Here is a 60,948-nt window from a genome sequence, read left to right as displayed (position 1 = left end):
GAAGTAGGTTGAGAAACTGTTTGCAACATTGTTCTGGGATAACTATGGAGTCGTACTCATAGACTACCTCCGCAACGGTCAGATATTTAATCCATTATCTCTACATACTCTACTTACAAACCTGAAAGAAAAAAATCAAAGTTCAACGCCGCGGAACATGAAAAGAAAGGAATTCTGTTCCTTCAGGAGAATACACCTGTCCATCAAGCCCCTGCGAACACAACTGACATTGCATAATCTAGGATTTCAATGTCTAGATAACCATTCTTATTCCGCAGATTTAGCTCCGTCTAACTATTACGTGTACTTATTTCCCAAACTTAAATAATACTTGAAAGGACGCCATTTTAGATCTGATAGGTGTAGTGCTACGAACAGTGGTGCGAGGAAATCTTCAGATTTTTTAACTTCTCTGCAAAACCTGGAGCAATGCACAGGGTATATATTGAATCTCGGGGGAAGTGTAGAAGAAGTAAAACTTCACAATTCCACGTGCACTCCTTCTGGGTTGGGCTACGAATTTTTCAGCAGTTCCTAGTCAATATGGTAGACGTCACGCCAGTACTTGGAAACAACATAAGTAAGGGAGCGCTAGTATAAACCAATTACTAACCAAAGATCAGCACTCTGACAATACGTTTTATTGGGAATCAATTTAATTCCATAAATTTATTATCATTTGCAGGAAGGGAAAACACAACTCTTTTTATCCCCTTCAAAAAATTAAGCCCTGGTAGTTGCAAACTAAGCTGTTATAAGCACATCCTCTGAATATTGAAAGCCGAGGATAATGTTTCAGAAAAAAGAAGTATAGAACCTTTAAATAAAACAAAATATGAAACTGAAAACTTCAAACCTGGATAAATACAAACAAATTACGTAACTGGTTTTACCTTTATTTTGTTTCTAATCGAAATTGATCCAATGAGAAGGAAACAAGTCGACCAAATTTGGTATTGTTCGCTAGGCACAATAATTAAAAATCATAAGAAAGAAGTATAACTAAAATTTACCTCAAAAGGCGCTAAATTAGAAAACAGAAATAAGAGTGCACACCCAGACGCTCAAAGAAGAAAGTTTGAGGACTAATCTGCTACGTAGTAAATGCATGGAAAGTAGACTACTATTTGACAATGAGATTGGTTATGATACTCATACAAAATACTATATGTATAATGTTTAAAGATTGTAGGAATCTGGGGGGGGGGCAGTCTAGGTGGCAGTCAGGGGGGCAGAAGTAGCTACTAGGGGGCACTCGCCCCCTTGCCCCCCTCTGGCGTCGTCGCTGCTTACCCACCCTATTCCCCTCTTATACACTGGAGTCTAGTTTAACCAAATTTGATGGACTGATAGTGCTTCGGTTGAACAAAAATTCAGTTAAACTTGAATAACGTTTAATATATTTTCAGCGTGGAAAGACATTGTTACATGATTGTTTCAAAAATGAACATGCCCAACTAAAACAATAAAGTTTAATTCAATTTGTGAAAAGAAATTGATATTTTCTTTTGTTTAAGATTAGATGAACGCTAATTTAGCGATTTGGTTAAACGGGACTAAAATGTATATATTCAAAGTTTTATTTCTGGCGGGACGTAACAATTTATAGCGTACCGGCACTTTATTAATGAGAACGAAATATTTCCTCTTCTGTCTTAAAAACGGGTTGACGAAACTTCTAAAATACCAAATAATAAATATATAGTTTTATTGAAAATCAGAGATCTTATTCTTTTCGTTTTCGTTTTCCTTTTTTTTTTTTCCTTTCTGGAGAGAGAGTTGCGAATCTTTGTCCTTGAAGTCAGTTAATTGTATTGAGGAATTAGAAATATTAGCGCCCTTCTGTCTCTCGCTCGCTGGCACGTCCTCGTGCCTCTTTTTTTTTTTTTTTTTTTTTTCATTCCTTTTTCGCATGGTAATATAAATCATAAAGGCTGTAAACCTACCAGATATTTTTTCTGAAAAGACTGACCTCCCACAACGAAATAATCACAACAAATTTGTTTGTCGCTGAAATTCGACTAAACGGAAAGCCAATACAAAAATTGCGTCAGGACTTCACCTCTGTACTTTCTCCGCAGAGGAGCATTCTCTCAGTTACTATTTTAATGCATCAAATTAATTGTTTTTATTCATTATTAGGAAGAGGATTAAGTGAAACAATCGCCTAGATTTTTTTCTCAAAGTTCATCTATTTAGTAGAGGTTTGTAGAACATTTTGGTAGCGTGATTAGTATTCTGAAGAAAATTATATAAACAATGTAGTGTATGTGCGTTGTTATTGAAATTCAGTATTTGTGGAACTCTTGATGCCTTTTGAAAACAAACGATAGCAGCTACCTTTCGCCAGTTTACAAGAAGAGTAGGGGGGGGGGGGGAAGACAAGAAACAAATCACTAAGAAATATTGATTATCATTACGTTTATTGTATTTTAAAATTAAGATGAAAGAATCAGACATTTTTAAAGCATATTTATATATATATATATATATGTACGGAAGAGTTTTTAGTTACAAGATTACAGTGATAGGCTACTGGACATATAATTATTATTGTGTACGCGCCTTTGGGGCGGGAGACCCGGGTTCGATTCCCGGCTGCAGCTCATGTAGTACGGATTCCACGTTAATCAGTAGGTCCACGTCTCATATCAGTGATTTATCCAGAATTTTGAACTTAGAGTGGTGTTCAAAAAATCTAGGGAGGTGCAATCTTGCATTAAGGTCTTATACTATTATCGTCGTTTTAATTAGCTTAAAATTTGTTGTTGCAACGAACGATTGCATTTCCTTCAAATCAGAGCCAATTAGCGTTGACTTTCTCATGCTTGGTGTGACGTGGAGATGAAATCGTTGGCAATCGATTGATCAATCGTTGTTGTCACGATCACACAAGTTGGCAGGGGTCAATGAAAACTTGACCCACGACCCACTGATCCACCACCCACCATGAACCACTCATATACACTGTGACCTACTCTGACCCATCAAAATACATCATCAACTCTGACACGTGATCCATGGCCTCTTCTCTACTGACTAAAGAGTTTACACTTGTAATAAAACAAGACTGAAATTGTCACTAATCGTAGTTTGAATTTCTACGGTCACTCTCTCAATAACCGCTCTGTTACAATAACGGTGGATCTGACCTTTACGATATAAAGTGGCAAAGCGTTTGTCAGTGTGGAAATTGAAGCACTTAGATGTGGGGAGGGGGGAATTAGTGTGTGCCTAAAATATACTTGTACTAGGAGAGTATTCTTGCAAGTGTTAATTTCTTCATGCATTCCAAAAGAAACTTCTATTCGCAGGAAAATACCCCTGTACAATATGGAAAAGGTTGTGATTTCTCAGTTCACAGTATTTTTCTCACAAAAGACTTGAAAAATCAGTTTTTCATAGCATATAAAGGTGCTCGGGTGCCCTCTGTGAGAGCATCTTATTAAAGTATGCTCATAATTGTAATTGTAATCGCTAAAACACCACGTTACATTTAAGTTACAAATATGCATAATTGCAATTATTATGAATATTTATTCAAAGTATTTTACCTTCTAGTTCATAAAAAAGCAAAGAAGAGACTTATTAAAAATTAGGTACAAAGTTGAATAACACAAATAAGCAATTAGTAACACAAGTAGAGGAACTGTACCAAACCCGGGCCCGGGTCCATAAAGCGGGCCCCCTAAATTGCTGCTCCGGGTATTGGCGTAGAATGCTAGAAATGAGCTGAATTTTAGTTTACCGTTACTGTTGCATGCTGCGCTAGTTCCTGTGTTGATCAGTTAATCCTTTGTTCTGCAATCAACATCTGACGAGTTTTCATGCAGTGGAAAGTTTTGAAGCTCCGACGAGCAAGCATTGTTTTCCATAGTTAGTAAAGAGGTAAGTGAGCCAACTATTTATTTATTTAATCTTAATGGTAAGAGGTATGTTCTATGTAATTAGCTAGTAATTTAGACGTAGGAGTGACAAATTATTTGCAGCGAAAGTAAAAACATGTATGGTCGTAAAGTGGGCCCCCTTGTCAATCCTAAAGCGAGCCCCTACTATGTTGTGCAAAAGTAAAAGATATGTTTCATACCAAATTCTCATAATTGGTGCAATTTATTTACAATTTTCAAGAGGACCAAAATGTCCAAAACAAAGCCGAAACTAATAACACAATATCGTGGTCGAGGGCATGGTAGTGTCAAGTCATTATCAAGATCCTATGATCCAGGAAAGTAAAAGACACAGCTGAAGGTGAGAGGAAGAGCCAAGGAAGACGATTCTGATTGTGGCTTAATCTCTGATAAAAGGAAACATCAACAATATTCTCAACTTTAAACGTTCCACCTGGGAAAACATCGTTCACGGATGACGATGCCACATGCATGTTCTGCACTGAAAATTTTTCGAGTGATACGAGAGTTGAACTCTGGGTCCATTGTGTCATGTGCTCTTAGTGGGCCCATGTAGATTGTGAGGAGACTGACAAAGTCAATTATATTTGTGACTTTTGCCAGTAGAAATCTTAACTTTATGAAACATTTCATTTATCACGTTTAATTTGGAAGTTTTGGTTCTGAAGTTTGAGGATTTTGTTTTTAAAATGCCAAATAAGTAGGTTGGAGAAAGAGAGATGTTTAGATTTATTATTTCTACCAGTAGAATATTGAATATTTCAGTTTTGAAACTTTCAGTCTTCAAGTTTAGTCTATATGAAAGATTGTTCTGGAGTTTAAAAAAGAAAAAAAAGACATTTTGATTTGCTATTTCCGCCAGTTAAATGTGGAATATTTAAGTTTAGACATTTTCAGTTTATAAGTTTAATCTATTTGAAAGGTTCTGCTGGAGTTAAGAAAAAGACTTTCAGATTGCATTCTGGCCACTAGAATGTGGAATATTTAAGTTTTAAGTTCAATTTTAATGTGTTCTTTACTTTTTGGAATTTGTTTCAATTTCTTCCAATAAAGTCTTTTAAACATTCAAATTTCATTTTATTTCAAGCCCCAGTGTTTAGGATGTTGTTTTAGCTTAAATACGTAACTCATTTAAAGTAATACAGGTTTTCGCTTTGGGTAATTTATCTAAATTTAAAGGGGCCCGGTTTTGGAACAGTTTTTTCGAATGCCGAAAATGCAGTCCATATGAAAATCCATTTTTTCTCAACCCATTTTTTCCTTGATTGTGATGGGAAGAAACAAGCAAAGCAATTACATATCATATTATTTTCATCCTGAATAGCATTTTTTTCTGATCCATATTTTCTGAGATATATGGAAAAAACAAAATGGGGGCCCACTTTTGGTACAGTTCCTCTATATATTTCCATAACTCGGAATTTGCCACCTTAAAACAAATCTGAAATCAGGGAAAAATTTCCTGTTGGCCTTCAGAACTTTTTCGTGGTAAATCATCCGCAGCGGAACACAGGCGTGCGCAACGTGGGTGCCTTGGGTGCCTTGGCACCCTCATTAGACAAACTTTTTTTTATATGTAGAATTATTACAAACTGAGAAGAGATTACGTGTCAATTATCTCCCGTCTGCATGTGTGCCGTGCGTCGCCAACGCAGCGTCGGGTGCAATGACGTTATCTTTTCTTAGGGAAAAGGGGGGAGGAGACATTCCATATGGTGGTACTTTAGATCTGGCACCCACATTCCCAATGTCCTGCGCACGCTAGTGCAGCGGAATGATGTCCATCCTTCAGCCAAGAAATAACTAGCTCGTCTACTTTGAGCTTGTCTAACGGTAGGCCCATTAATATTGATGAACAACAAGTAGACAATGTTTGAGCACTTAGTCTGTTTCTAATATCAGTCATCTGCAAATTCATAAGGGGAAATCCCCGTTCGCACTCTGTCGTGGAAATTGATAATACTGTACTTCTATTTCTTCAACTTCTCATCGACAATCTGCTTGTTAGACTTAAGACGGATAACGATTTTTCTCGTCAGTATTGAAATACTCAGCAAGAAGTAGTCTATCACCTCTCTATCACCATACAACATCTTTTCAATGTCCACCATGTCAGTTGGCAATGTCGACTCATGGAGAACAGAAACTTCATCTACCTCGATAGGGAATCTTGTGCATAAATTATCAATTAAAACCTGATAAACTGATGATATCTTATTTGTTTATAAATTTAGTTTTTGTAATTACACATGAAAGTTTGATGTCATTACCAAGTTCCCTACTCTCCTTAAAACGCAAAAGGGAACGAGGTTCCTGGGAGGTTTTCAGGGGTGCCTGGTAATTTTCCCCTTCAATTACCACATTGCTGTTTGTCATGGGCCAAATTACGATGAATTTCAATTAAATCATCATAGTATAATTGTTTCCTTGTTGAATTATCGATACTTTTCCGTGGAAAAAGTATGAAATTTGAAAGTCCCAAATAAAGGTAAGTAGGCCAACGTAAAGGGGGGGGGAAGTGTAAAATTTTCCATATAATTATGCGTACAATCCAAACTTAAGATGAAGCGAAGCACTGTATTTTTTGTTTCTGAATTTTTTCTCAACTAATATCGATCGTTTTGGATCATTTTTACAAACCAATTCTATCAATTTTCCATATATAGAAAGTCCCCCCCTCCATGGGCGGCGATTAGGGGGGGCAAAGGGGGGCAGTTGCCCCCACACTTTTTTTAAGTAACCAATTAATGTATATAGTTTAATTTGGAAATGTAACGATTTTGTATGTGTTACTGATTAATAGGAAAAAATGCTGCCATATAATATTTGCTGTTGCGTGAATACGTATTGGTTGTCTTCCCGTGGAGTAAAGAAAGCTACAGTAATTGCGTTTTAATCGCCACAGAAAATAACCCCAAAAAATAACCTATTGGAGCACAATTTCAGCATACTTTCATTTCTTCTTACAAGGGCTCGATATGTTAGTGAGCCGCTTTGAAGCTAATCGAAAGAACATTATGCAAAAAAGTAGGGCCTATTTCACAAGTTATTCTTTAATTGCACAAAAATTGACAGTTCCTAAAATGTCTTTTCTTCTTTCTAAAGTAAGGAATATCGATTAAGAAGAGCGTGATAAGAAACAACTTCTACCTTTTCCATTGTTTTGTAGTGTAATATACGAGTGAAGTATTGTGTTTAAGGATGTACGAGTGTATATACAATAAAATTTAGTAAATTGAACATAATTCTAGGTTTTAAGTTTATTTTGTATAACTGAAGTGTGGATTGTAAGTATTGTTGTGTTTTGATGTGTTCCAAGAAAGTGAAATCTGCACCTAATGGCAACGAACATATTTCAAGAAGTTGCAAAAGCAAATATTTCTTTAAATGTCGTAGCATATGCTTGTAGTATTTACTGTCTTTCATTTTCTAAGAGTAATAACATACATTTAATATCATGTGTGGAATTAAACATTAAGTTTTTCATTAATCCTCAGTTTCAATATAACTTTTGCAAAACAAGCATCATTATTCATTACTATGATTAATATTATCCTTTCTATTTATTTGTTTTGCAAATTTATTAAATAATCTGATCACACAATTTTCCAGACAGAATTTTAAGATGTTCATGAGCAAGGAATCAAATCTCTTCTTACACTTTCGTTGTTTAAAAGTACAAAGGGCTATTATCTACTTGCGTTGTTCTTCTCAATTTACTTAATAAACTATTATATACGATATACGGTATTTTAACTGAAAATATAGTATCCTATTAGTTATACAACCTTTCGTCAAACAAAATGTTAGAAACAACCAGGAAAACTAACATTTATATACAAATATTCAGATCATGTCTTGCCCCCTCACTTTTAACGTCCAACCGCCGCCACTGCCCCCCTCCATAAAGGAAAATTTAAAAAAATGCTAGGACACATTTTGTTTATTTTCAATGAAGAGTTAATACTCTGAATTTCAGCTCCGCAAGTTTAATGGCTTGCGAGATATTCAAATTTTTTAGCGAAAATTCGGATCCCCACTATCTCCTTAGGATATGTATTATAATGAAAGCGATATAACGTCCCAGTTTGAATGAAGGCCTAACTATATACCAAAAGTCATTTCATTTGACTTTGCAATTTGGCCGTGATGATCAGGCACACATAGTTACATTCAATTTTTTATATAATAATTTATATATTACAGTGATTAAAAAAAAATATATTTTTTACAGTAGTTAGCTCCTCTGAAAACTCTCAGGCATCGAAAGCCAAGTAGTAGTATAAATCTTATTGCTACTATTACAATTAGAAATAACAATATCCAAAAGTGCCTGAAGTTCTTTTTTCACTTAGATATACTCACCTCAGGTAATTAGACAGAAACAAATGGAAAAGGAAGGGAAATTAAGGTTTTGAAAGTAAAACGCAGACAAATTTACCACTCTTCAGAGAATGCAGTGAGCAGAGTGTGTCGGTAGATCAGACTGGGTCGGTGGGTCGCAGTGGGTCATGGTGGGTGGTGGGTCGCAATGGGTCACGGTGGATGGTGGGTCACATGCGGATGATTCACGACCCACTGACCCACTCAAAAAATTAACCCACCGACCCTCTCCATCGCAGTCGTGTAACAGTTGATTTCCATTCAATCTTGCGTTGCGTGCTTTGTTTGAAAATTTTATCTTGTCGAAAGTAAGTTGTTTAACTCTATTGATACTTAAAAACAAGAATTCAAACTCTTTTAAAAACCAAAATAGCAATATTTTTAATGGTGTCTTTCTGTTCTGCCTAAAGGCCCTCCATCATTTCGTAGAAAATATTTTAAATGATCTTATCTTTAGGCAGAACGAGAATTTCCGTTCTGCCCAATCTTTCGAGACGAGGAGTTCTGTCCAGGGAGGGATTTCTTCAAGAGATTTTTTCTTTAGTAATTGTAACAGACTCTGTAAGAAGAAGAATTATTTCTTTAAGTTTTATCATAAATTTTAGATGTTATTCTACTTGTTTTTCTCGGAAAAAATGACTAGATACAGTTCTGTTATGTTATTCACATCTATTTCAGTAAAAATAAATGATTAAAAAAAAAAAAAACTACCTGCAGAGAAATGGAAAATTGATTGACTCAGATGCAAGGAAACCGTTTGACATTGTAGCTGAAATAAAGATAAAACAAATTTACTTCGGTCTAGTATCACGTCATTTCACATCAAAATTTTATTTAGTTTTCCAGTAGTTGACTTCCAACATGCTAAGGCTAGCAGTCAGGGGCGGTTTTAGGATTTTAATTTTGGGTAGGTCTGCTCCCTCGCGTATGGATATATATGCACATTTGATTGATTAATGACAATAAGGAATTACTTTTACAGTAAGTGGTTGATGCTGTTTATTAAATATTTACTTATTTACCATTAATATTAAAAGTGGAAAATATATTTATTCTTTGTTGTATCTTTTAGTGTTTATATATTTTCAAAATTTTTGGATAGGCCCGTACCTACCAGGCCTATCCGCTGAAACCGCCACTGCTCACAGTATGTAAAAGGTACCATAGTTCACATCCTCAAGACATGTTTGGCCATATATTAAGCAAACAATGCAAAAGGATGCGTAAGACAGCCCTTATCCCTGATTATCTGACCTTTTGGTTTGATTGAAACTACAAAAAAACATACAAGTATTTCAATATTGATATTGATATTTTGTATTGTTGCTATTTACATTGACAACATAAATATGAAAATAGATGTATATGTGATACTATTTATTGCATATAGTATATAACTATGTATATAAGACAAATTAGCTGATAAGGTAATGCCCAAAAAGAAGTTGCGATGTAGAATGCCAACATTCTTTCTTAATAGTCGCCTTATGCATTCTTTTGCATTGTTTACTTAGCCAAACATGCCTTAAGGATGTGAACTGTGGCACCTTTTACGTACTGCGACTCTTAGCATGTTAGAGATGATCTACTGAAAAAGTAAATAAAATCTTGATGTGAAATAATTTGATATTATACCGAATTTATTTTATGTTCGATTCAGTTTCAATTCCATTTTCCCGCCGGTATTAAAAAAAAGTCACATTCATCTTTACCAAAGTAGATGTGAATAACACTGCTGATAAAGAGTTGTATCCTCGTCATTTTTCCGAGAAGAACAAGAAGAATAACATCTAAAATTTAAGATGAAACTTGAAGAAATAGTTATTCTTCTTACAGACTCTGTTAGAATTACCAAACATATTATTACGAATGCAAGGCAAAATTCATGAGGACAAACCCCAAGGAAAATTCAGACAAAACGGACTCAATTCAAGCAACAGAATCATAGGCGCAGATTAATAAAAGACTGTTTATTTTTTTCTTCAACTGTTATGCATCTAAAATGTTATCTGAAATTCTTCACTTTACGGAAATAACATTCTTTTTTAAATGCTGCAAACCCAATAAAAGACGTAAGACTGTTGTAGTAATCAAGGATGTTATAAATAGCGAATCTGCTCATATGTATCTTCATCCTATTAAATCGGTGAAGCCAAAAAGCAACCGAGAATCGGCACGTCTGATAGGCTACTCTCGTTTCTGCCATAGTCTGATTGGCTACTTTCGTTTCCACCATGATTGTTGGCTCAAAACATTGCGATCCTATTGGGCGGAGTGGGCAGAGTAGGGGTGGCGAAACTGTGACGTATGGCTTCAAGATTTTGTTGTAAGGGCAGATCCTCTATTTTATAAGATCCTTGGGAAGAACTTAGGAACCGTAGTGGGCGGAGATAACAAAAGACATTCAGGTGTTTCGAGTCGATTCTAGATTGAGGGAAATTGCCCGTGGTGTAGGGAGATTTAGCAAAGAATTTTCTAAGGTGGGGAAAGAGGGAGATTTCAATACATTTGTGTCAAGGCCTAACATTCAATTATCACAGCTTCTCCAACAGTTTAAAAACAAGGTTGATCCGGACAGAAGTTTTAAATGAATGGAATATTCTGCGTCATTATTTTACTCATGAAAAAAGGCAGAATATTTGAAACTCTCCATTGTTGAATTCTGGGAGAAAATTGGAGGATGTGAAAATTTTAATGGTGAACGTCCCTTTGAAAATCATGGAAAACTCGCCAGAATTTCTTTGACAGTACCTCATTCCAATGCTTTAGACGAGAGTATTTTTTCTATGGTTGCGGACATTAAGACCCAGAAGAGAAATAAGTGGAATGCGCGCACTGTGACTGCTCTTGTACGCATCAAATCAGACATGAGGAATATGTATAAATCTTGCTTTGGTTACCCTATTACAAAAGATGCTCTAATTTTTCAACGAAAACATGTATAAGAAGGACCCGGGAGATACACGGATTGAGAGTCTTCTAGCAATGGAAGAGGATGAGAACGATATGGAAGACATTCAACATCCCGATTTTTGATTAAATGTAAACCTGTTTGATCTCATATAATTTTTAACTAATATATTATATTATAAAAAGTTCCCTTTTTGTAATTATAGGCGTAATGAAGTTTCTGAACAAATAAAACCGAAAAAAGATTCTTGAAAGCAAAGGACAAGAAAGAGAAAAAATGATTTATAACAATTCTTAGGACGGTGTTGGCGGCCGCGATGGATCAGTGATAGAACATTCACCTCTGGTGCATGGGGTCCCTGGTTCGATCCCAGCTCCCATCAAGTGAACTTTGTGGTGGACAAACACCGGGGGCTTAGGTTTCTCTTACTATATTATAGCCATTAGACTGACGTTAAACAATTAAGCCGCTCATTTTTTTACTTTTCTGGTCAGATATTCAACTGCGTTTCTTATATTTCAAGTAAAAAACCAGAGGAAGATATAATCGTAAGTAATAATGTTTCTTGATATGTTTGTGGTGAATCTCAAATTAATAGTATTTTCTTCTGTACGAATAATTTTAAATGACGTCGTTTTCACCTCTATTTTAATACGTAGTACGTATGGGATTGAATTTATGCTTTATTTACAATAATTTGTAGCATAAACCACTTTCCCTTCTGTCAATCATTTGCCTATTTTTATTAGCGTGATAGACTCTGTACCCTAAATATAATTTCTCAAGTCTTGAGAGATTACATCCCTTATGCTTAACAAAATACAGGGAAGAAATTAGAAACAACCGTTTGGCCTGCTGTAAAGGTACCATCCCAACTACTTGCAACTGAGGAATAACAACTTGAGCAGAATTTTAGCGGCCAATCAACGTTCTCCAAATACTACTTCAGGGTCTAAGACTCCTAGACATGATGACATGACAAACGTAGAGTTACATGATGTAATAAGCTAATGATCAACAAGTACAGACTTTGGGAACCCCTTTCCCCGGCGGTCCGTAGGACGAATCCGCGCACTTCAAATAATATGCTTGCAGTCTTAACCAATATTTCTATTGTTTATTAGTTTAGTATAACTTCCAATCGTTTTACTTGCGGTGTTATCTTACGCTTAGGATTTGAGTAAGTAAGTAAGTAAGTAGTGGGGATTAATCAGGACGAAATCAACGAGGCAATATGTTCCCGTCACAAGCTTAGGATTTGAATCTTCAGGTGAACCGACAAATGACAAAACCGCATGGTGTATTATACGACATTTTTTATTTGTACTTAAAACAAAAAAGTCTATTATGGAATTGTTGGAAAATTTCACTATCAATATTATAATACACTGTATTTCGCCGTCAGAACTGATCGCAGAAGTCATGCCCTGTATTTTTCTTTTAAGTAAAGTTGAGAATTGTGAGAGAAAAGGCGGGCGAGTAAAATATGAGCTAGTTATGGGATCGAGTTATGTTCAAGCCTGTAGCCACCCCCAAAATTTACGGGGGGCCCGGCTCACCTAGACTCCCTGGATATGGGCCTGGTCCTGTTCAGAGCATGGTTTATGATTTTACTGTTTCATTGTTTGCATTAGGCCCTATATTTAGCTTACACGGCAGGGTTGTAGAGTATAATTAAAACAGATAACATTTAATCCTCCAGTTTTGCATACCAATATGTCGTTGCATATGGTAACATACAACCAGTTGCGAACCAAATTTTCTTGGATAGTCCCATGTCAAGGGACTATAGAGGGTCCAGACTCACTCGACTCCTATGAGTGCATCCCTGGTGTAGACAAAACACAAAATATCATTCAAGAAGCGTAATGAACTATTGGTGTGAAAGGTTCAGACACGGTGCTCCGCATCCCCCTTCCCGTGGATGTCTTGTATGTAATATACTGCCATTATTAAGTGGAGAGATATTTTCCAATATGAGGGATATTTGACACTAGTTATTATTATTATTATTATTATTATTATTATTATTATTATTATTATTATTATTATTATTATTATTATTTATTTATTTATTTATTTTATTTTATTTTATTTTTTTTTTACCAGCGAGAACCTGACAACACTGGCTGTCTGCACTCAGTATTGGTAGTAATTGGCTATAGTTATGCGTAATACACAAGGATTATAGCATTTAAAAACATTATTTACTGTAACTAGTGAAATAGACAGAAGCTCTGCAGCATTTCAGTTAAAATTTGTATCGAACTGGAGCTGTCTTCCTTAAAACAAAAGTTTCACTTCATTTGGCGCGAAGTTCAATATGTAAAGGAGAGGTAATTTTGACTTCTAGGTTGTCTATTTGTAACGAAATTATGTTGTAACAATAGCGTAGATAAAATTCAAGGGAACCACCAGAAGTAGTGCTGAAAATTCACAATTCTTTTACGATTTGCGCATAAATACATCTGGCATAAAGGGGTAATTTTGGAACTGGGTGTTCAACATCAGGTAAAAACCACTATATTTACAAGACGAATTAGTCGATGCTACAAGAGTAATTACTAAATATTAACCTAACCTAGTCTAAACCATGAAAAACAGAAAATATGAGAAGAAAGTACGCATTTTAAGCAAAGAATTCTGACCCCCCAAACCCAAAAATCCTAAACCAAACTAACCTAAACTCATATCAAAAATACAGAAAATATGTCAAGAAATTACGAATTTTAAACAAAAATTTCTGGCCCCCCAATTCCAATAATGTACCGGCATAAAAACTGCAGTGAAAACAAAGCAGCCTATGGTAGATGGCCGCTAAAAATATAAAACGGAGCGATACGGCAAGGTTCTAGATTACTGGTCCCTCTTCTCATTGAGCAGTAATAAAGACAGAAAACAACGTGTCCTGCGGGCTCTAACCCGCCTTCACTCGCTAACGCTCGCTCGGCAATACTGAGTAAATTAAATGTATAAACCTTGGTACAGAAAGAAACCCACCTAGCTACTAACCTACATGGGGGACCAGTATTCTAGAACCTTCCCGAGCGATACTAGTGGGCTCACGGGATAGCGAGGGAAGGGGTGCGTCCGAAGGGAACAGGCGCGTTAGGGATGGTGGTTATGCTCGTAAGCAAAGGTAGTGGAAAGAAGTGGGTTATGGCAATCACAAGGGTTTCAACTGCACTTGTCTTGTTTTCATACTAGTAAGCATTAAATACACGTTCTGCACAATGTAAAGAAATATACCCCCGATGGATAATAGCATGTGATTTCTCATATATACTCACTTATTTTATCCGTTGTAAAGCACTTGTGATGATTTTACACTAGTAACCGTACACTTGTGAACTTAAAATACATCTGTATTACTTCAGTATTTAATTCTGTCGGGAAAGGTTCTAGAATACAGGTTCCTCCCATGTAGGTTAGTAGCTGGATTGGTTCCTTTATGTACCAAAGTTTAATATTATACCATGTAATATTGAGGAGCGAGCTTTAGCGAGTGATGGTGGATTAGGGCACCTTGTTTGTTGTCTTTATTACAGCAAAAAGGGAAGGGGGACCTGTGTTCTAGAACCTTACAATTCTGTCGGACATTCTTTTTATGCAAAATATTGAATTTTACCTGCAAATCTTCCAAAATCTGGTTCGCCGAAACTACACCGGCAACCATTCATGATTCGTGTAGTTTTTTCACCAGGTAATTGACTACTAATGCCGAATAAATTGTTTCTTATGAGAGGATTGCATTGTTCGATGGAGATTCGCTTTAGGAGAGCTTAACCACTACAAAACATAAGTCGTGTTGAGATTCACTGTAAAGACGAGAGTGAAAAACACGAACCAACCTGTGTTAGGTGTCTATTAAATAAGCACGAATTAAAACCGAGTGAGAGTAGTGCGGAGATGGTGAGAGTGCGTGGGGCAGTGTCCGTAAGGAGTAGCAGTGTCATTGATAGTGGGTATGTGCGCAAAAGTCACGCTGAATGGTAAGATCATGTTTTCCTTCGTTGTAGCAGAGTGTGTTCAGTTTTTCACTTCAGTTTCCACGCAAAATGCAATGCAACCAAGATTTTAGATAAAGAGAAAGATCTTAAAACAAGAAAACTCAATTGAAATATATGATTTGAAAGTCACAGCAACTGTCTGTGACTGTTGCAATATTTTTTTCAATAAATATGTATATAGTATGTATGGAGTTATCAAATATTTACAGAATTCATTATGCTAAATTCTCAACATTTTATAAAGCAACGCAAACGTTTGGAAAAATAGATTTATTACGACTTATTAGTTGATCACGTGGATTTAGTTTCATTGAAATTGATACATTATTTTAAAAAAATAATACAACATTTATTTTAGAAATCAATCAAAATATATGGTTAGTGTCCAGGAAGACATAAAGTAGAAACTTAATTATCTTTTTCTAATTCTTTTGAAATAGAAAAGAATACAGAGATAACACTTTTTGTGTACATCGATTGATTTAATATAGTTTAGAACTCTCTTCCTTTCTGACAGGACTGTGATATGGATCCAAAATATTTTTATGGAAAGGAGAAAAAAACAATTACCTGTAGAAAGTCACGTTTCTGATCACTAATCAGATGATAGTCACGCTGACCCTGATTATAGTCCGAACAAAGATACGAGTTCAGTTACTACTCTTTGCTGTTTAGGCTACTGTCATTTACAATAATTGCTGTATCTCTTTTACTTACTTGATATAGAGATATAGTCTCCTTTTTCTAGCTTTCTTTATTCTGATGTAACTCCTACTCACATTTTTGTGATGATCTTTTCCAATATTCATGCTTATGTCTTGCTTTATGTTTTAAAATGTATTCACACATTCGTTATCGCAGTGTATTCGACCTACAATAATACATTTTCTGCATTTTATTATATTCTATCGCTCTCATTACACTTATGAGATATAAATTGGTTGTGTAGAACTCTTTTGTTCTTCCGATACTTTATTGATCATACGAGTAAACATCTCTGCTCTATGCTAACATATATGGTATGGATAGCTTTTTCTTTCATAATATGATAAAGATTCATGGATTGGGCTACCAGTTAGCAACAATTGCAAATTAGGAGTCTGTTGTAATATAATTGTCTGTCGTATGTTTCTCTCAAAACTGAACAGATATATTTTTCAAATGCCTGTGTGCTTTTTATGAACAAATTCATACATTTTCTATTCGAATGGAAAGTATAATTCGTTTTAATTTACTATTGCAAATTCCCATAGCGAAAGTAATTATCTCGATTCTTTTGAAACGTCAATTCACATGGCAGAAACGCCATCTCAGCATCAAGGAGCATCCTTCCAGCAACATCAACCCAGCAACCAGGAACATCAACGAAGCAGCCACGAACATCAACCCAGCAGGCAGGAAATGGAACAGCTTAGTGTGTTGCGTCATCAACAAGAAGACCTATTTGGCGAAACATTTCTGGAAAATGTTCCTCTAATATGTTCCTGGAACACTTCTGGAATATATTCCTTCTACAAATGCACAAAGAAGTGTTGTTCTGTATAAGTTTTTCTATTTATATATTTTGTTGTTTCAGCATATAAACTTTGTACTTTTTCAAGCATAAATGAAGATTTATGAAACGTGTTCGTGTATGTAGATTTACCTGTATATGTAACCTTACCGTCCAATGTGATTTTCAATACACATAGCTTTTTCTGGAAAGTGTGCACTTTCCCTAAAATGATTATTTTTTAGTTTCTAGGGACAAAATTATATCCTATAAACATAAAAAAGGATTTTTTTTAGATTCTGTTAAATAATTCGGCCGGTAAAGGGATGTATATGGTAATACATTGTTCTATTATTATACATTTATACATGTTTTCTGTCACAAAAATGTTAATCTCAAATTTTGACAGTAAGTTTCGTATGGCTATAACTGGTAGGTTATGCTTAAAAGTGGTTTGGCAACCGCCGCAGGATTGCTATGAATAAAAGTAGTTTGGTTCTTGCATTAGATAGATTCATTAGGAATTTATTTAAAGATTAATTCACTTTTAGGATTTGTAGCATACTACCCGCCTCAAAATGACTTCGAATCTCATGGAACCACTAACCACTGTAGAGCTTAACCACTACAAAACATAAGTCGTGTTGAGATTCACTGTAAAGACGAGAGTGAAAAACACGAACCAACCTGTGTTAGGTGTCTATTAAATAAGCACGAATTAAAACCGAGTGAGAGTAGTGCGGAGATGGTGAGAGTGCGTGGGGCAGTGTCCGTAAGGAGTAGCAGTGTCATTGATAGTGGGTATGTGCGCAAGCAACACACTTCATTGCATAAGATTTCAATTTCTCATTGCTTCTTTGTGGACTGTTACATGCTTAAGAGCATATCATTTCGATTACATTTTTCTTAACATTATTAAAGATACCAGAAGTAAGATCCCCAAATATTTTGATTACTTGTATATACCTCTGTTGAAATAACATTAGATATTACTTTTGTAAATGTTACAGATCTTTAGTTTCCTAAGCTGGGATTGCGTCGCTGCACGTTTTGTAAATTATTCCTTGTCACGAACTGCTTTCAGTGCTTTTCGTGCCTTATACATTTTTGCGACCACGGCACTAAATTGACGATAATTTCTATGTACACGGATATATCAGCGCAGATGGAAAAAGCTTTACTTTATTATATAATCTAAGTTCGTGCATAATGTGTATTAAAATATAGCTATATTCTTAATATTATCATAGCGCCAACCAATTGTGATTTTAATTCGTCGTATACTAACGGCTTACTATTATATTGCTATTTGTATTTTTATCACAATGAGTTACTTTATATTCCTTGCTACTGATCGTCTTTACGCGTGTGGAAAAGCAAGTCTGGTGTGGAATGAGTGGACAGTTGCGATAAATATGCTGCAACGCTTCACGTCTAGTGCGCATTAGGGCAGGGAAAAGCAGAAGGATACTCGTGAGACAGAGCAGGCGCGTTATTGAAGGTGGGTAGGTATATACATAAAATATATTTTCATATATGTATCATCATTTCCTAATATGACAGTTCTCATGGTTGAAAATGGTACCATTGCTTGTATCTGCGGGATACCAGCTCTCCAGCCATATGTGATGAAACACAGAATATCAAAGGACTAGATATTAATAAACAATATAGAGTAGATGGCATTTATGGTTAGTGCACTACGGTAACTATAATATAAAGACTTTGCATATATTTCTTCACACCATTGTTTGTTACAGCATAAACATGTGAAGTACAGCATAGAAAATATTCTTACACCTTAGTCCCGAAGAAGAGTACCTGTGGGACGTACTAGGAATATCGGCTAAACATTCATTAACTCTGTCAGAACCAGAAAGGGGAGGGGGGAGTACAAAGTGCCACACTTTCTAAATTTGAGATTTTAATCGTGAAAGTTTGTCATTCTGTACTTCATGTTTTTATTTTGTATTAACAAGCTTGTAAAATATTTGTTTCCACGGGACAAATCTTTCTCTTCTGTTTTCTGTGAATGATAAGAGTTCAAAAATGGTATCTCAGAAAAGGTAGTTTCTGATAAATATATATACCATAGTGATCAAAACACGCAAGTATAATAGGTAGGTATATTCAAGTTACCGTATATTACCTATATATCCACAAGGGAGCTCTTTCAAGATGTGGCATACGACAGGACGCAAAATTACCGGTCGCCATTGGCGACTAAAAATTTAGAGCTGGTGACGACAAGTGTTCAGTAAGATAAGATTTCTGCCTAAACTCACAGGGCTGCATAGTTTATGTTTGGTACAAAAATAATTGTCACTGAGTGAGAGAAAACACGAAGTGTGAAGTCTTCACAACCGACATGGAAAACAAAGTCTGCACAACGTTGTAATTCGCCCCTTCTTTTCCACCCTCAATTGAAATGGTCACATTTTGTATAGTTTTACCTGTGAGTACTGCTTCATGTGGGAGAGGCTTCACTTGTGTCATCAGAGTTAAGACTGCCTACAGAAAACCACTTAACAGTGACACACTGGATGATTTGCTGACAATTTCTATCAGTGGCCCTTCACTTAAGAACTTTGATCCGAAAACTGCAATAGTGCATAGAGGGAGAGAGAGCGTTACACAAAGGTGAAGTCTTAAGGTAAGATATTTTTTAACATGGAGATGAATTGTATAATTCAAATTGGTTATCCTGAACCTAATTGTCTGTTAGTGGGCTGCGGTGGCTCAGTGGTAGAGCGTTCACCTCTGGTTCTTATGGTCCCGGGTTCGATCCCAGCCCCCGCCAAGTGAACTTTGTGGTGTACAAACACCGTGTGCGTGGGTTTCCTCGGTATTCTCCCGTTTCCTCCCACTTTCTTCATTCCACCATTTCATTTATTACTTATCATCACCGTCTCCTTTAGCCTACCCGGCATAAGCATGGGACTTAAAACTCAAAGATTTCATTTCATTTTTCTAATTGTCTGTTTTTAAAATTTTATGCCCTGATGTAATCTTTTTCTGTGTCAGAGCAAAGGCCATTGGAAGGGGGCTCTCTTAATTTGTATGTGAGAAATATTAGCGACCATCATTTTTTGGATTGGCGAGTACATCTGAGTTTGAAATTTTGCGCCCTGGCATACGAGGCCAATTTCAATTGCCTTCTCTACAACAGTAATGGGAAACGAAATTAGGCAGGTGCTATTTAAAGGTACCATATCGTCATTCGCCTGGCAGAGCTGAGGATGATCAGCTACCGGATTGGAATTCGGGACCTCCCGATTGTGAAGTAAGAACCCTGACCACCTAGCATGCACTCACTTGGGCAAAGTTAAGATCGTAAGCCGGGTTCGATTTACAGGTCTTTGTTTCTGTCAGCTTTCTCGGTGCATACCTTAATTCGCTCCCTTAACGTAGATTTGTGCGAAAAGTAAAGGCCATTTCGAGTGGGTCACGAGAGTTTGATTGTTTGTGTGTGTATGTGTGCTGAATATCATACAATTTAATGAATCTGAACAGAGGGATCGAGCTCATGGGGACTGTCAGCACATTTATTACAAAAAAAAAAAAAAAAAAAAAAAAACATTTATAGTAATTTTCTTAGGCATCTTTAAAGGTAATCTAAACAAAGATTACAAGTACAACTTCATAAGACACAAGAAACACTTTTTTTTCCAACGAAATATTCCATTTTCATTCTACTTTCGTATAGCAAACGTAAACCTGTATGGATGCGACACAGTAAAACCGGTTTACTTGGCCTCATTTTAATGGAATTTGCATTTTCTCGACTAGATATGTATTACTTTTTTTTCTGCAAATTGTGTACCTCGGAGCTTGGCCGCATTAAATGAAGCAACTTTATTCCTATGTTGCTATACACTGCTATATGTTTCGATAGTGTATGTGCCCTTCTCGTTTCTTTTCCTTTCGTATTGTTAGTTTCGGAATAAATATAAACAGAAAGGATGAGGGAGTACGGTAATGATCGAATCGTCAGATAATACCCAGAAGTTGTAACAAAACGGAAAAATTTGTCAGTTGGAACTAATGGACGAGAGAAATGAAATAAAATGAAACTTTTGGTTTTACGCAAGGGCTCCGATTTCTCTGTAATTTTTTTTTTGGGGGGGGGGGGCATTCAGATGCATATATGAGGATATTGAGACAAATTGCATTTAAATTATGCTACATACTGTAAATTTACAAATACAATGAGGGGACCTACATGAGCTTTGGGAAGGCCCGGGCCATCTCGGCCCTCCCAGGATAGGCGCCCTTGGTTTTACGTTCGACTTTTATGTCCTATAAGCTTAAGGAGTCGGATGATGAATGAAAGTGAATGTTTGTGAAATAATTGGTGGAATGAAATTGTGATAGAGAATGGGAGAACTCCGAAAAAACCCACGAACACGGTGTTGTTCACCACAAACTCACATTGTAGTGCGCTCACCTCTGCTGTTTGGGGTTACTGGTTCGATCCCAGCTCGCGCTAAGTGGACCTTGTGGTGGACAAACATCGTATGTGTAGCTTTTTGTCTTCTTCCACTTTTTTCACTCCATCATTTCGTTCATTATCGTCGTCACCATCTCTCTTAACTTCGAAGTATAATCGTATTTCGTTAACATAAATAAAATAGTATCTGTAAACCTACCTTTGTAACTCAGAGATACACTATTATTAGTTTATCATTCCCACTAGCTCTGTGATCTTAGCCATCATCATGTTCGCGTAAACTTAATGTTTAATCAATCATTATGATCGTGTTGTCCTGCAAAAGAAAAATAACAATACGAAGTCTTTTTGAAAAACGAGTGTATCACTTGTTGCTCCCACAATTATTACGCTTGTCCACTATCATTGCTCGCTATATGTCCTTTTTTTCAAATTTAGAGGGGGGAAAAGAAGAAGAAAAGAAAAAAAACTGTGGTTGTCCCTTATAACGAATTTTTGAATATCCTCACCTTAAGTTGAAATGAACCTTCGTTTCCTGATTTGAAACTATTAAGTTTTTCCACTTAAAAATTTTCTTTTGATAATATGTGAAAACACTGTATTTTACGTAACGAATTTATCATATATTTAAATTCCACATAGAAAAGATTGTGTACAATTAGTGCTAAAATTCCAAATTGTCACTTAAACTATTGTCGCGTATATTGTTTTGTTCCATATATATCTAGAATGCATCATCAAAATTACTGATTATGCAATAAGTTTACAGGCGTGTGTGGTGATGACTAAGATCGCAGAGCTGATCGAAATTATATAATAATAGTAGGTCATCTCCGAGGTACAAAGGTAGCTCTATAGATACTACTGTAATACTACCCTATTACTTCAATCAATCAATAAATATAAATAAACTGAAACTCTCATGGTCTGGAATCGAACTAGGCATCTCTCATAGCAGAAGTGAGCGCTCTACCATGCTTCCCCTATAAGGAACAGAGGGTTCTTTATGTATAGACTAGTTGAATATACCCATGCTTCGTACGGGGGCTGTATTTGGAAGTCAACGCCTGTAGGAGTGTCACCATTGATCTCAGCGACAGCGAAAACTATGGATTTGATACCAATATCGGTCATTTTGAGCTATTTTTTACATGTCTCAGTATCCCTTCCCTTCCGCTGACTCCCGGCCCGCATGTAATTATAACTGAATTTGCAAGTCATAGCTAATGGAAGTGTCATAATTGATTTCAGCGACCGCGAAAACTATGGATTTGACACTAATATCGGTCATTTTGGATTACTTTTATGTGTCTCGCTATTCCCCCCCCCTTCCCCCGGTGACCGCCAGCTCTTAGCCGAATAGCGTGAATTTGGAAATTAGTGCAATCTAAGTTTAATCATTGATTTCAGCGACCGCGAAAACTATGAATTCGTCACTAATATCGGTCATTTTCTACTACTTTTACATGTCCCGGTAAATGCTCCTGGTTCGAATTTTGACAAAAACTTTTAACTTTGGTCTGGAGCCTGGACCAAGGTATTCATGACTAAAATTTGGTAACTTTCGGTCAATTTGTCTGGTTCCCAAGCCGGTTCCGGTAAACGTTCCCCTGAGACTCTCTGGTTCGAAATTTGAAACTGACACACACTCATAGTCAACGTCTTGCGAATAAAATCAGAAAAATAAACACACTGCTGAACAAGACTGCACTTATTTAATATAAAAACACATTTACACGTGAAGTTTCGATCTTCTAGCCAAGATCCTCATCAGACGTACACTCTGACGTCTGATGAGGATCTTGGCTAGAAGATCGAAACGTCACGTGTAAATGTGTTTTTATATTAAATAAGTGCAGTCTTGTTCAGCAGTGTGTTTATTTTTCGAAATTTGAAAAAAAAAAACGCTTCGTCTTGATCTGGGGACTGGACCAAGGAACCCCTGACAAAATTTTGGTAACTCTCGGTCCACTCGTCTGGTCCCCAGGCCGCATACAGACAAACACACAAACAAACTCTTTATTTATTTATATTAGATATGCGTTGGGAAAGTGGATAAAACAGCGGGTTTTTCTTTGGTGTACTACTTCTTTTGTAGTGTTATTTTTAGTGTGTATGTGTTTTATAATTACTAGTCATTATTCTTACGTGCTCCTAGTTACGAGGTACAATTCAACACATTTAACAATAAACGATATAACAATAAAATACAATAACAATAAAATACAATACAATACAATACAATACAATACAAACAGCACTTCAAACAATACTGCGAAAGAACCCAGGCAAAATATATTATTTCAATTTTGATGGTTTAGGTATTTTGCTAAATATATCTATGTCTTTTATTTCTGGCTCCGTGTCACGGATAAAACAAACGATACTTTCTTTGATTAATGGGTCTCCAGGCAAAAGCAGGACATGTAGAAGTAGAGTGACGGTTATCATTCTGCGTAAGAACATGTCAGAATTAGTCAATGATGGCAAGGAATGCATATTGGATACAGTCACGGACTTGAGGGTATAGGGCCCCGGCAGGAGCCTCACAAAGTATACTGTTTCATCTTTTTAATTTTTAAAATCTGCTTATTGTAATGACACTCCTGCCAATAGGGTTCGATGAAGTGCTAACTGAAACATTGTCAATATAGCCTGAAATTAGAGATAATACTCACAGATCGAGTATTATGAGTACTTACAACGCAAGGATGAAGTGGTTTCTTCATGAAAGTTTTTTCAGTGGACGCACAAAAGCCTTCAATTATATATTCAAACTTTCGATCCCAGCTCGCGCCGTGTGGACTTTGTGGTGGACAAACACCGTGCTTGTGGGTTTTCTCGGGGTTCTCCCGTTTCCTCCCTCTTTCTTCATTCCACCATTTCACTCATCTCTCATCATCACCGTCTCAATTAGCCTAACTGGCATAACCGTGGGACGTAAAACTTAAAGATTTTATTTCATTTCATATGTATTGAAACATTTTAAGATTTTATCTTATGTTCCCTAATATATATATGTGTACCAAATTTTATTTATAGTCTATATGTCTCTAGGAAACCAAAAGCTGTTATAAATAGAGTTTATTATAAGGATTAAAGCATATAAGACATATTACTGAATCATATTATGGCACTGCTGTTAGATTCAAAGTTAAAGGAAACACAAGAAGCTAACCACTCTCTAAGTTAACAGCGCAACAACTTGTCCAATTCTACAGAAGATTCACAGAGCTGTTCTAACACTTTTCAACATCGATAATACTGGAGACATCATTTTTCATGCTGATTAACATAAATGTTTCCAATATGTCCTGAGACAGGAGAGAATGCAGTTTTGTTTTAATTTCAGTTTTGAGAATCCTCGTTCGCAGCACATTTGTGTAAATGTTAATGTATATTTATAGGAGATATAGAGTGCATTTAATGAATTCGTCTCTTGAATGAAGTCAAAAAGAATAACTGCTGCATGGGACTAGCAGTGCCACAAGCTCTATCAGTTTTCACACTTTCTTATCCTTCCTTGTTTTCGGAGTCTTCCTCACTGAAATCTCCTTCGATGCATCCCTTTGGTAGTGTACTTTATTTAGAGAGGGCCCCGGCAGCAATCCCTGCCCTCCTGTCCTGGCCAGTCCGAGCCTGATTGGATAAGTATGAGCTTTACCAGGTATTCCTTTGATTGACTGATTGGGTTTCAGCGTCCCTTTCTGCATCGAGGCTACTTGAGACGTAGATCTATACATCAAGATGGAATCCGAACTTCCGTAGAGCTCGATCATGCCTTTATGGTTATCGTACGCGTCTTCGGCGCAGGAGATCCTGGTTCGATTTCCAGCGGAAGCTCTTGTGGTTCGAATTCTGCTTCAAACTCTAGGTCCACTTGTCATATAGTCTCGCTGTTGAATGGGATGCTGACCTCTCACTCAATCAACCTACCAAGTCTACCGGAATTGCGTTCAAATTTCAAGGTTCTCTTATCGGGAACCTAGTGTTCCTGTATAACCCCAAAATTAAATTTTCAGCTATGTATTTCGAAGATTTCTAGTACTTTTCCTCAGGCTGTCGATGTGCTAATTACATTTTGTATTTCTTTCTTACATCTTTAACCTTTTGATATTCTGGATGGATGAATGAATGAAAAGTTTAGCGCCCCTTTCAGCAGCGAGCCTATATGAGGGTATATAGTCCTACAGCTTAATGTGGAATCCGAACCACATGAGCTGCCGGGAATCGAATCCAGGTCTCTCGACCCGAAGACGCATACAATAATCGTATATCCTTGATATTGTGGTACCCTCATAAACTTGGTGAACTAAATAGACGAAAATATATAATCTGGAATGCTGATGTCTCCAAGTTATAGTTAAATCCAAGCTACCTAACTTATAGTAATAATAATAATAAAAAAATAGATGGGGAAGAAGTGCGAGACAGCCTCGGATATATATATATATATATATATATATATATATATATATATATAATTGTATATTTAATTCAGTTTTTTGGTGGTGTTGGGGGGGAGTAAACTTGTCAAAAATTGATTCATTCAATATAAAGGAGAAAAGTTAATTCCGAACGAAATAGTGAAAAGGAATTTTTCTTTAAATTTAAAAAAAATAAAGTGAAACACCAAAGGATTATATTACATTTTGAAAAGAGATCCAAACTCAAATTCCACGTATGTGAGCTTTTGTCGAATTTGATATAACATTATTAAATTTTCTAAAAATTTACTAAAACTCCATTAGAAACAAATTTTGATTCTCAAATACACAACTTGTGATAGTGGCGGAGACCTCCATAATATAAGCAGTGTTAAAGTAAATGTTTTTCTTAAGACTGTGTTTCTTTAATGCAAATTTTATTTCAATGGTAAATTCTTTATTTAAATTGTATAATGACTAATGGTATTATATCCCTGTTCCTTCATTCGCTCCGAGACACGCACCTTACTGAATACTAAGTAGTTTTTCGAAATTATTAGGTATTACTAAAACTTTAAAGAAACCTACTAAGAGTACGCTTCTTTAAAACATAATTCAGTAGAACTCATCTACTCCGTCATCTTTGGGACTGGGGTTCTGGTCGGAATGCAAAAAAGGTCGCATTGTCAGAAAATACAGAAAAATACGGATTAAAATAAACAATTTCTGAACTCAAAAATGACTGTATTGTTCTCTACAGCGAAAACAAGCGAACAGTAAGCACTAAAAACTGCACAGTACAGTACAGAAAACACGCCCAACGAAACAATTGATATAAGAGATGACAGAGCACTTATGTGGATATGCGGTAACAGCAAGTAAACAACAATGCCGCGACGGCAGTAAACGACAATGGGTCTCGTGAGTCACCGACGAGTTGGAACAAGTTCGGCTCGAGCACGGTCGGATTAACCGGAGTGGCGAACCAGCCGAGGGCGGACGAGAGGGGTTTTACTCTATTTGTAAATACATCTCAACACAATGCCCTGTTCCGTATATGTGTCTAGTATTGGTAGTATATAATTGAACACCTTAAAGGAAGGTGCTTTTAAAAGGTAAACTAATGAAATTATCAAACCTAGCGTAGCATATATATGAGTAGTATATATGTGTATTTATTTATTTATTAATAGCTTCAAAAACAAGTTGAAGTAGTTATAAGATTAAGTCTGTTCTATATTATGTACATACTATTTTTACTATTTTTAAAGTAGTATATTATGTACTATTTTTAAAGTAGTATAAAAATAATAATATTTTTGCTTACTCCTAAGGTATGACATTAGCTTGGTTATAATAAACCTATTATCCCAGCCAATTGCATGTAATCGAGAAAAGGTAATATAATTTGGAACGTGATTTTAAATGTCAGAATAAAGAGATAATACGTGTTAGAAGAAAACTTCTCTAAAATAGGTTCTTCCTTTTAGTTCATAATGTAACTTTCAGACTGAATTTACAATTTATTGATGTGGTAAATTTAAATTACATTTCGCAAAAGACAAATAAATACGTAACGTACAACGAAGGATAGAAAATGTAATGGTGAAAGTCTGTTGTCATTAGAAAATAGATGGTCAAATTAATTAATAAATGTTAATTTATACATTAATTCCTTTTTTGTTATTTATAGAACCAGAAGCAACTAGGAGAAAACTCGTATATACACGTTTATTTACTTCTAAGCAAAGCATGGGTGACGATTTTACTGAGAACGTATCCCATGAGGAGGTAGGTAGATTCTTGATCTTCTTTTATGAACTGAATAGGAAATAATATTATAACAGAAAAGAATAGCTGTAAATTCCAGTAAACTATATATAGAAATAGAGCAATGTATTGACCGGTAATGGCATTTATTTTTTCCACCGGGAAACGAGCTTACTATCTGCCGGCTATCAGGACGACGTAATGTTGGTGTTACAACCACTGAGTTTAATAGTTGCCTTGATACTAATAATGATAATGCTAACACTGGATGAAGAAATTTTTAGTTATGATAGTTTTCAAATTATTTTCTTATCACTAATCATTATTATAGTTATTTACTTCCTAATGAAAAACTTACGAATATAATAACTTCTGTTCTTCATTTGATTTTTGGATCAAAAGATCCATTATATTTCAATCAAAAATTTTCTTGTAGGTCTTATATATGGAGAACTACATATAGTGTAGCCAAACCAAAACTGTCTGTTAACTAAGTATGATGTGCTTATTCCGTAGAAAATACGAAAACTCGATTTAAGGCCCGTTCAAAAATTTTGTGGCCCCTGATCCAAAAACCAATTATTGGTCAAGATCGCAATCTTTTGATTCATTTTTAATTTTCCTGAAATTCTTGTTTCCTGAATCAATGACAACGGCACTATGTATTGTAGAGTGAAGCTGAGACAATCCCATCTAAATCAAACTTGGCGTTATGGTAAACCTTAACCTGGTATACAATCTTGTGAAATAATATGATGTGTAGGCCTTGCGGTAAGCTATAGGCGCTACCCTTCAGTTCATACAGAGTCATTTTTTCTTCCTTATCAAAAATAGTTACCAAATCCGGGAATCGAACCTGAGCCCACAGAATAATTACGCCCATTACTAATCTGCAGAGCTCTTCGAGGGAATTAGCATATATTGTTATTTAAAAAAAAATAAAATAAAAGCACGAGTCCCCAAATTATCACTCTCTATATATAGGGTGTTTCAAAACAATACCAATAACGTTTGAGAAGTGATTCCTGACACCAGGATAAGACAAAGAGTATAGACAACCTGGGTGCAAAATTGCTTCCTCTTGAAGTTATAGGCTGCCGAAAACATCAAAAATTTAACTTCAAAGGTTCATAGCTCCCAAACTATGGGACCCATCGTCGTCGGGTCAAGACTTCACTTAGGAACCAATATGTCTGCTATCTAGAAGTACGTTTCAGAATACTAGGTACTCGCGCAACAATTTTTATAGAGGTTGTTTGGCTACGGGCATATAATTTGAAGTACGCACCAACTACCTCTATAAAAATTGCTGCGGAAGTACCTCAGGATTCTGAAACTTGGATATTTGGATAGGGCTCATAATAGTTCCTAAGTGAAGTCTTGAGGCGACTACAGTAGGTCCCATAGTATTGGAGCTACGGACTTGAAAATTTCATTTTTTTAAGTTTTCGGCAGCCTATAACTCCAAAAGGAAGCACTTGTGCACCCAGGTTGGTTAATACTTTTTGTCGTATTTTGGTGTCAGGAACCACCTCCCAAAGTTGTCGGTGTTGTTTTGAAACACCATGTATATATATCAACATTCTTAATTAATATGAAATTCAAACCAGAATAACATCAATACAATACAGAATCCACTTCAGGGAGAATACCCAGAAATAATGTTGCTATGAATCTTTATTGATTTTTTTAAAATCATTCTTGGGTGTGGAGAGGAAGAGTAAAAAAACAACTCTGTGGAAGGAACCATTTACGTATTAAGAAAGCGGGATATTAGACACTATCGCCCATCTACAGTTCTATCCGCCACACTTTATAAGGTGTCAATTGGATCCCGAACACTCGTATCTCTCTCCCTCTTGAGATGAGACGTGGTTCTTGTGAGACGCTTGTTAGACCACACCTTGTAAATACGTTGAAGAACCTGCTTTGATATACCAACAAATGAAATACAGAGCGTTCAAAAAGTCTCTATACACCAGAATCGTCTGCAAGCATGTTTGGAGGCTCATGGAGGACATTTCCAACATTTGCTGTGAAAATGTGTGTGTATATGCTACGCCCTGTACATAGTGCTTTTATGCCATAAAATAAATAAATTTTGAGTAAAAATAATTTTCTCGTTGCTTTGAATATGTGACAATTCAGGTGTATAGAGACTTTTTGAACGCTCTGTATTTTCATTTAGTAGTCCCTGCAATCATTGTGCGTCAGCGACATTACGTCTAACCATTGAAACCTATCTATAAACATGGAAATGGGCCAATGTTTGCTCTGGAAGAATTAAAGTTTTTTAAATTTTTTTTTTTTAAGTGGGTTTACCATCACTTGTATATCTCCAGATCTGTGTAAATCAAGAGTTGATTATTTCTTGTGTTCACTTTTATTATTTCTGGTCGTCTTTGCTAGAGCCTGTCTATCTCAGGTGTGCACTCGGAAAATATGCGAAACATACTTCGGCCCCATCCCTGCCACCCTCTGACGGAGGAAACTCCCATTGCTTAGAGAAAAGAAATGAATGACCCCAGCTGTGTTGCCAGTTTCTCATTCAGTCCTTTGATCTTGACGAGTGAAGATTGTAGGCTACTTAGAATGGATAACAAGACAGCACAATGAAGTCCGTGAAATAATTCAAAGTGGCAACGCTTCCGCGTCCAATAATTGAAAGATCTCGTCCGCAGCAACTTGTTCCTCCCTTTTCCAGGGAGGTGCGGAACACACATGTCTACAGTAGCGACAGAAGGGGCACACTTGAAATAGAAAGGCACTAACAGATTGTAATCGTAGTTAATTCCTCAGTTATTCTTCATTACTTTGGTAATGTTTGTGTAAAATATCCGGTTGTTATTAATCGGTAGTCTCATTTACCTAAATTATTTAATTTTTGCTCTACACTCAGTTGTCCAAGCACATGATTTGCAGCGTAACTTTATTGCTTTACCACATTAGAGAAGCCAGCCATTAGAGAACCTATTCTCCTTCCAAATTACAAATCCTGTTCCTGCCCTTTTCCATATACGACTCTGTCTGTCTTTGCTAGACGAAATATTAGTTTCGTCTATTAACTCTTTGATACCTTGAAAGTAATCAAAGTAAGGTTTTTATTTTTATTTTCATTTGATAAGTAATAGTTGCGTATGCTTTTGTTTCAGAAACTTAATTTAGCACTCGTCCATGGTACAAACAATATTTGTAAAGAAGTAGGAGGTATAATGAATGTGACGTTCGACAGGGGCGCTGTGAAACTTATTTCTGAATTCTTATGGAAGAAAATGAAAGTTTATAGCGAAGATATGGAAGCTTTTGCAAGGTAATTTTCTAAAATAATGCTTTATATTTTGTGTCCATGCTTCATCCCTGAAACTTCATATTTTATCTTTGGTAAACACTAATATAACTACTTGGGCCGACTGGAAAAAATCCATAATCTCACATAACGTGAGAACAATCAGCCCAAAGAGCGACATCAACTGCAGTCTGGTAGCTAAATCTCTCCACTACAATTTCAGTAATGTGAGAACAAAACAGCTGAAAGATCGCCACTAACTACCACCTTGTAGCCAAATTCCTTCACTACAATCGCATGTAACGTGAGAACAAAACAGCTCAAAAAACAATACTTACTGCCATTTGGAAGACAAGTCCGTCCACTACAATCTCACGTAACGTGAGAACGAAAAGAGTCACTACTGCCATCTGGTAGACAAATCCCATCAGTACGAATATGCCAAAATTCATGGAATTCCGTTCATTTGCCCTGTGTGAGTAGGCTCTAAAATAATCAGATATACCAACTATTGTCAATGTGTCTGAAATAACTGCTGTGATTCAATTTTTAACAGCAAGAAAGCAACTCCCAATCACATTAATCATAGTTTTTAAGCTCTTATAGTGAGAATAATGTGGATCAAAGTAAATTGAGTAGGTGAGCAGCAAAAGTTTGTGCATTAAAATAAAGAAACCTTGGAGTTATCTAGTGGCGGTTTCAGCGGGTAGGTAGGGCCAACTTAAAAATTTTGAAAAATATATAAACGCTGAAAGATACAATAAAGAATAAATATATTTTACACTGTTTATATTAATAGTTGATAATTATTTAACAAATAGCATCAACCACTATTATAAAAGTAATTTCCTACTGTTACTAATCAATCAAATGTGTATATGTATCTATAAACGAGGGAGCGACCCTACCCTAAATTAAAATTCTAAAACCGTCCTGGAGTTATCGCACAGGTCTGTGATGGATGAAAACAGTAACAGCAAATGGACGACGTAATTGTAAACATTGACTAATTTTATTCTGGTTTACTTTCTCCGTTATTAAAAATTCAATCATTGTGCATTATTTTAGTCACATTGACATAGCAGGCATATTTCATTCCATTTCATGTGCATTACTGTAGCCACGTTGACATAGCAGACATTCTTGATTCCATTTCATGTGCATTATTTTAGCCCCGTTGACGTAGTAGGCGAACTTAATTCCATTTCAAATGTAATATTGTAAGTTTTTGTTTGACATATGTATTTGAAATGTGTAAAAACCTGATTAGTGTCATTTGAAAAAAGTTGGGTTGGCAACACTGTTAACCTAGTGGTATCGCAGAGTACATCAAACAATATCCCCTTCGGAGGGGGCGCGGTGGTTCAGTGGTAGAGCGTTCACCTCCGGTGCTTGGGGTTCCGGGTTCGATCCCAGCTCGCGCCGTGTGGACTTTGTGGTGGACAAACACCGTGCTCGTGGGCTTTCTCAGGGTTCTCCTGTTTCCTCCTACTTTCTTCATCCCACCATTTCATTCATTTCTCATCATTACCATCTTCTTTAGCCTAATCGGCATAACCGTGGGACGTAAAACTAAAGATTTCATTTCAATATCCTCTTCGGATATTTGCATGGTACAAAATTTCAGCATTTTGTATTTACGTTTAAAAATGACAAGGGAATATCAAGATAAATGATCCACCCTATATACGAGATGCTATTTACGACCCTATATATATGCAATTGACGAAATACACATGTATTTTTTAAAACCAACTTGTATACTTTTTATACTTAAAAATGATTTTCGGCGGATTTTTATTTCTTATATATATAAGAAGCATAAAATTAGCACCAAAAACCACACGAAATGCTCCCACTACACACTTTCCAACAATGATCCGAACAGTAAATTGTATGGGTTTGTTGGGGAAACTTATGCACAAACATACGCGAGCTGTGTGCTGACCATTTGATTTCCGGGGCAAATTTTGCTCTAATTTCTCCTTCTGATTAAAATTGTTCAATGGTGTTCTGATTACGGAGGGTACCTGTAATCAGGGATTTATTTGTAGCCGGGGAAGCCTGGGAATTTCCCCCCTTCTAAGTTTTCGATTCCCTGTTTCTAGGTTTAATTCAATCTTCCCAGCCTGGGAAGATGTTTTCTACCTTTCTTAGGCTATACAATCTGTTTTAAAGTACACTAATTCAACTCCATATTTTAGTAATAATCCTTTACTTTTTTTAGTATGTTTATTGTCGCGAGCTATGCTGGTCTTGTTTATAGAATTCTTTCCCGAAGAAAAATCTTGCAACTGATACCACTGATTATCGTACTTCATCTGAGTAACGGAGTATTATTATTATTATTATTATTATTATTATTATTAATATTATTATTATTATTATTATTATTATTTTCAGTTATCATTGAGCAGTCACTGCAGTTGTGAATTGGTAGTTTCTTCGTTGACAAGCACATCAGAAAAAACATAAGGAAATGTATATTAGACTATATTTTAATAAAGGAAAAGCTTCTGACGATTAAATAGCAAGTAATTCCGATACACAAAGTAAACAAATAAGAGGCTTTCGTGTTAATTGTGAATGAAATTCGTGTTAAAAAGACAACTGTGATATTTAGAACTGCCTATGTTATTGCCCAAAATCGTCTGTCGTTTACCGTGCATCTTATTAAATAGTAAGAAATATATGGAATGAATTTCGAACAAGTTCTCTACTCTAATGTTACGTGTTCAGATATTATTGGCTTTGTAGCTACAGAAATGAACGAAAATTGATCCAGTATCTTGCGAATTCCGATGAACCCTTCGAGCTAATGATGGACGAATCCTCTACTGTGTCTCATAAATCTGTTCTCACTGTGTATATCCGTACTGTACTTAATCAGGTGCATAGCAATATATTTTTAGGTTTATTTGAGTTATAGGTAAAACAGGCAGAGAGGTTTGTGATTCCATAGTTAAAACTTGTGAAAGTATGAATCTTTCCCAAATTATATTACGGGAAAGACTTATAGTAGTTTGTATTGATGGCGCAAATAACATGCAAGGCGAAATAAATTGTGCTATTTCTTTACTCCAGCGAGAATTAAACACCAATTTATTTGTGTTTCACTGCATGAGTCATAAGCTGGAACTGGCTGTTCACAACGTTGTAAATACGATTTCAGATATGGTTCATTTTCAAAGCCTTGTTGAGAGATTGCACAGTGTTTACTCAATGTCCCCGAAGAACAGGGGAGAAATCGAATTGATATCAGGAGAACTAAGTATTCGCTTCTATAATATTACTAAACTTTTTGATGTACGGTGGTTAGGCTCTTCATACCGTTCAGTAGAAGCATTGCGGAAGTCTACCCTGCGCTAGTGGAACACTTTCGAGAAGCTTCTACAAATTTGCAGAGAAGCTTTCAGCAGCGTGCAATATTTTCAAATCTGTACGTAAAACTCACTGAGTGGAATTTTGTTTATGAAATGTCCATGATCCGAGATGCACTGGAACCTCTACATATCCTTAGCCTGTTTCTACAAGAAAGGTCTTCATCCCTTTTACAGGTAATAAGCTAAATTGAAAAACTGTAAATGTTCTGGAAGCGTTGAAAGAAAAGTTTGAAGAAACTGGTCAGTTTTGTGGAGTCTCACTGGCAAAACCCTTATAGAATTCTCTTGAGAAGTACCGGAAAATAAGACTGCAAGTGTCTAGCAGATAAAATACGCTCGAAACGTTCAGTAGGGCCGAGGTTTTTCAACGATCCAATTGGCGAGAAGAATTGTCTGCAAAAATGTTAAACGGAGACAAAGAAGTAATGCAAATTTCAAAAATAAAATAAAAAATAAAAGAATTAAAATTTTTCTCTGATGATTCAGCTAAAATTCTGCAGGAATTTCTAGAGCATAAGGTGAAACTTAATATTGGCCTAAATCTACAAAATCTTAACATGGAAGTCAGTGTTCTTCCAGTTTCTTCTGCAGAGTGTGAGAGAGGCTTTTCCAGCTTAAACTTCCAGCATACAGATACTAGAAACCATTTATCTGTAAAAACCCTCGAATTTATTCTTTTCATAAACGTTAATGGACCAGATATTACCTCGTTCAATGCAGAAAAGTATGCCATCAGTTGGATAAAAAATGGACATCATGACATCATGCTATCATCAACAAACCATCTGGGGAAAAGACGGTATCCGATGTAAAACAACCTCGTATTGTTACACTATTCTAAAGTGAGGTACGGTGTGATAGTATTTTTAATTTTTAAAGACAGTGTTAGATAACATGCTGAAGATCATGCTTCAGCTTAACCCTTTCTTTGTTCAATTCTAGATTCATTTGAATGCCAGTATGTTTTGTTGGCCAAAACTTTACTTTCAGGAGAACATTGATAAGTGCACGCACCCCTGAATCTAATTTTATTAAGTACAAGGAGCAAAATGGTACTAAAAGTTATTTATGATGAGGAATGACATTTAGTAGCGTCTTTCCCCTTCTATTTATTGTTGTATTTATTGTTCGGGCGGGGAATTTGGTCTTTAAGGACCAAATTAGAACAGACTAAAGAATTACTTGTCATAGCAAAACCGTTTTACGTAGGAGTGTGACACTTGTTATGACAAGGTGTGCAGATTGTAATGCAACAATAGAGCTTTTACTGAGTGCTCTACACTTGTCCTCAGAAGTAGGACAAAAAGTAGTAAGGTAACTAACGCATGGAATATAATCTACCTAACCATATCTTATCTAACGTACCTATTCGTATTTACTATAAAATTGTTTGTAAAAAAAGTTTAAAAAATGATGAACTTGGGGGTTTCCTATCAAACTAGTACCATAATTTCAAAGTAGGTAGATTTAAAAATAAAGTTGTCCCAACCCCACTTTAAAGTTATTCTGTTATATGGAACACAATCTTGCATAAATATTCCCCCCTTCTACAAAATCCACAAATAAATCACTGCCTGTAATATTCACTCACTCTCAAGTTAAGTTGGCGACATTTGTTAGTACGATGTTAATTTCATTTAAATTGTACCTTGTGTGCAAGATTGTTCAAGTGTGTTAAGAAATATCTATATACATAATTTATTGTTTCTTTCAGGCATGCCAAGCGAACAACCGTAAACTATGATGATTTGAGATTATTAGTTAGGCGGAACACTATACTAGTAAGTAGCTTATTGCTGTTATAACTCAGATATACCAACTCTTTAAGTTACAGGGAAACAGTGGCTCAGTGGTAGAATGCTCACCTGTGGTGTGAAGGGTTCCTAGTTCGATCCTAGGTCATGAGAGTTTGTGATGGACAATATCATGTCCGGGGTTATACCGTTTCCTCTGGCATTCTCATTCCACCAGTTCCTTTTATAGCCATTCACTTTCATTTATCTTCCGTCTCTTTTACCCTACAAGGTGTATGGGTGAGACTGGACATAAAGCTCTGAGGATTTCATTTCATTTTGTAGTGAGGCACTTATAGAATTAAGTACTGTAATCCCCAGATAAGAAACTAAAGTATTTTTGTCTGTCCAGTTATGGTAAAAACGGAAGGAAGGTAATAACATGTGAAAAAGAAATTCTAAAAAAGAAGGAAGAAAAATACATACATTAAGTATCGGGTACGATAGATATTTGAGAACACACATTATGACGGTAGGTCATAACTACAAATTCTCAAAGAAGAACCTAGCCTAACCCAGGAAATGAAGATGCACGCTGTCATTGTCTCCTTGACTGCAAGCCACTCCGATTCAGAGATCGCTGCATTCCTAAATATTGCTTAGTCATTCATCTTAAAAGTTCGGAGAGAACTAGGGGCTGCCAAGGGTGATGTGACCACCGTTTCAAACGCAAAATGACATTGCCGACACTCGGATATTATCAGGATGCCGAAATTTGTCCGTTCTGTCCAAGCTACCGTGTATGAGGATCCGACGAATCCATGTAGGTTGGGAGGCTACCGTCTCACATGTGCTTTATGAGAACATTCATTACAAGCCGAACGTAATGCGGGGAGGACAGTTCTTGTCTGAGAGAACCAGAGCGAAGCGACTGACCAGAATCAATCTCCTCGTGAACAAGCTAAAATATCCGAGGAAGCAAGGAATGGTCTGTTTTCTTCATTGAGAAAATGTTTGTCCAGAGCCAGAAGGTGAACTGCACAAATAGTCGGTGGCTATGTAAAGTCCATGAGGAGGTTCCAGGCATCGTACACACCAAATTTCCATCCTCAGTAATGGTTCAGCGGGTCTTAAGCAATGAAGGCAACGTGATTCCTTCAAATTTTTTGCTCCAAGGTGCCAGAGTCAACGCTGTTACTTACATAGAGGTGTAGTACAGTATTATGAAGCCCTCGATTATGCCAACCTAGGAAATGGAGATGCATGCTGTCATCGTCTCCTTGACTGCAGGCCACTCCAATTTAGAGATCGCTGCATCCCTGAATGTCGGTTGGTCATTAGTCTTCAAAGTTCGGAGAGAACTGGGAGCTGGATTACTGTTGTAGCGCGTGTAAAACCGTACGTTTTTTCTTCAGGACTCCGCTCTATCCCATACATTCCACATCATCCAAGAGCATGTCACTCCCGACATGTATCTCCCCAGATATTGACACCCAATGAACTATTACGTATGGGACGTAGTTGAGAAAGACTCCAATAAGCATCCACACAATACCGTTGTGGCTCTCAGGCAGCTGTTGCGGATGCAATGGTAAACACTTCCAAGACCTATTTCATTACTGCCAGAGAGGCGCAACGAAAAACTATTTCGACAGCGTGTACAGGCGGTTATATCGTCTGATCGTGGTTTCATTGAATGGTGTCGATTAAGGATGTCACCTCTACAGCGCGTTAAAAGGTAATAAATGCTCTTTCTCTGTTGTCTGTTCCTTCAATTATGAGGAAAATTCTTGACCTGCACCTGCATATTGGTAAATAGATGCCCTTAAAAGCAAGACTACTTGCTACGTTGCGTATAACTTAATGTAAGATTCAAACAACATGAACTCCTACGGAGAATCTAATCTGAGTGTTCCGCGCTGAAAACACGTATGATAACAATACAGCCACGAGAGCGCTCTAATATTCTTATTTTTGCTTATCCTGTTTTCTTCTTCTTTCTTTGTAATAACAAGCAAATATGTAACAGTTTCAGCGTATGACTATTTTATTGAAGTTTGCCTTCAATATTAATCGTAATCATTTCTTTCTTGTATGAACAAGAACAACTTTGTTATATTTTATTTTCACAATATTAGTATGTAGCCTTCGCCGCTGGTCTAGTAGCTAGCTCGTCTGCCTTTAGTAACATAATCCCGGGTTCGATTTCCAGTGGGAGAGAACAAAAAATTTAATTTCGCAATCATTCACTTTCACCAGACTAAAAGACATAACCCTGAGACGTTAAACTTTTTTTTTTTTTCAATATCAGTGAGTGAGAATTGCTGGAAATAAACATCAAAACTGGTGTTGTACTGGCAGGAAATGGAACTTCTTCTGTAGACACATTTACTAAAGTGCTCGGAATGAAGACGAAATTGATTTCTTCTTGTACGTATATAGTGTACATATTTTTTGTCAGAAAACTGGTCATATCTGTGACAAAACTCAGCAGTAGAACGAAGTTAAGAATGTAATATTAGGATGCCCGCTAGTCCAGCGATTTTCTTTTTTCAAGACGTTTACTATTAAGAAAGGCATTAGGACTTGAAGTGGATTTACACATGTTAATAACTTCCTTCTTCCTGACAATTAGGTATGGTAATACTTCCACACTGGTAGATGTGTTATATAAGTGCGTGAAGGATTCGTAAAGCAAATAGAAGTTTCCATTTTATGTTTTTCTCATATACCACCTAACTTACTCTTTCACGCATACAAAATATATCCACTAATGCATGAAGTAAAAGCACACAGAACCAGCTAGCAAATACATTTGAAATTAAAAGAATTCGGCAATGCAGAAACAAAATGTTCAGAAACCCAGAACATATACCGGGTGAGGCATTTAAAACTGTTTTTTTGAATATCTGGAAAACTACAAATCGGATTTTGAAAAAGTTGTAATAAAAGTTGTTCGTCTCGAAGGGGGACATCCAATGATACCACACTCGACCCCTTCCCCCACCCCCCGGGGGCGGGAGGGGGGCAACTTTGAAATCTTAAATAGAAACCCCCATTTTTTATTCCATATTCTGATTCTCCGTAAAAAAATACGTAACTTTTGTATTGAACATTTTTTTCGTTGCGTGATAGATGGCGCTGTAATCAACAAAAATCAAAATGGCTCACAAACATTTGAAAAATGAGGCATTTAAAACTGTTTTTTGAATATCTGAAAAACTACAAATCGGATTTTGAAAAAGTTGTAATAAAAGTTGTTCGTCTCGAAGGGGGACATCCAATGATACCACACTCGACCCCTTGCCCCCAACCCTTGGGGCGGGAGGGAGGGCAACTTTGAAATCTTAAATAGGAACCCCCATTTTTTATTCCATATTCTGATTCCCCGTGAAAAAGTACGTAACTTTTGTATTGAAAATTTTTTTCGTTGCGTGACAGATGGCGCTGTAATCGACAAAAATCAAAATGGCTCACAAACATTTGAAAAATGAGGCATTTAAACTGTTTTTTGAATATCTGGAAGGAAGAAAATGCGTAATCCTGACAAGTGGAAACGCAAAACGTAAAAATTAAAAGAGTCAACCTATTCACCCAAATGTTTGCACGAAACACTTTAACTGTAACCATGTAGGAGGAAAGACTTAGATGTACAGAAATGTGTATGCAAGATATTTGCAAATTTCACCAATGCTTCTATTTGGTTAAAGATAAAATAATCCAAGACAATTTCATATTAAAGCATACGAAACCTTCAACACCACAACGAAAAGACCAAAGAACAACAGGGAAGAAGCAACACAGCTTTGGATTCGATATTACGATCCGAAATGTGATAGTGACATCAAAACACTGCTGATAGTGTGTAAGAATTTTTTTGTTGTGTGTTAGAAGTATCTGAGAAACGGTTTAAGCTAATATGTAAACGGAATTTTGAAAGTGGATAGCTGGCATCAGAAAACAGAGGAGGAGACCATAAGTCCCATATGTTTGAAGCCAAGAAGAAAACTGTTAAAACATTCATTGAAAGACCAGGCCCGTATTTAGGTAAGTGCTATTCTATGCTCGAGCACAGGGCGGCAGAATTTATTGGGCGGCAAAATTTTGGAATTTCTCTAAGATTCACAATAGAGTAATATTTAAAACTAGCAATCTGCAGAGTCCCGCGCAAGGGCGAGAAAATATGTTTAAAAAGTCATCCTTTCCCACCCCATTCCAAGCGGTGAGGTTGAACTTAAAACATCATGAAAAATGATACCGTTAAACTTAGCGACCTCGAAAACTATGAATTCAACACTCATATCTGTCGTTTTCGATTACTTTTAAAATCTCGCCCCCTTCCTGGGGAGTGGAATATGACCTTGAAGTTGAAATGTATTAAAGGTGTCGTTATACATCTCAGCGACCCCCCACCCAAATAACTGAATTCAACTATAATAATATTGGTCGTTTTTGAGGGGGCGGCAAAATTGTGCGGGGAGGCAGCAAAAGGGCACATAGGCGCACAATATTATAAAAACGGGCCTGTGAAAGACTAATTCCTGTACAAAAACATTATTGCAGACGAGAAAATGGAAAGAAGCATTAGCTGCCAAGTTATTTGTCTGTAGCAAAACTTCACCAACTGTACAATAACGATGTGGAAAACGATCTTCGGGTTCCATACTCTTATTTGTAACTGAATACAATATAAGTTTTGGAAGTCCTGCTGTAAATAAATGTTCGAAATGTATGCAGTTTGAGTTGAGACTTCAATCAGGGAATACCTCTTGTGAAACTGAATTTTTGATACATAAGAGAAAGGTGAAGCCTTTCATTCCTTATTGAAAAGTAGAAACAATGATGCAATCACTTTATTATTCGACTCGCAAAAGAATCATGTTCTTCCTCGAGTTCCAGATCAAACCGCCTATTACAGCAGCACAATTTTAGTTGTTTAATTTTACGATTTACGGAGGAACGTCAACCGATAGGCAAACAAAGAACAAATTGTTTACACAGTATATTATTGGACAGAAGCACCCGTAGCCAAAGGATCATCGGAAATTGCATCAGTAGTGTTTCATCGTCTGCAAAACACGTCATGTGAAGGCGTATCAGAAATTCGACACTTTGTAGATGGATATGCAAGGCAGAATAAGAACTCTGCTAAGATTTGCATCTTGTTCCATTGGCTGAATGAATGCACTATATCTAATTTCTCCAGGACACTCCTATCTCACTTCTCATCGTGTTTTATAATAGGATTGAGCTTGAGCTTAAGGGTCGTGATACAATGATACAGCCTAAAGGATATGCTAAACTGTTCCGTAATCATAAATAGTAATCGAGATGTTTGACGAAACTGCCTTGTACAACTGAAAGTAAGTATCGTAAGAAAATATGAAGAATCCAAATGAATGGCACTTCAAATTCCACAACTTTAAAATAAAAGTTATGTTCTTGCAACAGTACCAACTTCACCCATTGCAGTAAGGGGTTCGTATTTAAGATTTCAAAGTTGCCCTCCTCCCACCCCCTGGGGGGCGCGGTGGCTCAGTGGTAGAGCATTCACCTCTGGTGCTTGGGGTCCCGGGTTCGATCCCAGCCCCCGCCAAGTGAACTTTGTTGTGGACAAACACCGTGCTCGTGGGTTTTCTCGGGGTTCTCCCGTTTCCTCCCACTTTCTTCATTCCATCATTTCACTCATCTCTCATTATCACCGTCTCCTTTAGCCTAACCGGCATAAACGTGGGACGTAAAACTTAAAGATTTCATTTCATTTTTTTCCTCCCACCCCCGGGGGTGGGGGCAGGGGCTCGAGTGTGGTATCATTGGATGTCCCCCTTTGAGGCGAACAACTTTTATTACAACTTTTTCAAAATCCGATTTGTAGTTTTCCAGATATTCAAAAAAACAGTTTTAAATGCCTCATTTTTCAAATGTTTGTGAGCCATTTTGATTTTTGTCGATTACAGCGCCATCTATCACACAACGAAAAAAATGTTCAAATACAAAAGTTACGTATTTTTTCACGGAGAATCAGAATATGGAATAAAAAATGGGGGTTCCTATTTAAGATTTCAAAGTTGCCCCCCCCTCCCGCCCCCGGGGGGTGGAGGAAGGGGTCGAGTGTGGTATCATTGGATGTCCCCCTTCGAGACGAACAACTTTTATTACAACTTCTTTAAAATCCGATTTGTAGTTTTCCAGATATTCAAAAAAACAGTTTTAAATGCCTCATTTTTGAAATGTTTGTGAGCCATTTTGATTTTTGTCGATTACAGCGCCATCTATCACGCAATGAAAAAAATGTTCAATACAAAAGTTACGTATTTTTTCACGGGGAATCAAAATATGGAATAAAAAATGGGGGTTTCTATTTAAGATTTCAAAGTTGCCCCCCATGGGGTGGGGACAGGGGGTCGAGTGTGGTATCATTGGATGTCCCCCTTTGAGGCGAACAACTTTTATTACAACTTCTTTAAAATCCGATTTGTAGTTTTCCAGATATTCAAAAAAACAGTTTCAAATGCCTCATTTTTGAAATGTTTGTGAGCCATTTTGATTTTTGTCGATTACAGCGCCATCTATCACACAACGAAAAAAAAATTTCAATACAAAAGTTACGTATTTTTTCACGGGGAATCAGAATATGGAATAAAAAATGGGGGTTTCTATTTAAGATTTCAATGTTGCCCCCCCTCCCGCCCCCGAGGGGTGGGGGCAGGGGGTTGAGTGTGGTATCATTGGATGTCCCCCTTCGAGGCGAACAACTTTTATTACAACTTTTTCAAAATCCGATTTGTAGTTTTCCAGATATTCAAAAAAACAGTTTTAAATGCCTCACCCGGTATATAAATGGAAGATGAACAGTTATATTAATAGTTGGATGCAGTATTTTTGACATCAAGTGTCAAAATAGGGTACCGAAAAATGCGTATATCAGAATACCACTTGGTCATAGTCCTCACACTGATAGGTAAAAGAGATTTAATTTGTTTAATGTACATGTATAGCAAACTTGTAGCGAAGAGATTGTAGGAAGTGGCAGCTGCTGGTTTCTTTTTAACCCTAGAACACTAAACACTCATAAATTTGATGACTGGCAGTAGTCGCATTATGGTCATATTTCCGTGCATGCGTTCCCCGTGACGACCCAGATATCTTCATTTGTTTAGCAGATGACTTTACGGATGGCACTTTTTTATTGTTTCAGTTGCTGCTTTACCGGACGTATATAGTTTGTATTTCACAACTGTCGTCCGTTTCACGAATATTTAGCGATATCATCAGTTCTAGGTTTCGAAAATCGGATACTCGTTGTGACAGTGCAATTACAGAAATATTAAAGTGAATTTTAAAAAACGCTTTTCACTGATAGATGACCACGTTTCCCCTATCAATCAAATGTATTTTGATACGGAGGAACAAATATTCACAAGAATCCACTCAAAATCAAGAATTGGGTTTCGGAACTACCCAAATAACAAATTGATCCGATGATTAGAGAATAATTCGTGCAGTGATTTTTGATTTATTCTTTCTTTCTTTGTTGAAAAAGTTTCATTGTTGGAAGCATGTTTCTGAAGGGTAAGATTAAATGCGCTCAAGAATGAATAAAACAAAACAACTAAATGCTGCACGGATTTCCTCTGAATGTTTTAAAGTTCTCCCAACATAGGAACAGGTGAAGCTTTGGTAGAGTAAATTATAGTCTTAGAATTGACTCCTACTACCGATTTTATTATAAAAATCTTCTATAATGCAATTTTTCTAACAGAAGATAGAGAAAGGTGGCCCGAGCAGCCTAGGGTAGCAATTCTACAGAGCTCCGCAGCAAGCTAGGTGGAGTGGATTAGGTATTCCCCAATTCTCCGAAGCAAGCAGAGGGGTGGTTTAGAAAGTCACAGAACTTCGAAGCAAGTTAAGTGACTGAGGTTAGAAATCTCGACAGAGCTCTGAAGCAACCTAAGCGGAAGGAAGGAAATCGTAGAGTTCCGAAGTAATCTGGAGGCTTGGGTTGGGTATCTCCTAGAGCTCCGAGCAAGCTAAAGGAGGGATTGACCAGCCGAGACTGATAGCTCTCTGTGGAATCTTCTTGGTTATATAGGCGCTCCAGCTGAGGTGATGGCGCTGCTGTTCCATCATCGTCATGTGACTGGTGGTGTCGCTGTTGCCTCTGTCGTTTGCAATCGTAGTATTGCATAGTAAAGTGCACGTGGTTGTTGTTTATAAGTAGGAGCACGTGTGGGATGTTTGTAAACACAAACACGTGGTGCATTGCAATATAGTTTTAAATTTGATTTAAACTACTCCCTGAGCAAGACAATAAGTTTAATGTAAAAATTATTAATGTGTAACAGTTTCGCCAAGTATCCACTTTGGCTTCATCAGATACAATCCACAATAAACGTATTATTTTGCTCACCGAGTAGTTTAAATCAAATTTAAGTTTACAAAAAGTAAAGCTTGGACAATGGAAAACATTATATTCAAGTTGTCTGGGCGAAGTTTCAACATTCATCTCTTAATGTGATTGAATTATTGTATATATTATCGCTCCTTTAAAATTAATTGGAAAGGTAGGAGAAATATATTGCTATCTATTGGCTATAATCTAGTCTTTATACTGACCTTAATGTTTGTTTTAAGCAAAATGCTGTTCTTCCAATATTTTGCAATTGTCAGTTTTGCATATTTCTAAAAATTTGCAAATTTCTAAAGAGTGCAAACCATTTTATTCCTTTGTTCATCATGCTATGAAAGTGACTGAGAAAATTTTAATAGTTGAAAAATTCGTGCTTTTTAGAACTACTTAGGACAAGAAAAGTTCCCACCAACTGTTCTTGTTGTTTAATTATATGTTGAACCAAACTAAATATAGTTCAATAACATATTTTGAGTAGTAAATTTTACGAATGTTTAGTAATAACGTGACTCCTAGAGAGTTTAATGTTCTAGAGTTATGTAGGTTCTTGGTTCACTTTAGTGCCCACTATCTCGCCTATATATATATATTAACTAACTAACTAACTAACTCTATGGCCTATGGAACCCGCAGGTTCAGTGCCGCGTTCACAAAAGCTCTCCACTGACTTCTATCCTTAGCTAATTGCATCCAGTTTCTACTTTGTATTCCTATCTCTGCGAGATCCATCTTAATATTATCCTCCCATCTGCGCCTAGGTCTTCCTAATGGTCGTTTTCCTATGGGTCTTCCAGTCAAGACTTTGAAAGTGTTTCTACTTTCTTCCATTCTAGCTACATGACCTGCCCATCTAAGCCTCCTAGACTTGACGACCCTAACAATGTTGGGTAAACCGTATAAACTATGTAGTTCCTCGTTATGAAGTTTCCGCCATTCCCCATTCTCGTTCCTCTTGGGTCCGAATATTCTTCTCAGGATCCTGTTCTCAAATACTTTCAGTCTATGTTCTTCCCTCAGAGTAAGTGACCATGTTTCGCAACCATACAGAACAACAGGCATGATTATCGTTTTATATATTTTAAGCTTCAAATTCTTCGACAGAATTCGCGACGACAAGAGATTTTGAACCGAATAGTAACACGAATTCCCTGCTTTTAGTCGACATTTAATTTCTTCGTGAATATGATTTTCGTCTGTTAATATTGATCCTAGATATTTGAAACTATCCACTTTATCAAAAGTATTATTTAATATTTTAACGCATCCATAATTTGCTGTATTCCGGTCCCGACGCACTTCCATATATATCAATGAGGTCTGACATCTTTGCAGTCAAGTAATTTCGTCCAATATAAACCAATTTCGTCTCCATTCCGAGATAATTGTGGAATGTAGTTATGAGATGTGTAATCGTCTTTATAACTCATCATAAATGTTCATGAATATTGTAAGGTTCCGCATGTCTTCACACCAGGCTGTAGCCATGAGTTTATTACATGTGTTTGCAGTAAATAAGTACAGCGCAGACGACAGTACCGAAGAGGAGTCGCCCACCATCGCCAACAGTCGGCAAGATGGAGATCAACGAAGGTAGCCGAGATTTTAGGATAAAAGACAGCAGCACACCTCAAGAATCATCAATCTCTGCAGGTTGATTAAACCACCAAAGCCCTAAGGCGCTTAGCCATTGGGAACACCTTACCCTCTCACGACGCTTGGTCAATTGAGAGATACCTTGCCTAAAAGCCCTACGACGCTTGGTCATTGGGTTCCCTTTCTCTCTCACGACGCCCGGTCACCGAGAGACACCTAATCACACAAACTCGCATTCCCTCTAACGACGCCTGATCAAAGAGAGTAACCTCACCTACAAAAGCCCTAAGACGCCTGGTCATTGGGTTCCTTCCTCTTTCTTACCTAAAAATAGTAGAGGAAACTACTTATTGTAATATATTTCTGTATTCAGGAGGATCTTTTATAATAAAAGTTGATGGGAAAGTCCAATCTCCCGTGTACAATAATTGCTCTCCCCTACATAAGTAAAGAGAATTTTACAATATAATCTTGTTAAAATTTAATTTTGTGTGTTTATTAATTTTTCATATTTCAGCACGTAGTTTCATCTTGTGTGAATTGAAAGTAAGAGAAGGCTGAAAAATGAGTAATTTGGAAACTGAATATTTTATTTGGTACATCTAATATCGTACTATTAAGTGTGATGCTTCCATGTTCCCTGACCTTCCTAATCAGATCTGGGTAACTCACATATGGGTCATTCCATATCAACTCAACACACCTTTTTATACTGACCCCTTCAGATTTTGGTGATTTTTACGTCATATAAAGATATCGTAGCAAGATCGAAAAAATGCCAAATTTCAGCCTTCTAGGTTGATTAGTTTTCGAAATTTCCAATTTTGGTCCAAAAATTGCATATATTAGCTTTCTTAATTTGATATATCTCGGTTCCTAAGGTACCGAACTAAGACTTACGTCATTGCAAAGCCATTGTTTAAAGCTTTTTCTAGATATATAAATCAATGGGAATGTACTAAAAGAAGTTTCGAAACTTCGAATTCGAATTTCTCGAAAAAGAGCAATTTTAAATTTGTGAAAAAAATCTTATATGTAGGTTAGGCTTTTATAAAGATATAGTCAAAATATAATTTTGGGATCGTCATGGAATCGAGAGATACAAACTTGGAAGGAAATTGTGTGAACAAAGAAAAAATATCTTACATGATTTGAATGTGTTCACTGAACTTTCCGTGCGCTGTAACATTTGGCAATTATTCAAACTACTCGACTGTAGCCCATCTTTAAGTAGAGACTAACCTTTAGCTGAAGTCTTATGAAGAGATGTGTTTTTTGGAAAACTGGTAGCTGTTTTGCCTCATCTTGTGCAACAAAGTCATAATTTTCCACGAAGTCAAAAACAACAAATTCACTTTCAGAAATGTTTCCTTTAACATGGTTGAAAAATAAACGTTGTTGCTTCCCTATGAAGTCGTGATAAAGATCATTTAATTTTTGACACAATAGCTTAATAAATTCTGATGATGGGTTCTGAATAGTTTGTAATGTACATCTATCAACAGACAGCCATTGAAAGAAAGTCAGAGTTTCGGTTAAGTTTCGTGTAGGGTGTCTTCCAGCAGAGTTTTGATGACGTCAGTTCTAGGGCAAGAAGAGCAAGTTTCTATAAAACAGTCCTCAGACATAGGTTCACATGTTATAAGGTGTAGGTAGTCCTTGTAACTTATTATGGGATCATTGAGTTGATTTTAACGTCCCGTTCAGCAGTGAGGCTATATGAGACATGGACTTACTGATTAACGTGGAATCTGAACTACATGAGCTCCCTCCGGCAGTCGAACCCATTATGGAACCATTGGTGAGAGTTTGTAACTTATCATTTTCTATCATTAACTTCACGTTCGGTGTGCCATACAAACGCAAACAGTGTGCGTTCCATTAGCTCCAGCTAACGACATTTTTGGGGCGAAGCTCTGAAAATTTGAAAAACCCCATGCTCATATAAAGAAACCACATTTTAAACGACTGATATACTTCCCACAAATTTTCAAAAGACATTTAGAAATTTTAACTTTCTTCCCACTGCTGTCTCTTACTGAAAGACAGTCTTTTATGCCTGGCATAATCCTAGAAATGTCAGCCATCTGGTAGAATTCGTTGACGGCCTGGGTGTTTTCTGGTGGAAGAACTTCTCCCGGTTCATTTCTATTATTTGTATCTTGCGATCCCATCACGATCCCAAAATTACATTTTGACTGTATCTTTATAAAGGTCAAACCTACATAAAAGATTTTTTTCACAAATTTAAAATTGCTCTTTTTCGAGAAATTCGAATTTGAAAATTCGAATTTTCGAAAAAATGAAATGAAATGAAATTTTGAGTTTTACGTCCCACGGTTATGCCGGTTAGGCTAAAGGAGACGGTGATAATGAGTAATGAATGAAATGGTGGAATGAAGAAAGTGGGAGGAAACGGGAGAACCCCGAGAAAACCCACGCACACGGTGTTTGTCCACCACAAAGTTCACTTGGCGGGAGCAGGGTTTGAACCCGAGACCCCTAGCACCAGAGGTGAACGCTCTACCACTGAGCCACCGCGGCCCCTCGAATTTTCGAAAATGCTTTATAGTACACCCCCATTGTTTTATATATCTGAAAAAAGTTTAAAACAATGGCTTTGCAATGGTGTAAGTCTTAGTTCGGTACGTTAATTAGGAGCCAAGATATATCAAATTTAAATATATATATATATATATATATATATATATATATATATATATATATATATATATATATATATATATATATATATGCAATTTTTGGACCAAAATTGCAAATTTCGAACCGTAAAATTTCAAAAACTAATCAACCTAGAAGGTTGAAATTTGGTACTTTTCAATCTTGCTATGATATCTTCATGTGACGTAAAAATCATCAAAATCCGAAAATGTGAGGGGAAAAATGTGCTTTTTTGTGTTGATTTCATATGGAATGACCCATACATCTTATGTCATAGAATGTTGTTGTGCTGTATTTTGTGTGCACGGTAAACAATGATGATGTCAAGAAAACACTCGGAAACATTACAGTTATAATAGTACTTCGTAATAAGTTGGGTAAGTATTTAATAAATAACGTAAACATTTATGTGTTTTGAAAATTCCTCAACAAGTTAAAAGAAGTGTGTAATCTTTGAATTTTAGCGTAGAATTAATGATTAACGTTTAATCGTAGATTTATGATTATTACAGCATCTTCACAAAGTGCCTATTAGAAGTAAACAAAATTTCTGCAAACTAAATAATATTATGAGTTTTCTGCATAGGTTTTTCACAGAAATAAGACCTTCAAATAAAGTCAAGGAAGTTACATCATCATATTAACAATTTGTTTACTTCATCATTGCCTACCGCGCACGCGAAATAGTGCAAGACGAAGTTCTAAAATGTGAGGTGAGTTGTACGTGAGTTGCCCAGATCTATTGACGAAGTTGCCAGGAAACATTGAAGCAATATAGCTAATAGTATATTAAATATTGGATTCAATAGCATACCTTTACAAAATATTCTGAACATGCCTCAATTCTTGTCTGTCATATTATACGTCAATAGTTACTGAAATTAGTTATTTAATTGCAGAAGGAACACGTCAATAAATTTATCGACGAGCGAGGTTCATCTTCTAAGCCAGTTGGAAGAAAACGAACGAAAAAGAAAGTAGAAAGTGAACCTACAGTAGCTGACGAAGGCGACGACGCTGTTGAAATTGTGTCTTAAATAAAAGGAAAACAAGGTGGCAACTGTATATAAATTTCCTTATATGCGACAAAAAGCCATCGAAAATTATGCTTGGCTTTTGATTTGATAAATCAGTGTATTTATTTGTATCTTAAGATTTTCTGTCTTCTATGTATATATTGTGTTTTTAACAGAAATATTGGTGGCTTTATATTATTTTTATGTGAATATATACAATTGAGTTTCATAGTTTGAATCTATTCGTACTTAAGTATAATGAAGCTTTCTTTCTTTTTTTTTTTATGTACATGACAATTTTAAACTCTCGATTGTACAATTTGTAATAAAATGCTAAAAGTAATATTTTTCTTTGTATTTTTGTATTTATATTTTTAAGTTCCAGGAGGTCATGTGAGATGGGACAGTTCAATTTAACGTACTATTCACTTCATGTACACTGAAGGCATTCAAACAAATTCTCTCTCTCTCTCTTTACCATTGCAAAAAAAGGGAAAGCAAATCACTGATCTTGTCAGGGACCGAAACTTTTGTAAGATACAATATCGTATAAAATTAGAATTTTCATCCCAATTCTCTCGCAGTTGATGTTGCTGAGAAAGCATTGTTGTTCCTTTTAGCCACTATCAATTCCTCCTACCAACAATAACTACCGTATATTTAATTTTTGTCTTTAAAAGAAGTATTGATTATTAGTTATGTATTAAATATCTGATTGATGAAGCAACCTGTCAAGATTCTACGTTTATTTGAAATTTCAAGGAAGGTTGTCTTCTGTTTGATTGGGTAATCGAATAACTTGGATATTAAAAGTCCAAATCGCATGCATTTAACATGTGTAAATATTATGTGCAGTGTCATGTGTGATATATATATATATAACACGTCGGAATGTACATTCATTCGTAACACATTGCATCTTGTTTGTGAAGCGAAAATTCGTGTCTTGCTGAGGGGGAAAAAATACTACTTCCAAATGAAAACGTTGGTTTATTAGAGCATTAGTTCTCAACCGATGTGTCGCGACACACTGATATATCACGCAGTTCCCTAAGGGGTGTCGCGAAATTTTAGAATTTAAAAATCATGAAGAATTTAATAATAATTAGTTAAAATCTGTACCAGTCAGCATTTCCAGCGGTAGCAGTAATGCTCAGTGCTATATAGAGTCTTATAAAAATTAATTGGTTTCGCTATAGCTATTAATAATAATAATAATAATAATAATAATAATAATAATATATCAAACAAGTGTGTGTGGACGCTCAGAAAAGTATGTTGTCAGTCAAGAAAGTACGAGAAAAGTTATAGGATTGGATGAGGTAGGCGTTTTTTATAGTCATTTGAAAGTCCACCGTATTAACATATTAGTACTTTGATATACTATACACATTGTCTTCGCTTTTGGATTGCATGCTAATATGAAAGTATCATATGAATACGGTAAGTACATTTCAATTCCCAATTTTGTCATTGCTTGCCAATGCAACGTAATCTCACAATCCCGACTATCAAAATAAGCGACAAGCATTCAATTAAATTTAAAAGCACAATAAAAGATGTTTTATTTATTTCACTAATACACAATCTCTATATAAATGGAGAAGCCCTGAGTGACCGGCTGATTAACGCCCAGGCCAAACCGCTTAAGGAGAGATTTAGATATCGCATAGGATTTGTGATATAAGGTACCACTAAGGAAGGATTTTTGGAAATTCAGCAAGGAAGGAGGAGAAATAAGTGTGTTAATGATTATATTGAAATGTCCATATATCGGAATCTTTGAAGGTTAGAGGGTCAATCCATACGAAGTGATCCAGAGGTGGTTGCTCGACCATCTCCGAAAATTAAAAAAAAAAAAAAAAAAAAAAAAAAAAAAAAAAAAAAAATATGAATGTGATGAACCTTGTGTATGAGAAGGTCAATAACATCATTCACGTTGTCGTATGTACAAGTGTTCCTGAATGGCGTCGGTGAAGTGCTTTTTCGCATTTGCAAACGTTTACGAAAACTACAGTTGCTCAGGACGTACGTATCAGACGAACACCAAATAAAAGCGAATGTTAGAGGAAAGACTGAGGTACACGGAAAACATATACTCTTGCTTCTAAATAAATATGCAGGGTTGCAAACCAATACATGAAATCACTAAAAAAAAGTACAGAAAATTACACTTTTAAAGGGCTGTATTTTGGAATAGCATAAAGTGGAGGGTTCCTAAGTTTTGTGCTGAATACTATTGCATGTAAAGAGTTTGCATAAATATTTACACTTATGATACTACTGGCACCATAGATTTATGGGGTCCGGAAGTTGAAGTTTGTGATTTTGATAGCCTTTTTTGGGCGTAATATCTCAGGAGGGCAAAGTGCTAAAAATTGTTGCTTAGGCAAAGTAATTCTCTATGTGAATAAACTATTGAAAAAAAAATTCATGACTGATATCACATGGAGAAAAAGTGAGGACATAGTAAAAACGCGAAGAAAGCACGCACGTGACGCTGGTCATAGCCTGGAAAAACAAATGTTTTGGTATTTCATGCTAGATCTCAAAAACTACGCATGGTTCAGCAATTAGGTCCGTTTTAGTTATGTTCAGTTGTGCAAAAGTTGTGAGTGGTGTTTGTTCCATCTTTCTAGCTCCATGATCATTGCCACGTCTACAGGGTGGACAATTTATCTTGACCATTCGCTTTAATGGACAAATCAAAAGAGAGAAAAGCGAAACTTTGCACGAAGCAAGTATAAGGAGAAGGACACCTATGTATGTATTAAGCAGAAAGACCCAACAAACAGTGTTGCCAACCCAATATATTTTTTTCAAATGGCACTAAACCAGATAATTACATATTGCAAATCAACGTGTCAAACGTAAACTTAAAATATCACTTTTATTATTCAGTGTTGCAAACTAAGGATGTTATAGTATCACAAACATCCAAAGTTCGGAAGCCTCTAACGCAAATACAGCATAACGGAGATGCACAGGATAATGAACATCGAAAGTACTTTAGTGTTGAATACCATGGCATGACTTGTTTCGAATGAATAGGAACGAAGTTACCAGGGCTTGAAAATTTTAATTTTTTGAAAGCCTTTATTTCGAAAAAATGCTGAGATAAGTATCATATCTAGTTACTTGTATGGTTTGTAATGCATTTGTAAACTATTTTGCCGTTTACAGCAATTCGATATCTTAAACCATTCCGAAGATATAACAAACATTGCTAAAGTTTGCAACACTGCTTAAATCGTGTAATTGCGAGATCTTGTAATTACAGCTACGAAAAGCTATTGCTGTAATGTTATAGAGGAGAAAGGAGACAACAATCATTATAAATATTTTCCACAAATACGCCATTTTCAGCAGGATAGGTAATTCAACCTTGTGAACACATTAACTTCCGTAACTGGGATTGGATTTCAATGATACTTTGCTGATGTATTAAGTGCCTTAATGCCGCTATCCAGGTCGGCGATGGGTGTCGTGGGTACAAGGGGAAACTAACCTCCTTACCATATAGAAGTGGGAGTGATCATAAAGCTCGAAAGACGGAACAAAGGCCACTTGCAAGCTTATGCACAACTGAACACAAACAAAAGCGGACCTAATTGCTGAACCATGCGTAGTTTTTGAGATCTAGCAGGAAACATATCAAAACATTTAAGTTTTTCCTGGCTATGACCATCGTCACGCACATGCTTTCTTCGTGTTTTTACCATATTCTTACTTTTTTTCTCCATGTGATATCAGTCATGATTTTTTACAATAGTTTATTCACATAGAGAATTACTTTGCCTAAGCAACAATTTTTAGCACTTTGCCTTCTTGAGATATTATGCCCCAAACATGGCAAACTTCAACTTTTGGACCCCTATAAATCTATGGTGCTAGTAGTATCATATGTGTAGATATTTCTGCAGACTCTTTACATGCAATAATATTCAGCATAAAACTTATAAACCCTCCAGTTTATGCCATTCCAAATTACAACCCCTCTAAAAGTGTAATTTTCTGTATCTTTTCTAGTGATTTCATGTATTGGCTTGCAACCCTGCATATTTATTGAGAAGTAACAATATATATTCTCCGTGTACCTCACTCTCTCCTCTAGACATTTGGTGTTCACCTGATTCGTACGTCCTAAGCAACTGCAATTTTCGTAAACGCTTGCAAATGAAAAAAAACAAAAAAAACAAAAAAAAAAAAAAAAAAAAAACTCCACCGACAACATAGATGGCCGCCATTCAGGAACAACGTGAATGATGTTATTGATCTTCTCATACACAAGGTTCATCACACTCCAATTTCTATAATTTTCGAAGATGATCGGCAACTATTTTCGCCATCTTGGGACCATTTCAGATGGAATGACCCTAGAGACATTACATGTGCTATATGAACTTATTTAAAATAATTAATGTTCCAACGTTTTTCGATATTTGACCTAAAAGAGAAGAAAAGAGGGTGAGGATTACACTTATTATAATAAGATGCCTATATCTTGGACTCCCTTAATGTTAGAGACATGGAATTAAGTGTGTGTTTTTTTAAAATAATTTAACACGTGTTTAATCGTTTCTTGATATTTGTCCTAGAAGAGAAGCAAAAGTAGTGGGATTCCAATCATTGTAATAAGATGTCTGTATCATGGAATTGAAATTTGATGTTTGGACTTCATCTGAAATAATTAAACACTTGTTTCAATTTTTTTATATATACCGTATTTGCGCAAATATAAGGCGCACTTTTTTCCCCCTAAATTTGGCTTGAAAAATCATGGTGCGGCCTATAACCGAGATTTTCGCCCTCAGATTATAAATCGTCAATTTCAAAATGACATGCACATGTATCTTGTGAGTTAAAATTAATACCATTACAAGCTACTGCTGTTACGTTTGTAAATCATCAAAGATTTAGGTAAAAAAAATAGCAGAAAAAATATACCTTGTTCGCAAAAATTGCCACCTTCGTTGAATACCGGTAACATCTTACAATGGCACAAAAAGCACTTGTACACTTAATAGTTTTATTAACAAGAATATATATCTTTGTTATACAGTATATTTAATATATATGGAATATTTATATACAGTAGTTGTTCTTGAAAAAAGGAAAGCAACTTTGTTTCGCAAAATTGTGTCAGGTTGTTGTTTGCACCCACTTAAATCATGCACAATCACTTCTCACCATTTCAGCATCACTAGCATCTGATTCTTCACCCTCGTTAGACGATCCAGAATGCTGCTCAGAGTCACTATCACAAAGAAGGGTCAACGTCATGTCATCCTTAGTTATGCAAGATTTAAGAAGGGGAGGGAGAGAAATACATTTCAAAGTACGGTCTAATTGAACTTCTCGTAAATTTAGTACTGCGGCCTATATTCGCGGAAATACGGTATACATAAAGATATTTGACCTAGAACGGAAGAGAAGGTGTAGGGGTGCTTCCCTAGATTCCCATAAGAGATGTTCGAACATTGTGCAAGACTTGGAGCTCAGACCAATTATATATGAAAGATACAGAAGAAAAAACGCAAAATATTGCCTGCAGTAATACGTGTGGGCGTTAGCTAATGTAACTACGTGCTAATCGAATTAATTTGTTAACCGATGATCATCGATTTACCATAGATTTTTATGGGAATTTGATTAAGAGATCCAAAAGAATAAATACAACACACATAGTACATTTATTTATATGTTATAACTAGACTTCGGATCGATATGCACTAAAAATCACGAAAATATGCACTGAAATTATGAAAATATGCACTAAAAGGATAAATATGCACCAATTAAAAGCTAAAGTTAAATGGGAAATTTTATTATGTTTAGAGAAAAAAAGTTGTATTACTTGAACTACATATACTTAGTGTACAACTATGATGCATTCATGCTACAATAGACAACTCGGCATTTTCTAGCAAAAGCCTGCATTTGTCAGAGAAAACATTACTGTACATCGAAAATGTTCCTTCCGTGTCACGGGTCGTTAAGGGACAGTATTTCAAAGAAGCAATGTTACTTGCCGATAAATCTGTAATTCGCGCGTCGAACACTTTATTTGCATTAGACAAGAATTTTATTCTTTTTTTTTTTTTTTTTTTTTCTATTGACTGTGCCTTTCGAAAAGATGTTTGTCCGATTGGTCTTGGCGGAGCCTGTTTCGTTATTGAATCAAATAGCTCAAATGTACTACAAAGTCCTAATAATCGCTCTTATCTCGTTATGATCTTTGAAATTGAACTGAAATGAGTATTGATAAACGCAAGTTCGCTTTGAATGTTTTCAGCTCCGCAAGTATGCACGGCTTCTTGAATACATTTGGTTTCTTCGGGTTCAAACAGCTCAGTATGTGAAATTCAATTACATCTATCCCCACATATATCTACAAATAAAATATATATATATATATATATATATATATATATATATATATATATATATATATATATATATATATATATATTGCGCCAAGTATTTATAATTAAAGAATAAATATACTTAGAGAAGTAAATAAACATTTCCGGCATAAGCATATAGTAAAACATGACTAGCGATTCGTAAAAATTTCCCTTAACATTTTTAAAGTTAACGGAGATAGATCTATGCAAAATAATAATAATAATAATAATAATAATAATAATAATAATAAATATTAATAATAATAAAAATAAAAATAATGAACGTAGGGAGATAAAATAAAATGTTATACATGCCGTATTAAATTACAGTATTTAGTTATGCACCAAATTCATACACATAAAACTTACAGTGAACAAAAAAAGAAAAAAAAAGACTACATACATTTTCCAAGGCTAAGACAAAAGGTACCGTAGATGCTATGCCCTTTTCAGCGCTCCTCCCTCCACTTCTGGCTCCCTTTGATTTATTATGTATATTATGCTCCTTGTTCCATGTCTCTAGACCAGCTAGAGAAATAGTTATTGGTTTGGAAATTATTATATAAATTGCACTACGTTCAAAAGGTTGCACGGTATCTAAGGCCTTATATGGCAGTTGACTATAGGTTAAATGTGTAGGGTAACCAGTAAACGAAGACCTTTACAGACAACGTAGTTCATATACCTAACCTCTCACAGAATGTCTAAAAATTTTCTAAACGCTGCATTCCGGAACTTGAAAATTTCCGTTAAAAAGTATATTTTAACATCCGTTGTTCGCAACACAGGTTCCGACTAATCGAGAGAATTTAATGTTTTTTTTTTTTCTTCTTTAAATTCATGGACCGTGAAATATTTCCGTTTATTAAGGGACCTATTGAATTCAATTTTTACTGTATTAAAAGCCTGTATTCAAAATCTTATGTTCTTGTTTAAAAGAAAATAAGTCCACTTTAAATTACTTTTTGTATCCAATTATGTGTTACATCTCCGTTTAAAACAGTAAGAATTTACAATGTATAATATTGATACTTTAAATTTAATAAACTGATTTGAGCGAGACATGGAGAATGAATGGGAAGAAGGTAAAGTTATCGAAAACATAACAGAACACTTAGTAGGAAAGATTCGTTTCGAGAGACTGAGGTTCATATCGAAGCAACACAAGCATATCTTTAGGGATGCGCACGAGACGAGTCGAGACAGGATTTTCCTGACAAAATTCGAGTCGAGACATGGGTCTTCCAATAAAGAAATATACATTTTTCGAGTCGAGACATCACTTTTACAGCACATTTTCGAGACGAGACAGTCGCAAATCTTGTCTCGTGCGCATCTCTACTTAGATTTAAATAATCTCATAAACTCAAAGGAAAACTCGGAAACTTATCTCAAAAAGTAACTGCTGCGACAAGTTTTAGATTTTGTAAAGCAAATATTTTAATTAATTGTAGAGCTTATTTTCAAAAGGTTGTTCATTTCTTCCCGAAATACATTTTTAAAGGGTTTCTTTGGGATGATCTCTGTCGAGTATGCACAAAATTTTAAAAATCCACAACTGGGTTGTTTCATACTTGTAGAACTCCTTACCAGACTTAAAACTGCTATATAAGAAGGCCAAAAAATAGGGCGCTGCTGAAGTATAAGATTTTGCTGTCGAACAAAACGGAAATGTCTTCTTCTGAAAACAAGCATACTTAGTTTGAAAATATTATTTGTTTAGCATACACTTTGCAAAATACATTTTCTCCTTGAATTGTTAACGTCTCTCGACTTCAATCCATTGTTTCAGAGGTCCATTAATTGTAGTGCTACACCTTCAAATTTCAATTTTAACTAGCTCAGAACTTTGTCCATTTTTGTCCATCCAAGAAAAATTGTGTACCATTTAAATAAACGACGGAAGGCCATTTCAAAATTTGGGCCACTTCGATCACCTGTCGTGCGACATCTCCAAATTCGAATTTTAACTAGCTCAGAATTTTGTCCGGATTTTTGTACATTGGTGAACCACGGACATTTTTTTTTTTTTTTTTTACAATTGAAATAAACGAGAGAGGGCCATTTGAAATTTTGGCCACATCAATCACCTGTAGTGCGACATCAAATTCGAATTTTAACAGGCTTAGAATTTTGTCCATTTTTTTATATTCTTGAACCACCAACAAAAAGGTATATACCATCCAAATGAACGAGGGAGGTTCATTTAAAAATTTGGCCACTTCGATCACCTGTAGGGAGACATCTTCAAACTCGAATTTTAATTAGCTCAGAATTTTGTTGAATATTTGAACATCTTCTACCACCAGGAAAAAAATCGTACCATTCAAATAAACCAGGGACAGACATTTAAAATTTGGTCACTTCGTTCACCTGCAGCAAGACATTTCAAATTTGAATTTTAACTACCTTATTGGTACAAAACTCTACAAAAAAATTGAAAATTCTAAGCTAGTTAGAATTAGAATTTAAAGATGTTACACTACTGGTGAACTAAGTGGCCAAAATTTTTAAATGACCCTCCTTTGTTAATTTGAGCGTTTAAAATTTTTCTTGGTGGTACAAAAATGTACAAAAATCGGACAAAATTATGAGCTATTTAAAATTCAGATTTTGAACATGTGTGATTGAAGTGGCCAAATCTTGAAGTAGTCCACCCTCCTTTATTTCAATGGTACATAAATATTTCTTGGGTGAACAAAAATAGACGAAAATTGGACAAAATTGTGAGCTAGTTAAGTTTCAAATTTGAAGATCTCTTACTACAGGTGATCGAAGTGGTCAAATTTTGAAATGGCCCTCCCTCTTTTACTTGAATTTTACAAAATGTTTTCTTGGGTGGACAAAAATGGCCAAAAATTGGACAAAATTCTGAGGTAGTTAAATTTCAGAATTGAAGATGTCGCACTAACGTCATCAAAGTGTCCAAATTTTTAAATGGCCCTTCCTCGTTTATTTAATTTTTTCTTGGATGGACAAAAATGAACAAAAATTGGACAAAATTGTGAGCTACTTAAATTTCGAATTTGAAGATCTCGCACTACAGGTTATCAAAGTGGCCATATTTTTAAATGACCTCCCCTCGTTTACTTGAATTTTACAAAAAAAAAATCTTTGGTTGATAAACATTAATAAAATTCTGAGGTAGTTAAATTTCAGATTTGAAGATGTCGCACTACAGGTGATCAAAATAGCCCAAATTTTGAAATGTTCCCCCTTGTTAATTTGAATCGTACAAAATTTGTTCTAGGTTGGACAAAAATTGGACAAAATTCTGAGCTAGTTAAAATTCAATTTGAAGATGCGCTACAACTGAATGGACTGTTTCAGGAAGTAACTTCTAGAAGATATTTTCTTTCGGTATTTTTATCCTGCGACAGGACCACACAATTTCAAATCCACACGCACACAACGGCAGCAACTTTAACTTCCGAAATGGGTGACGTGGACATTTTGTTCTAGGTGATTTGACACCGTCTTACATTAAAAAAATAGGTAACAATCATGCATCATTGCCGGAAGAATGAATCACTCACCCCTTTCTTATTCTTCTTTTACATGACCTTGGAAGATATTCGAAGCCGATAACAATGAACCATTTCAAGGTCTTGAGTCTACTTATATTAGAAACTTGAAATTCCATTTATGACGAAAGTTATTGCACATTAAAAATTACCAATTTGGTCGTTTTTTTAAATATGCATTTATATGCAATAACGACATAAACATGCACTAACCTCCGAAATATGCAAATATATGCACTATAAAACTCTACTATTTTACCCCAAAACACCTGAAACGAATTTCTGTTTAAAGTGCATATCAATATCACATCAAGAAAGAAACATGCAAAAATCCGAAGTCTAGTTATAACAATTACACACACACTCACATTTTCCTTTGTGGTGGACAAACACCGTGTGCATGGGTTTCCTCGGGGTTCTCCCGTTTCCTCCCACTTTCTTCATTCTACCATTTCATTCATTTCTCATCATTACCGTCTCCTTTAGCCTAGCCGGCATAACAGTGGGACGTAAAACTCAAACATTTCATTTCATTTCATTTACTCTCACATTTTCATCAGTCATTTTTTTCCCCTTATGTTTGTGGGTCGTTAACGAATCTATTCAATGTCAATTGCTTTAATCTTTTCTTTACGATTTTGCAGAAGTAAGAGCTCTGGCATTGTAGAAATCCTAAAGCTTATTGATGCCAACCTGGTTTGCGTGCCATTCTAAGACCACTGTTCTGGCCACTGATTATCCTGGTGAACCACTTCCTATATAACTAATGGAAATTATTTTTTTCCCCACAATGCAACGAAAGTGATTCTGCGACACTACCAGCTAGAGTTGTAACTAACTGCATCGTCTGCTACTGGCAGTAGCTAAGTGTATCATTGGCTAATTCTATCAGACTCCGAATGATTTGATTCGTTCTTGCTTTTTTAGTAGTCCGTGGTATCCAACTTTCTTGAGTAGTGGTGCCACGGTCTCCACAGTTTCAGCGTGAAGAGCAGCTGAAATCTCTTATACTATATAATTACTCTATGGTTCTGACATCCTCCCACTTTCTCAAAAGGTTTTTAATAGCAGATGTCTGCATTAATCGTCTTTTTCAGAAGAAAATACATCTTTTATAAAATAACAGACAAATTCTGACCAAAGCATATATTAACTAATAAATAATAGCGTTACAGTTTCGGCAAATTAACTTTGCCTTCATCAGACACATTAATGTGTCTGATGAAGGCAAAGTTAATTTGCCGAAACTGTAACGCTATTATTTATTAGTTAATATATGCTTTGGTCAGAATTTGTCTGTTATTTTATAAAAGAAGTTCCAAAGCTAGAATGAGTGGCATTTAAAATACATCTCTCTGGATTTTTTGGTGTTCATCCAAGAGTTCGTGGAGTTCTGTCGTCAGATCATTTTCATGTTCCATTATGAGCTCTTCAGTGTAATCTCCATTCACTTCTAATTTCACATTTCTTGTAGTTGTCACAATTTCATCCATATTTTAGTAAAATTGATCTGTATCTCCCTGAATGTAGGATAGACCAGGCACGTAGTCAGGGGGTAAGGGT

At 35.9% G+C, this 60,948-nt stretch overlaps 1 protein-coding gene across 1 annotated transcript; it reads left to right on the top strand.

Annotated features, from left to right (window-relative positions):
- The first annotated feature begins 13,311 nt into the window (after positions 1 to 13,311).
- Positions 13,312 to 49,797, top strand: LOC145671043 (centromere protein S-like). Its single transcript, XM_081739723.1, has 5 exons — positions 13,312 to 13,538; positions 27,275 to 27,372; positions 30,504 to 30,661; positions 35,735 to 35,801; positions 49,338 to 49,797. The coding sequence occupies exons 2-5, from the start codon at positions 27,334 to 27,336 to the stop codon at positions 49,473 to 49,475; spliced, it is 402 nt and encodes a 133-aa protein (XP_081595849.1). The 5' UTR covers positions 13,312 to 13,538; positions 27,275 to 27,333; the 3' UTR covers positions 49,476 to 49,797.
- The last annotated feature ends 11,151 nt before the right edge of the window (positions 49,798 to 60,948 follow it).

Source organism: Thermobia domestica, chromosome 15 (assembly GCF_964235325.1).
Source record: "Thermobia domestica chromosome 15, izTheDome1.hap1.1, whole genome shotgun sequence".
In the NCBI taxonomy this organism is placed as follows: Eukaryota; Metazoa; Arthropoda; class Insecta; order Zygentoma; family Lepismatidae; genus Thermobia; species Thermobia domestica.
The sequence above is the reverse complement of the archived record's forward strand: the minus strand, read 5'-3'. Positions and strand labels throughout refer to the sequence as shown.

Bases quoted from the DNA above. Each gene is read 5' to 3' on its own strand.
- LOC145671043 (XM_081739723.1), top strand. From the start codon at position 27,334: ATGGGTGACGATTTTACTGAGAACGTATCCCATGAGGAG. The intron at 30,662-35,734 runs GTAATTTTCTAA...TGTTTCTTTCAG, and splicing joins GATATGGAAGCTTTTGCAAG to GCATGCCAAGCGAACAACCG. The intron at 35,802-49,337 runs GTAAGTAGCTTA...ATTTAATTGCAG, and splicing joins TTAGGCGGAACACTATACTA to AAGGAACACGTCAATAAATT.